The sequence below is a fragment of the Clytia hemisphaerica genome, unplaced genomic scaffold, assembly GCF_902728285.1.
Source record: "Clytia hemisphaerica strain Z4C2 unplaced genomic scaffold, Clytia hemisphaerica genome assembly, whole genome shotgun sequence".
NCBI lineage: Eukaryota > Metazoa > Cnidaria > Hydrozoa > Leptothecata > Clytiidae > Clytia > Clytia hemisphaerica.
Genome location: NW_027104530.1, coordinates 1574871 through 1645991, shown reverse-complemented (window position 1 = coordinate 1645991; position 71121 = coordinate 1574871). Strand labels below are relative to the sequence as shown.

The 71121-nt window shown below is 35.8% G+C and overlaps 6 protein-coding genes across 6 annotated transcripts in view; 3 read left to right on the top strand and 3 right to left on the bottom strand.

Moving 5' to 3' along the window:
• The window catches only part of LOC136822267 (L-carnitine dehydrogenase-like), a 9424-nt gene extending 1087 nt beyond the window's left edge, over positions 1-8337 (top strand). The window contains exons 3-8 of the mRNA XM_067078507.1: positions 1905-2010; positions 5313-5407; positions 5921-6017; positions 6211-6312; positions 6496-6834; positions 7605-8337. Of these exons, the coding sequence (XP_066934608.1) occupies positions 1905-2010; positions 5313-5407; positions 5921-6017; positions 6211-6312; positions 6496-6834; positions 7605-7783 (918 nt within the window). The 3' untranslated portion in view covers positions 7784-8337. The remainder of the gene's footprint in view (positions 1-1904; positions 2011-5312; positions 5408-5920; positions 6018-6210; positions 6313-6495; positions 6835-7604) is intronic.
• LOC136822268 (uncharacterized) lies at positions 2543-4557 on the bottom strand. The gene is made up of 3 exons (XM_067078508.1): positions 4450-4557; positions 3966-4103; positions 2543-2916 (listed from the first exon to the last, which is right to left on the bottom strand). The coding sequence occupies exons 1-3, from the start codon at positions 4502-4504 to the stop codon at positions 2657-2659; spliced, it is 453 nt and encodes a 150-aa protein (XP_066934609.1). The 5' UTR covers positions 4505-4557; the 3' UTR covers positions 2543-2656.
• Positions 8338-24007: 15670 nt separating the features above from the next.
• On the top strand, positions 24008-25850 carry LOC136822293 (uncharacterized). Its single transcript, XM_067078533.1, has 3 exons — positions 24008-24635; positions 25240-25591; positions 25730-25850. Exons 1-3 carry the CDS (start codon positions 24008-24010, stop codon positions 25848-25850), a joined length of 1101 nt encoding a protein of 366 aa, XP_066934634.1.
• A 7866-nt stretch (positions 25851-33716) lies between these two features.
• LOC136822335 (uncharacterized) lies at positions 33717-35935 on the bottom strand. The gene is made up of 2 exons (XM_067078574.1): positions 35836-35935; positions 33717-35345 (listed from the first exon to the last, which is right to left on the bottom strand). Exon 2 carries the CDS (start codon positions 35317-35319, stop codon positions 33829-33831), a length of 1491 nt encoding a protein of 496 aa, XP_066934675.1. The 5' UTR covers positions 35320-35345; positions 35836-35935; the 3' UTR covers positions 33717-33828.
• A 2701-nt stretch (positions 35936-38636) lies between these two features.
• LOC136822371 (ATP synthase subunit beta, mitochondrial-like) lies at positions 38637-48665 on the bottom strand. The gene is given in 8 exon segments (XM_067078611.1): positions 38637-38802; positions 39280-39447; positions 39656-39991; positions 40474-40673; positions 40676-40816; positions 40993-41289; positions 43021-43251; positions 48487-48665. Coding segments are annotated over 8 exon segments (1617 nt in total). The 5' UTR covers positions 48599-48665; the 3' UTR covers positions 38637-38670.
• Positions 48666-51507: 2842 nt separating this feature from the next.
• LOC136822292 (SWI/SNF complex subunit SMARCC1-like) lies at positions 51508-70147 on the top strand. Its single transcript, XM_067078532.1, has 30 exons — positions 51508-51648; positions 53984-54055; positions 54928-54975; positions 55688-55773; positions 55868-55949; positions 56991-57083; positions 57256-57331; positions 57513-57582; positions 58207-58282; positions 58589-58666; positions 58902-58932; positions 59076-59211; positions 59496-59535; positions 59878-59911; positions 60094-60156; positions 60429-60600; positions 60936-61007; positions 64097-64210; positions 64431-64584; positions 64884-64984; positions 65284-65323; positions 65567-65623; positions 65790-65928; positions 66461-66583; positions 66831-66941; positions 67334-67632; positions 67835-67969; positions 68130-68294; positions 68904-69090; positions 69319-70147. Exons 1-30 carry the CDS (start codon positions 51538-51540, stop codon positions 69876-69878), a joined length of 3525 nt encoding a protein of 1174 aa, XP_066934633.1. The 5' UTR covers positions 51508-51537; the 3' UTR covers positions 69879-70147.
• Positions 70148-71121: the final 974 nt, after the last annotated feature.

The window sequence follows — 71121 nt, the reverse complement described above, 5'->3', positions numbered from 1 at the left end:
AATCACTTGCGGTTTCAAAGTTTTGAGGGAATTTCCCTTTTTTGCCAAATACCAGACACCGCAACTTGACAAACCATACCATTTTTGGATTTTACAAACTCAGGAGCTATCCAGTTGTGAGAATGATTTTTTTCTGAAAATGCTCTCAGGAGCTATAAACTCATACAAATCAAATCTATAATTTAGCACCATAGTGCCCCCTTCTTAAATGATCCCCATTTTTGGTACCCCCCCCCCATCAATTTTGGGAAGTGTCTCTGACGTGGTATTTCTCCGTCTTATCCTTTAGGGTCATTTAATCTCTCAAATTGCCCTTTTACCTGAACTTTTATACTAATACAGTGAACAAAATTGAAATTTATTGTGATCTTATATCTTAAAAGAGCTTCAATACCTTAGGCGTACAAACTTTTGCGAGCAGAAACTTTCGCGATTTTGGCGAATTTTGGCCCTTTTCGCGAAAGTAAATGTCTTTAAAAATTCTAAGAAGGCCATTCGCGAAAGTTTATGCTCGCGAAAAATTCTTGACAAAATAGAAAATCTTTCAAACTTCGAATAAAATTTTTTCATGTGAAAATTCTCAATTTTACGTCTTGATTCGCGAAAGTTTATGCTCAGAATAAAAACATACTGGTGTAAAATATTTCGCTCTCTCTTAGAGCATCTTCAGTTTTTTTGAATAACAAAGACGTTTAACAATTATATTTAACGACGCTAGAACGGCATTACAATGACTTCTTCAGTTTTTGACGTCACAGAACATCTGATACACTTCTTTCGCGTACCCGTGGCAGTCTTTGTTGAGACCTGATGGAGCCAGAGTTTGGAGTCTGCACATCCATTTATCTTCCGCCGCCGAAAAACAATCGCCAACAAAATCGTGCGAAATGATATCTTGGAAAGACCACCACGTCAAAACACCACGAAACCGTGTGGTAAATGCAAGCTATGCCCGAACATTGTCACCCAGTCAGAAATCACTCACAATGGTATCACTAAACGTGTAACCAATGGTGGTAGCTGCAAAACAAAGAACGTTGTGTATGCAGCCAGATGCAAGATCCATGACAAGTTGTACGTTGGTCACAAAGGAGAAGCCTTGTCAACGCGTTTTTCAAAGCACCGCTACGACATTTGAAAGAGACCGAAAAATTCAGAGTTGGCAGAACATTTCCATCACGACCACTCCTTTGCTGACCTTGAGGTGATGATCCTAGAAAGTGACTTTTCATCCTCCGCAGAAAGAGAACGAGCCGAAGATAAATGGATGTGCAGACTCCAAACTCTGGCTCCATCAGGTCTCAACAAAGACTGCCACGTGAATTTCGCGATTTTTAGTCCTCGCGAAAGTTTCTGCTCGCGAAAGTTTGTACGCCTAAAGTATATCGACCCCCTTCCTAAGCAATCCCCCTTTGTTCTTAATTTCTCTATCTTCGATTTTTTAGAGAATACCGTCGCCCCTCAAGAAAGGGAGGGTGTAAGAACTACGAGTACATTAATCTCGGGTGACCTTCTCTTCTAGTAAAGAAAAGTTTCTCGCAGTGTACATCCAAGATTCAAAAAAGCTGTTTAGAGTAATATTAAATCAAAAGAACCGAATCATGTTTTGAAGCCAAACCCTTAGACGATGTTATCGTCCGATACAGTGATAGTAAAGGCCGGAGAAATATGGTGTTATGGTGGTATACGGAAAAAAAATCGGCAGGAGAGTTTCGAAGAAAGACTGGCAAACTCTACCGGCTGTAAAACTATTCTTTTCGGCAAAAAGCCCTTTTGCGAATTATCTTCGGCTTTGGGCTTATTTCTTAGATAGTGATTTGTTTTAGACTATAGCATAGTCTACCAAACCCTAAGAGATAGAAGGTTCTTTAATTAACTGGATCAATGTGACATTATTTTCGTAGGGTGACGTAGAGACATTCGAAACACTACAGGAAGCATTGATTGATGTTGATTTTGTATTTGAAGCGATCGTTGATCGATTGGATGTGAAACAATGGCTTTATGAAAGTAAGTGGAGAGTATTATCGATTCATTTTCACTACCTGTATAGTAGGGGTCTAACCCTTATCAGGAATGCAACCAAATGTGATTTGTTGGGAAGTAGATCGGACTTTTAGACTTGAGAGGGTGTTCAATCACACGCCTTTGAGTCCCGAAGATGCTAAGCTTGGCACCCTACTACTTTAATCGGATTAATTTTCGTGATTTCACAAACTTTTGCCATTTTCGCGAAATTAAATCTACGCAAAAAATTTTCAAAACGCTGACTCAAGAAAATTTGGCGATTTTTTTGCTTTAATCTCGCAAAATTTAATCCGATTAAAGAAGTATTCAGGCTTTTTGGCGAAAAAAAATATTATCCAAAAATCTTCTATAAATACTCGAGAAAGAGTACAAGAGCTTTTAAACAGGAAATTTAAAACTTGTCGAATGTAGTTTTGCACACAAGGATGAAATTGTTTCCTAAATGTTTTATTTACTGTACCTTACTCTATTAAACATTAAGGTTATAACATGGCGAAAGAGGACAAGGTTTACGTCTTTCAAAGTATTGAAATTTATCTATCAAAGTTTATATATTCTATAAATCTAACCCGTCTAATTTTTGAAAAGATAAAATAATTTTACGCCAAGTCGCTTCAAATAGAACAGTTCATCCGAAAAATCCACATCTGCAATTTTTCTTGATTTTGTGGCAAGCCAATTTTGCAATACCAGGCGCTTTGATCATACAGTAGCGGTAGGAAGCACATCTTGTGGGGCATTTCACTCGATCCCAGACCCTTCGAAGGCGAATACGAATTCGTGGTACTCTAATTCTACGGAACCGAATGAAACGTTTTTCACGACTTTTTGCAAGGTCTTCCTCATCGTCATCTTCTTCGTTGCCGTCGTTTTCACCTTCCAAAATTTCTGTGGAAGTTTAAGAAAAATGTAATTGTAATAATGTTATATAGTTGACTCTTTCCAATTCGATCTTCAAGGGACTAAATATTTTCGCATTTAACCCTTTGAGTGCCAGGGTCCTTTTTTCTAAGTTTTTTTAAAAAAATCGCTAGTTCAAACTTTAAGGGCTTATATCTCCTGATCTAGAAGGAATTAGAAGCTCGTATATAGCTCGTTGGATAGCTTAGAGTCTCTTCTTTCTTTTGGGCGCCTTCGGCGCCGCCCGATTTAGGAAGGGCGTGGTGGGCGGCGGCCAAGGGGGGGGTTAGGTTAGGGAATTAAAGCAGTCAGGCCCGCTGCGCGGACCTGACTGAACTGATGAAAAGGTGCCCAGTGGTAAAATTTCAAATCAATTCACTAGAAGACAGAATAAAGTAAAACAGGGCCAAATTTGGAGGTTCTTGGATCACTCGTTGACCAAAAATAGTCAAAAAACGGTCAGAATCTCAAAAAAGTGAATTTTTGTCAATTTTTTGCATTTTTTTGACTTTTTTGCTTAAAATTTCGCTGGAAAGACTCACTTTTGAATTTTTTTTTGCTTGACCATAAAGGACAATCTAATTCCTACGAGTTCGACCAAAAATAACGATTTCTAACTCAAACTGGGCATTACAGGAGGGCTTCGCCCTCCTATATAGCCCATGTCGTATATATACGACATCGGCACTTAAAGGGTTAAAAAAGATCCGAATAATAGAGGATGGAATTAGAGATGTAAGCAACCACTTGAATTTTTCCAATTTGATGAAATAATTTACTGAACGTTCTAAATTTTCTTCCAAGAAAAAAAAATAAATAAGTATATTAAGGAATATCAGAACACCACAAAAAACCCTACATTTTCTTTAGTCCCTCCATATATCATTTTAGCCATATTGATGGTCGAACCAGGGGGGGGTAGCCGTGGCTTAAATGTTTGCAAAATATCTCTAAGGAATCCAAAAACTTCAAATTGTTTTCACTTTAAGGACCGATTTTCGAAAAAGATTTCGATAAAAAGATCATTCTAACCATACCTTGATCAATTTCATCTTTGAGTTCTTGAGTCATGACACCCTCCTCCTCGTTTTCTCCATCAATCTCACCATTGCTAGCATTTGTTTCTTGAGTCTCTGGTGCTTTCATTGTTGGAGACATTGATGACCCTTGAGAACCTGGAATGAATGGGAGATTTAAAGTGTGGAAAAGTTTTGAGAATTTTGAATCGAATCGTTTTCAACTCGCCGAAAATTTCAAATCAGCCTCTAGAACTGATTCCTACACATTAGGCAAACATGGGATAGGTTTACTGAGGTTCATGGAAAACAGAAGATCTTGATAAATAAGGGGCATGGGTATGAATGGATAATCATTTACAAGCCTCTGCATCCAACGCTCAGATTGTTCTAAAGTTGTTCTTGAAAATTTTGGACATGTTTCTTTTTAAGATAAAAACGTGCACTAGTCAAAGTCTAGAATTTGTTCTAGCCTAACCAAGAACCAAATGAAAATAGAACTTACATGTTGCTAGGCCAATAGTTGTCACAAACAAGAAAGCAAGAAATGTAATCTTCATTGTTCTTTTCGTTCGTTCAATCAGTTCAGTTAGCCTTCGATAGATTGCTTTATTGATTGATGAAGCTTACTTTTGGTGTTGCTCTTTTATACTGCATTAGTGACTGAAGAACCCCCCTAATTTTGTGTGTATAAAATTACTATATGTTCCTAGTATGGTCTATATAAATATTTCAGGGAATATAAATTTAAATGGGAAACGAATTGCGGTAAGTCACTTGATACCCTATTGGTTTTTCTTCCTACTTGATGATCTAGGAAGAAAATATTTAAGTGTAAAGTGTGAGTAATGACTTAACTTTCTTGGAGGCTGAGAAACCATGTTCAATACTTTATTAGTATGAAGAATTAGTTTTTTAAGAAACTATCTATTTAAATCAAGTCCCAGGAACCTTAGAAATGGTTAAAACACCCCTTTCTCACAGGCCCACTTGGACCCCTGCCCACTGGAAAATTTGGCTAAAATATTGTCCCCGGTGGAAAATCATCCTCGATTTTTGGCTCCTATGAAAATAATCAAATAAACCAATCCTCACTGCAAAATATTATGCTATTTTCCCATCCCCACTGAATTTTCTGACTTAAAAACAAAAGAATTGAAATCCCCAGCCATAAAAATTATTGGAATATCAATCCCCATTGAGTTTCAATCCGATATTTTTTCCCACTGGCTGAAAAAACCCTACCGGGTCTGTGAGAAGGGGGTGTGTTAAAGATTCTCTCGTAGACCTTCTTGGTGTATTACTTTTTCTGCAGAAATTAAGTATCAGCCTTGCCAAAAGATTACATTTCAATGTCTTTTTTTACAGAGATCACGCACAATTGTAAGAGTGACACAGTGGTTTGCAGCAACACATTACAGTTGAATCTGGAAGACATTGCCGAAAGCTGCCTGTTTAAAAACGTAAGTTAACGATTTAAGAATCGATCTCGTATCGTGGACACCTCGATTCCGTTTGATGTAGAAAATTGTCTCCGACTGAATGTTAATCTTTACTGATGAAAAGGGCCAACGGGGCACTGAGGTTTTTCGGAATAGAGAATAGAGAATGACTAATGGGCTGTTCCAAAAAATTTCCATACAGGGGGGTGGACGAACCTTTTCAAATCAAAACAAATTTCTTGGAAAGTGTAGATACCTCCTGGAAAATGGCAAAGTTTGCAAAAAAAGACCTTGGAAAAGATTATTTTCATCTCTTAAGAATAGCTTTTTACATCCTGGAAAAGTTCGTCCACCCCCCCCCCCTGGAAAAGTTCGTCCACCCCCCCCCCTGTATGGTTATAAAATAATGAAATGGCCCAATATGACCAGAAATGTCACTTAACTTTTAGGATCGACGAAAGACAATTGATTTCATACGAAGGAAGAACTATTTGGCAAATAAATTTCATATTTTTACTTTTTTTATTTCTTCAGAGGGTGATTGGTTGTCGATTTTTAGTTCCAGTCTACAGAATCCCATTGGTTGAAGTGATGTACACTTCCATGACTTCGATTGACATCGTGCAAAAAGGTATGTATGACACTACTAAATAATGCTTGCTTGTTACATTATTTTAGCCTCAAATTGAGGATTTTGATATTGTTTTGATATCTTCCAAATAACCTCCATCATTAAAAGCTTTTGCCAGGGCTTTTCTTTTCAAATGAATTCCTAGTAAAATAACGAAATAAATTGAAGTTTTGTCAATGTAATTTTTTTTCAGTGAAGACATTTTTCCAACGAATTGAAAAACAATTAGTAGTTCGACAACCTGATGACAAACCAAGAATACTCACACTCAAAGAATCAAGAGAATTCTGGGAAGGTAAGCGAGCTAAGCTGACAATTTGAAATAGTTTTTTATTTTCCTCATTGTTACTGTGTGAAACCTAAAGTGTAATGACAATGGTGCATTTCGACTACAAAGAAGGGCATGATTTGCTAGTCATATTTTAATAGCTTCATTCTCAAAGCCAAATTCCGTAAAAAAGGATTTAATCGCTTTTAGAGGCCAAGGAAAAAGTTCGGAGAGACCAATTAATTCAAAACACAGTCGCATCTCATGGAAGTTTCCTTGCACCAGCTACCATACTGAACACAGATGATTCACCTTGCAAGTATGACCATGAATCTTCGGAAGAAAATTCACTCGAACAACACAGTGATACTTCGCTTAGTAAGTGTGACCAAGGAGCGATACTAAAACAACCAGGAACAGACGTAGTAAATGAAGCCACGGTTTCAAACGATGATCATCGTGGTGAAACTGAAACACATGTCATGGAAACACAACAAAAAGAAAAACTCGTTCAAGATAAACCAAAAGAAGAAGACGATGAGATATTAGGTAACTCTTTTGTGGCCAGGTAGCTCAGTCGGTAGAGCATTCACCTTACAATCTAAGGTTTGTGGGTTCGATCCCCGGTCACTGCCAACTCAGCGGATCAGTAGCTTAGATTGGATAAGCTGATCTAAGCGGTAAGTTAGTGGGAGCTGAGAGTAGGTGTGGCCACCTTTGCATTCGATCTCCCGGGTCTAGCGCAAATAGATTGAGTCCCTCACTCCCGGCTCCGCCGACAGCCACCAGATGAATATACTTACTTTATTACTTTTGTGTTAAATACAATGTCTCACTCAATAAACAATTTCCATGAGGAGATTTTCAAGATATTTCCTTAAAATCTAACCGCTTTTTCCATCAGGAAGGAAGTTTCTTTAGGTCATAGAACACCATTCGAGAAAGTTTTCTTCAGTTGAAGAAAAAACTCTCCCGGGGGGAGGTACTAGGGCAAGATGGGTTACGGGGATGCTCCGCTGGTCAGGGTACCTTTTTTAACCTCCACGAGTCCCAGGAGGGGTAGCAAAAACACCAAAATAGAAAAATCAGTCCCTCGTAGGGTGCCTATTTTTGGAAAATTTGAGGAACAAGTAGAAAATTTGAGAAAATTTTGGAATTTCAGTCCCATTCAGGGTCACTTTTTTCGCAAATTTCGAGTCCCACGTAGGGTCCATTTTTCGAACCTCAGCGGAGCACTTCCGTCGGTCGACAAGGGTAGTCCCCCCCCCGGGAAACTCTAGTACACTCGTTCTCTTTTATATTCTACCTTTCAATTCTAGGTGATGACATACCTAATGAATGTGTCTTATGTAACGATGCACGAATTAATTGCGTTTTGGTTCCTTGTGGACATATGTGGCTTTGCTATCAATGCGGAATGACCGTTCTCAGAGCCGGTAATGGTTGTCCTGCTTGCCGAAAACCCATCATGAAGGTGATGCGTGTTTACTTACCGTAGTAGATTGAATGACCCAGCTGGCACACAACGTTGTTTTGACGTTCATCTAACGTTATATGGACGTTGTGAACGTTAGTTAAACGTTTAAACAACGTTGTGTACCAGCTGGGGACCATATATCCATGGCTCGAATACTTGTGGTGTGGCAAATTTTCTTCGAATTATGAGGAGTTCGAGTTAACAAGAGTCCCTGTATCTGCTAGATGTGAATGTGGGAAAGACATCTGTTGATATAAACATTTCATTAGATTTTTATGTACGTATGGTGGCAGCTGAGATTTAAAAGACTTTACAGGGGTCTGTGATAAAGATTGAAAATTGTTCATGGCGCGTTAATGACGGACAATTAACTTACCGTATATTTCAGTATATTTACCTTATCGCCCTTTTTTACGCCGGCCCTTATTGGCGTTATTTTTTAGCTCGTAGCGCAATAAGGGCCGGTGTTAAAAAGGCCGGCGTAGAAAGGACCAAAACTTTGCAATTTTTACCTAAAAGTGGCATTAATTTTTGACCATTTTTTCTCAATTTAAAGGATTTTAGGCATGATTAAAGGATGAAACTATTCATTTTTTACACTACAGTTGACGCTCTCTAATTCGATCTTCAAGGGGAATTGGATTTTCATCGAAGAAGGGAGCTTATCGAAGAAGGGAGCGTCGTTTATGATAGTTTCCTGTTGACGGGGACTTTAAATTTCATCGAATAAGGGAGCCTATCGAATAGTAGAACGTCGAATTAGAGAGCGTCAACTGTATATCCAAAACTTCACGAAAATCAATGATCTTCAATGGAAATTTCAACAGTTTAATACTGAAAAATGATATTTTAATGCAAATTTCAGTCAATACTTACTGTTTTGAAGCCTGAATAGCGATTTTTACAAGTTTTGGCATTATTTACGGCCCTAATTGGCGTAAGCCTAAAATTAGGCTGTTTGCGGAATAAGGGCCGGCGTAACAGGGGCCGGCGTTAAATTAGGGCCTGCGTAAAAAAAACCGATAAGGTATTAGAAAACCTTGAAATGACTAAATACGGTCAACTAGTTGAAAGTAACAATGATAGGATCTCGAAATCGCCGTCGAATAAATTAGGCGTGGCAACAAGTAAATGAATATGGTAGTGATCGTTTAGTAAAGTGAGATTTGAAACCAACAACTTTTAATTTTTCAAGATATATTTCGAAACTCTAAGGTTCGATCATCATCGTTTCACATGTCGCATGGTGATCTTCTTACAGTTTTTTCCACGAACTGTTTCGCTTTTTTCTTACCCCAGCATCAATCACTTCTTCACCCTTAATGGCCTCAGCGATGCTAGTGGTGGTGTTTTTGGTTGTTTGCTACACGTTATTCGATAGTCCTTATTAATTATGCTTCTCATCATAGGTTTTGGTAACGGAACAATAGCTTCGTCTTTAGATTGTACTGCTTCATCATCACTATCTGAATCTACTTCAATTTCTGATTGCATCGGTGATTGTGCCGTTGTTCTGTCCCTATTAATTATGCCTTCATCATAACTTTTGGCAATGGAACATTGGACTTTGTCCATTTCAGTATTGACAGTGTCTTTAGATTGTACTGATTCAATATCACTCTCTGAATCCAGTGATGTTGTGTTGATGTGATGTGTTGATACTGTTTTGCTACACTTTACTCGATGGTCCGGTCTAACGATCCTTTCCATCATAAGTTTTGGTGGTAACAGAGCGGGTGGTGATGGCGCTCTTACTGATGCCGCCAATCGACAGCCTGTTTCAATTATACTATTCATCAAACTTTTGGGTAAATTACCAGTGGCATTATTTATTTCAACATTGACGTCATCATCTTCAGATATTTCTTGCCAAGGCTGAACAATACCATTACATGAATCACCATTGTCATCAGAATCGCAGTTACTATAAGCTGAATCTTGTTGTTCCGTATATTCACTACCATCGAATTCAGATTTTGTCCCCTCGTCCTCAGTCTGTTGTTCCTGGTTCAATCCACTCTCTTCCATGTCAAGTTCCGAGCTGCCTTGTTCTTGACTCTCCTCCCTCGGATTGATATATTGCTCAGGAACGAACGATGCTTCCTTTTTAGGCCTACGCCAACTATGTTTCTTTATTTGCTTTCTACGGGGGTTCAGTAGGTTGTACTCAAATGTTTTAAATTTGATTTCTTCAATAATTGCAGCCTTTCTCATTTCGGGATCCAAGTTCCAAAGCTTTCTGTCATCGTCCAGGCTTTTCTCTTGTACCATTGTGGGCTTTGCTTTTTGTTTGACTTGGTAGTCATGGTTACCTTTTTCTATGTCTTCTTTATCGAATGATTCTTCATCTTTAATACTAATAGGGCCGTCCTTCCCAGCTTGCTTGTTTTTATTTCCTCTCTTCTTTTTCACTCTCGTGAAGGGCTGATCCATCATGGTTTCCAAAATCTCAGCTCGAAGTTCATTATAATCTTTCATGCTTTTACATGCGACCAGTTTCAGGCTCAAAATTTTGAATTTCTTGGATGAATCCTCCTGGACATTGCGTTTATCAAAGGGTTTGAAAACTCCGATCAAACTCGATATGATCGTCGCTAAACCAGTGAAAATAGGAACAATATAGAACGGGATTGAACCTTCCAGAACGGACAATACAGTAGCAATTGAAGTGAGAATTATGAGCGAAATATTAGCATAAGTATTGACTTTGTCCCAAAACAGAGCTTCTTTTTGGTGGACTCTGTGTCTTTCTTTTGATAAATCGATATAATTTTGTAAATTGACGATAATTGATGACATCTTCACGGCAGCCTAGGATCTAAACGAAAAATTTAAAATCATCATTATTTTTCGAATATTCCTAAATGGAAGACAAACCATTTTATAAACCTACCAAGAATTCAGAACACTTGTCTTGCCAGCTTATAGGTTACATATAACAAAAAACAAATTCCGAATAAGTGACAGATTTTAGGACTGAAAGCAAGAAAAAAGATGAAAATTTTCATACTTTACTTTTACTTTTTTTGTTGACAAAATTCTACATTTTCAAAAACAGACCAAGCCTGACCAAGAACGTAACGATTTTTTGTTGATAAAAATTTGTTGATTCAAATTCTTTGAATTTAAATTTCATTCCAATCCAATTGAAGTTATTGTGGTGAAAAAACATTTTCTACATGAATGATTAGAAACTAGTACTCGTCAATATATTTAGTATTTTTTGTTTCATGGCGAGCATCTTCAGTGGAATTTTGAAACGACTCTCATAGTCCAGGCAATATGGGGCATGAGGTACCACCTTGACGGCGAAAAAGGTTTGAAACTGTTTTTGGGTTCAAACACATCTAAATTTTGAGAATCGCGATGGTTTTCAGGCTAACCAGGGGGCAATAACTTTTTAGAGGGGGTGTTTCGAGGGTACGTGGCAATCGTTTTTGGAGCCGATTTGCCTGGGGTAGGGTACTGCATTTCAAGATATCTCATGAACTACATATCAAAACCTATTAAAACTTTCCAGAGTTTAAGATAAAGCATCAAAGATTGTGTGTGAAAAATTTCAAGATGGTAGCACGAATAATGTGTATTTTACAGACCCGAATATCAAAATTTTGTGAAAAAATCTAATTTAAAAAAAAAATAAAACATTTCAATTTCACACAGGGCCAAATTCTTCCATGAAATAGATGTTAATGCCTTCATTGCTCGTAGTTGGTATAGTTGTAGCATTGTGGAAAGTTTTATGGATTTTAGACGACTATTTTTTTATTTACAGTCCATTTATTTTGAAAAATTCGGTCAAAACTGCCCCAAAATACAAGAAAAAATTTTGACGTTTTTCTTTATAGCTCAGCTAAAGGCCAAGTAAACCTCATTAAAATTTCACAGATGTTAGTTTTTAAGGCCAGGAACATTCAAGTGAAGTTTCGAGATGGTGGGATAAAAAATGTGTATTTTACAGACCAGAATATTGCGAATTTTTCATAAAAATTAAGATCTCTCTTTAGGTTTGACACCTCAACGTTGTCTGAGACTCATATTTTCAATCAATTGAAGCATTTATGTTGATAATATCTATAACTATATATACATTCTTAGTTTAGAAGTCTGACTTAACAGTTGTTAAGTGCCTTTGGTATTTTACAGACCACTTTTCTGGCTGCTTTTGATTTAAATAAAATTGACTCAATTTGAAATATCTCACTTGTCATCAAGTCATGTAAATCAAAGTTGAAATGCTTTTAAAATTTTCATAATGTGTCGAAAATGCGTTCCTAATCAATTTAAATCAGATGATGAGACGATTAGATGGAAAATGTAATTTACAGACCAGATATATAAAGCGTTGCACGAAACCCCGCTACGTTGACTTGTGGAAGCAGACAAATAAATATATCCCTTAAACATTTTATTTATCTGATTGGTATTTTACAGACTAAGCCTTCCCTTTTTTGAGTATATCTATATAAAAGTAGCTGAAAATGAATATATTTAAAGTATTATGCTGCACTATCAAACAAGACTGACACAGTTGACCTGTGTTTACATTGTAGTGGAAAAGTCTTAATAACGACTCAAACGTTAAAGGTTTTATTTTTACACAAGTGTTCCCATTTCATATCAGACACATATTTCATAACGGGACAGTGTCTGCCTATTGTTCTTTTATGCTGATATAAGCAAACAATGTTTTTCTATTCCTCTTTCTGACCAATCTAGCTCCACATACGTGTCAATCCAATGGGAGAAAGCTTGTGAATTAAAATTGATGAGTAAATAAACGATATCACTCTTATTTAAAAAGAAAACCTTTAAGTTTAATAATCTTGATAACTATTAAGCTTGCATTAGTACTAGTAGGACAGCCTAGATTAGTAGGATACATGCAACATTCAAGGTGGCGTACAGTACCTAATCTAAATTACAGATCAAAGCCATCGGTATCGGCACGTTAAGTCAAGCTTGACATTACTTTCTAGGCTTTAAAACCTTTTCCTAGTTCTAAAGTAATACAGTTTTTCTTCGATATCTTTAAGACACTGCTAATGAAGATTTTGCTGTATCAACTTAAAGAGAGTATGGTGGTATCCGTAACCCAGAAAGATCAGTAAAATTTTTACTTGGGGCCTTATACTACATCAGATATAATTTTTTTTTTTTGCATTTATCGGTTATCTCCGAACAGACCCTGGTTGATCCACTAAGTTGTACGAGAGATCACATTCGCAACATCACTTTAGATTAGAGGGTTGAAATGGCGATCTGATATGAGAGATTTATCTGGGAACTTGTCTAAAAAACCTTTTTTTGTGCTGGTTTTTAAAAGGTTTTCAATTTTTAGCATAAAAATCTAAAGAAGAAAGTAGCTCCAGTCTACGCTAGGTTATGCGGTTGATTCTCACTCAGGTCTTTTTATTCGAATCAATTTAACCAGGACGGGATGGGATGTTGCTTACGCTAAACTGTGTAATGGCTACCTCCAACTTTTATACGACCACCTTAGACCTACATTGCTGAATCACATTTACTGATGACTACTATGCATCTGATCGCCGAACTCCTTGAGACAACGTTGAGATGTGCTTTTTTCTAAAACATTATCTTCCAAGGTGAGCGATGAGGAGAATTCGGTAGTAGCGGTCAAGGCGCTAACCTGTACTATGACTCACCCCTACACACCAAACCAACTGAGCTAACAACCACTAAGCTAACCATAGCCACCAAGTCTTAAAATACCCCTTAAAAGCAAGAGATAGTCAATCCCATTGGATACTTTTCTTAACCTTATATTCCCACAGATTCAATGGGTCGTTGAGACAGGGATCTTCTAATGATCAAATCTAAAATGATATTCAATTTTGGTTCTTTAAAACCATTCAACTTGCATTGAAGACGATTGTCTTTTGTTTCCCTGTAAAAATAATAGCGAGTACCAACATTGATACAATCAAGGTCGTAATATTTGAGAAAAAAGGGAAATCCACCGGGAAGTTTTTATAACCACAATCGATTTATAAGTGCTCTAAAGTACGTTCGTTGAGTTTTAACGCTAGACTTAAGACTTGGCATGACAGGGCTTTTACGGCCAATTGTTGGCTTACATTTGAACTGTAATAAACCAGCTGCGCTGGAAGCTCCGGCTTAAGAGATTAAAATATGTGAAAGATGAGCTTGTTGAGTTAGTTGTGTTAGAACGTTGCCCACAAACTGCTAATCAGAACAGATCAGAAAGCAAAGTAATAATTCTATTGCAGAGCGAGTATGAGAAATAATCTTAACGAATAAATAAACCAGCTGGAAGTTTAGCTCTTCTAAGTGATTACACATGCACTTTCTTGCCTAAAGAACCAACCCCACCCTCGCCCACTCATCCTCGACTAAAAAGTTCAAAATTGGAGCTAAAGGAGATAAACATTTAGAAGTCAATATTTCCAAGTTCTTGATTTGATTGTCCAGATAAAATTTCGGGGAGAAAAATAGCCTAAATTAGAGGCCACGGGCTTTTAGCTAAGCATTATTTTTTTCTGTTGGGATAATACTCGGGGGAGAGTAGGATAAACCAAATAAAATGGTACAATAGTGTGTATGTAATAAATAGTGGTATATTTGGAAAAAACCTGTTTCGGGTTTGAAAAATCTTCAAAAGGAACGGTCGCCCCAGCCAATGAAATTACGACAAAGTCCAAAAAATATCATTTTCAGTTATAACACTGTGAAAATTACTCAAATCTTGTTCAAATTTAACACAGGAATTGTTTTTTTGTATCCTTTACTGAATTCTCATAGTGATATGTTTGTAAAAAATCTGTGTCCGGTTTGAAAAATTAAAAGGAATGGTCGCCAGCCTCGATGAAATTACCGACAACTGCTCCAACTTGGGACTATCTTACGCAACATGGGACAGCCATTCCACCAACATTTCATTGAACCTCAAAAGTCATTAGATTTGAGTTTAATGAACCGCATATTAAAAAATACACGATTTCTCTTTCGATTTTACAGTAAGTGAAAATACAGACCAGATATCAACAAGTCCCATGTTGCGTACACTCGTCCCAAGTTGGAGCAGTTGACGGTACGACACAAAGTTCAAAAACGATCATTTTCAGCAATAATACTGTGAAAATTTCTCCGATCTTGTTCAAATTTACACAGGAATTGTGTTTTAGTATCCTTTACTGAATTCTCATAGTGATATGTTTGTAAAAAATCTGTGTCGGGTTTGAAAAATCAAAAGGAACGGTCGCCAGCCGCGATGAAATTACGACAAAGTCCAAAAACGATCATTTTCAGCCATAATACTGTGAAAACTTTTCCAATCTTGTTCAAATTTACACAGGAATTGGGTTTTAGTATCCTTTATTGAATTCTCATAGTGATATGTTTGTAAAATATCTGTGTCAGGTTTGAAAAATCAAAAGGAACGGTCGCCCAGTCAAAAAATGATGAATACAAAACAGGATCATCAGATCATTTTCAGCCATACACATAACACCACAAAAACTGCTCAGATCGTTTCCAAATTTGCACTGTAATGTTGTAATTTTAGTATTCTCTTTCGAATTCCAATGGATGTGTGTTTGAAAGTTTCATTCCATTGTCAAGTTACAGAGTTTTATGGTTTTGTGTGTCCATAAAACTAGAGAAGTTAGCCATATGCAAGATTTAAGCACTCGAGCAGCTGACGATTCATGGCCAAAATTTCCACATTGTTAGACCAGTATGCATCAAACTCCTCATAAATCATGTCCAAAACATCATGAATAATGATGAAAATGATCACATCTTTCACAGCTAAGCCCACTTTCGGCAGCCATCTTTTTCTAAAATACTTTCGCAATATTATCGAAATCCAGATGATCCGTTTTTATTAAATCGGAATAGATCATCGGATTAGATAAACAAAAAAAAAATGTCTTGACCTTGACCGTCGTTGTCGGAAGAGAGAATTAAAGGCTCCTAGGCCGGAGCAATGATTTCTATGGCGCGCCAAAGCGGAAATAAATACTATCTTTCATTTCGCGACACTATCTTTCATTTCGCGGCACTATCTTTCATTTCGCGGCACTATCTTTCATTTCGCGGCACTATCTTTCATTTCGCGGCACTATCTTTTATTTCGCGGCACTATCTTTCATTTCGCGAAACTATCTTTCAGTTCGCGACACTATCGTTCAGTTCGCGACACTATTTTCCCAAAAAAACATTATCTTAATTAAAACAATGCTATCTTTTTCACAAGATACTATCTTTATTATGGAAGCCGAGAAGTGCCATCGAGAAAAAAATATTTTATTTTACTTTAGAAAAAAAATATTTAATTTTAGTAAGAAAAATTAAATTTAGAAAAAATATCAATTTAGAGAAAAAATTAAGAGAAAAAAGTTTTTTTTGGGAGAGCCTGATTCCGTGCATGCTTACACCAAAAGTCCACCGTTTTAAAAAACAATTTGAAAAAAGAAAAACTTTTTGGCCTGATTCCTCCCGGGCCACACACTTACTTACAACTTTCGTTTTCATACTTCATGGATTTGTTTTTGGATTTGACTTTTGTTCAGACCAGATTATTTTTTTGCACATCAATCACATAGCTGTCAATCCACAAACAATTCAAGTTGACAGAACCGATATTATACTCAATATTTAATACCTTTTATTTCGTCAGGGAAAAAAATTGTCACCTAGAGGTATTTTCTTCACTTTCTCCCGACCAAAATTTCAAATTCGTCACTTTTCCCCGACCAAATTTACAATTTAGTTAGTCACTTTCACATGACTAAACTGTCCAAATGAAATGGTTTTCTTCACTTAGCTCGAAAAATCTTGTAATTCGACGTTTATAAAACACTAATTTCGGTTAATAAAGGTGTAAAAAATTTAGATTTGAAGTTTGGTTGGGGGAAAAATTGAGTAAAAGTTTTTGGTCGGGAATAAAAAAATCGGGTAAAAAAAGTTTTGGTCAGGTGACGAAATGTTGGGAATAAATTTTGTTGGGGAAAAATTTCGTCACCCCTTCAAAATTTTCGTCACTTTCCGCTGACGTTTTTTTCCATAATAACAACGTAGTTAAAAATTTTTCTGATTTTTTGCATAAAAGTAGAGTATCATAAATAGGTAGGTAACGGTTGCGTTAGATTTCGGTAACAAAAATTAATGTACATAACAACAAACCGCGAAAAGCGCTAAAATTAAAACCTGCGAGAAGTAGTTCCAATTAATGCGGGTATACTTCCGTCCATTCAATTTTTCACAATAAAAATGAAATGAAAATTGATTTTTTTCAATTAGCCTCCGTCTCGGAAGAGGACTGGGCCCGAATTTGCGGACGTTTTCACAGTTTCACTTTCGTTTTCGGCTATACGACAGCGTTTTCAAGCAGAAAGCAGAGGAAATCGGTGAAATTATGGCAGGGAATGCTAACCTATTTTTCCAGTGTTTCTCAAGATTGGAGCAAGATTATTGTTCTAGAAAATTCATAAAGGCCTAATAGTTTCAGATTAGTATGATTTCATCAGAAAAAACATTTACATTAAAGCTCCTTATTGATATGTGAAGGCTACCATAAATAGCAATGTCCTCCATCAGAACAACTTTAACATAAGGGACAAGGACGGTCAAGAAGTCTACTTCTTTGTTGAAAATTTGCACAAAATACTTAGAGAAAATGGTACAATGGAAGCCCATTCTTTACTCCTAAATGATAGTTGAAAGATCAGCAGTTGAGAGGGTTGATTAAAATAGAACTCAAAGCACACAATAAAGTATACATATATATTTGTCCAGAAAGAACTGACATGTTGTTTGCTTTGTTTTGGTGTTCAAAAATATGTACTTATCAGTCCTAAAAAATACAAATTCGAATATAATGAGGGCAATGAGTCTGGTTAAATGTTACTATATTTACAAGAAAGGATTACTGAAAAAATACTACTGGTATGTACTACTGATTAACTAAACTCAAAAACTAAAACTTTACCATAAATTTACATTACGACAATTTAAAAATCTATCTTTTATAGCAACAAAGAAAAAAACCTGGCTCAAAGTTTTAAAAACAGAGCTATTCAGAGCTTCAATTCAGTAGGTATAGAGCTTTCAAAATTTGAAAACAGACACTGCATTGGTTACTACAAGACATACTATCCACATGGTTTTTTAGATTCATGAAAAAAATAAAGTATTTATCAAAAAAAGGTTCTCTTTTTTTTTGGTAATCAATTTCAACAAACAACAATCAATATAACAGTTTTTTGAAAACCATCCCACAGTGTAAACATTATCAACCAACTAAACCCACACCGCCAAAATTGTAAAAATAAGTCTATCAATATAATTTCTATCAACAATTTCTCGTAAAATGTTTTTTTCCAACATTGTGATACCAATCATGGCTCTAGGCATCATGTGTAGAGTGACTGTGTGGCATTTCATTGCTTTTAATGATCACGATACCAAACATCAACCAAACAAAACTGACGCCAAGCCAAATCTTTCGATTAAAAATTTCCATGAAAATTATAATTGAAAGTTATCTCGTAAAATGCTTTTTTCAACATTCTGGAGGTGTTCAAAGTTAGAGGTATCATATGTAGAGCCAAGCAATACATGAAAAGTCATTTGCTATCCCATTTGCCATGAGATATATGAGTCAACAAATCAAACAAAAACCAACAAATCATGTCTCTTCACTTTCATGTCACATCGTGTTTATATGGGGTATCAGAAAGCCAATCCACAAGAAGAGCCATCTTCCTTTATGCCCTTTATCATGGAGTGTTCCAAAACTATTGGTAGGTTGTTTGGAAGTAAAGAAACCCACACAGTTTGTTTTATTTTGAAGATTTAACTTGAAAACAAACTGCATCTTTCCAGTAGAAACTCATGTTTCAATCTGCTACATAACATTGGTCAGTCGGGTCTGCTACTAACATGTAATAGTTTTATTATAGCCGAGCTTGAGAATCCGTAGGCAGAACTTGTAACATGTATTATGTGTATAATTATGTCAGTCGACTTGAATCATGATAAATTACTCACATTTCACTGGATGCATTTTCGTTGTGAAATTATCTGCAAAATTTTCTGACCGCGTTCTGAGACGGAGGCTAATTACTTACAATTTTTCATTTTTGTTTTTAAATTAAAAATTGAAAAAAGAAAAATTGAGATTCAAGTTTCAATTTTTAATTTTTTGTCCATGTGGGTGACATTTCTGTCATAATGATGTATCATTTAGATTAGACAGGGGTTTGATAAATGGCAATGTTTGTTGCTTGCGCTTAGGCATCCTTTGTATAATATCTCTATCACATAAAACATTTTACACTGTTTATTAATATTGTCTCCTTATCTCATCAAATAATAGTGATGATGTAACATCATAAGTATATACTACCTTTTAAAATCATACTTGGCTTTAAACCCCGGGGGGGGGGTACTAGGGTTGGTGAATGAGGGGTATGTGCGGACGGGACCTCCGAAAACCGACCCTTAGAGAGACCAAATTTTAGTGAAAAAGTGACCCTTAGTTAGAGAGACTTTTCTCTTATTTTCAAAAATTTCCTACCCTTAGTGAGACTTTTTTGTAATTTTTTCTCTCAAAATCAAATTTTTTTTCTAAAAATCGCGATTTTTCCCACCCTTAGAGAGACTACTTTGAAATTTCCTGATTTTTGTAACCCTTAGAGAGACTTTGAAAGGTGAAAAACCCGACCCTTACCGTCTGCACATACCCAGCACCTATTTTTACCTAAGTACCCCCCTCGGGCTTTAAACGTAGCTTCTGTAGATGGATTCAACCTAAGTATAGTCCGAGATCCGTAAATCGCAATAGCTATACTTATGCAATATAACATGCAGCAGAACAGAATTGGTGGAGTGATTCTGCAAGACAACTGCCACGCTGGAGTAATCGTCTATTTGAAGGTCCTGAAGATGCTGTAATAGGGCTGGGTGGTTCAGAAAGTTTACAAAGATTTCACCAAGTCACGGTGGAGAATAATCGCGACAGCTACAATTTGCTGTAACTCTTTAGAACTACTAAACCTAAAAAAAACTACAAAAACCTTCCGAAACACCTCCTGTCCATAATCCCCACACCGATCCGATCCTGCTGGAGATTCAAAGTAACAGATCTTACTGCTAATTTGCCAAAAGCTTCGGTCTTGCATATCATTCCAGTTTGTCAATAAGATCTTATATCATTAGATCATTAGATGTTACATTATTATGTTTTTTCTGAATAATGTGATAAAGATGTTATAGGACAATATGTATAACATCTACAGCAGTCTGCGGCAAATCTATCAGCCTAGCTTCACTCTTGCCATGTTCAGACCCCCGTCGACCCTAAATGATACATCATCATGACAGAAATGTCACCCACATGGACAAAAATTTAAAAATTGAAAATTAAATCTCAATTTTTCTTTTTTCAATTTTTAATTTAAAAACAAAAATGAAAAATTGAAAATAATTGAAAAAAATCAATTTTCATTTCGTGAAAAATCGAATGGACGGAAGTATACACGCATTCTCAATTAATAAGGTATGTTTTAAGGTTTTAATTTTTTTTTCTAAAGTAAAATTAAATTTTTTTCTCTAAATTGATAATTTTTCTAAGTTTTATTTTTTTTACTACAATAAAATTAAGTATTTTTTTCCCAATTTAAATTTATTTTTCTAAAATTAAATATTTTGTTTCTAAATTTAAATCGTTTTCCTAAAATCAAATATTTTTCTCTGAATTCAAATTTATTTTTCTAAAATTAAATATTCTTTTATTCTAAAATTAATTATTTTTTTCTGAAATAAAATATTTTTTTGTCGATGGCACTTCTCGGCTTCCCTAAAAAAGATAGTATCCCGTAAAAAAGATAGTATTGTTTCCATGGCAGTACCTTTACGGCCAATCACAATTTTAGCTTCTCAAATCTAAAATCAGCCTCTCAGATTTGGAATTCGGCTTCTCAGATTATAATTTCAACTTCTCAGTTTTATGATATCTTTTTACTATTAAAGTTTTTCTTCTTCAAAAATTAAGAATTGATTATTCCACTTCTCAAATCATCTTTTCAGCTTCTCAAATCATCTTTTCAGCTTCTCAGATCATCTTTTTAGCGTCTCAGACTAACTTTATAATTTCTCAAATTGAATAACTGTGTTCTAAATCAAGTTGATGCCTGAGTAAATGCTAATGGGAATAAATATAAGCTGAAAAGCTGATTTGAGAAGCTGAAAGGCTGAGAGTAAAAATTTGAAAAGTACAATCGATGATTGGCCGAAAAAAACCTCTCATGGTTTCAATTAAGATAATGTTTTTTTTTTGGAAAGATAGTATCGTTTTAAAAAAGATAGTGTCGTTTTAATAAAGATAGTGTCGCGAAATGAAAGATAGTGTCGCGAAATGAAAGATAGTGCCGCGAAATAAAAGATAGTGTCGCGAAATGAAAGATAGTGTCGCGAAATGAAAGATAGTGCCGCGAAGTGAAAGATAGTGTCGTGAAATGAAAGATAGTGTCGCGAAATGAGAGATAGTATTTATTTCCGCTTTGGCGCGCCATAGATTTCTATCTCAGATTTCCGATTTTCTTTTCTCCGCCTCTCAGATCAAAAACCCGATTTTCTTTTCTCAGCCTCTCAGAATAATTCCCGCCTTTTCTTTCTCAGATTTGAAAACTAGAACCTAGGGTATTTCGTAAAACAAAGCTATTTGAAAGGCAAATAGGACTAAGTCCTAAGTTGGTTCAAACATGTGTTGACGGGCTTTGGCAAGCAAGCCCGCCAAACAAATCATTAACAAAACGGAGCATCAAGACAGCAAGAAAGAAGTGTCCAAGCAGGTCCAAGACAACCATAAAAGCTACCATAAAGTAAGTAAGTTTTTGTTATTCTTTGCCATAATAATAAGATCCCGTTACAGTTGCAATCCCAAACCCTGTGGGATCGATAAAGTGTTTGTTGGAAATCCTGATTTTGTTTTTGTCTCTATTTGTTTGGCTTGTGTTATACAGAAAAGCCATGATTTTCCATACATTTTACAGCCAAGCAAGTATTGGAATTTCCTGATTTTTCAGCCCAAAAACTGAGATTGCATCCATTGAAAAATAGTAATGTTTGCGTCACAGAAGGTCTCCAAACTTGATGTGGGTGTGGGTGTGGGCAGGCGGAAACGTTTCAAGGTTTTTGAAATATCGCCTGAAATCCTCTCCCCCAAACAGTACGACCGTCAAACAGTCGGGTTAACTAGATCAAAAACGTATCATTTTTAATGCCTTGAAAACGTGTAATTAAAAAAACATGCATCCTACAGAGTGAGATTCATGATGTATGATATGAACAAGCGTTAAACTAATTTTTGTTAAAATGGTTAAGAATTTAGGCCGAGATATCACAAATAACTTGTGTTCATCATTTTTGGCTCTACAATATGGGTCGGTCGGTCGGTCGGTCGGTCGGTCGGTCGGCAATACAAATGTCGAAAAAATACACTCTGGCATGCCACATGCTAGATGATTCTTGCCACCTGAACAAGGCTTGTTCAGGTGGCAAGAATCATCTAGCATGTGGTCCGCGGTATGTTTTATTGTTACATGCGAAGCGGCAAAATCAGTTATGTACCGCTCTAAAACGCAAAATATCTTTAAAAAATTGTGAGTAGAAATAGTTTTAAACGCTTGATGATTAAAAACAAACTAGCGCTAAATCTGCAAATATTCTTTGGAAAATATCACATGAAAATCCGACAGATTCCCTGACTTTCCGACTAAAAATAATCAGATTTTTCAGATCAAAAGTGAGTCGGATTTATTTTTTTAGAGGTCCCGTGATTATGCATATCTTCTGCAATTGATTTATCATGTCAAAGACCGTAGCCTTAACCGTGACTTGTGACTTATTGTATTATTTTTGACGATTTCTTGAAATCACAGTAAAGGTTTTTTCTTTGTAACTTTTAGTATATATATTGATCAGAATTCAATGTTTGATACATCAAAATTTTATTTAACCTTTCCTCTTTATGATGCAATAAGATTTTTTCAAAAATTCTAAATAGTTTTCGATATTGATTTTGTATTAGATTTCGTATATTGATCAAATTAGGCCTTTTTTGATGTTTTTGCAGAATTTTTTATTGAAAAAAATTGCTGTAGTTTTTCTACTCTTCCTATCATTGTTTTACATTTTACAAAAATTATCTTTCAAACCATTATAACTATTGATGAAGTTTTAAAACTCATTTTAGAATTAATTGCTCTAAAAAAACTGTTTGGAAAAAGAACGAAACAAAAATCTTTTTTTCTTCAGATGCGAAACAAAAAATTTTTTTTCAGGTCCGGAAAACACAAGTTAAAATTTTGAGTTAAAATTTATAGTGAGGTCGTTGAGCATAGTTTGGTGGAAAAAAATAACTTAAACCTGAAACTTTTACCAAACCTTTTTTATACATTAATTATCACTCAAAAAATCACGTGAAATCTGAGCTTGGGGTCACCCTTTTTTGTTACCTTAAAGGAAGAAATTTTGGCGGAAAGACAATTTGGCGGATTTGGCGGATTCGGCTGAAAATTTATCTTTTCCGCCATCCGCCAAATTAAATTCCCGCCACCCGCTAAATTTAATTTTTTGAAAATATGATTCCTTTAAAGGTGTTTTTGCAGTTTTACACCATTTTAATGTTAAATTTTTCAGCAACCGCCAAATTTAATTTTTTCGTCCATCCGCCAAATTAAATTCCCTCTGAAAAAACTTTTTCGGCCATCCGCCAAATTAAATTCCCACCAAAATTTCCTCCTTAAAGGTATTTTTTCCAACAAACAGGCTGATTTTATCTATATACCAAGACAGCATTTTTCAAGCATTATGACATCATTTTCAAGTTGTTGATAACTCGAAAAATTTATATTTTCTTTCTCGCTCGAGTGGAAAAAGTGCAAAAAATCATAACTTTTAAGAAACGTACAACTTTTAAGAATATTATAAAGAATTATATAGTTTGAATCTTGAGAAGAGTCTTGCAGGTTGTTTCTAAATCTATATTTTTCAAAAATTGATAAAAAAGTATTGCAATGATCCTGACCTTACATCTCCTTTGATCTTTCTGGCGAAGGTTGATATTTTGATAGGAATTTCTATTGATCCTTATTATTGGGGGGGGGGTATCTAGTTTCAACTTCATTAATCAAGTGTGGAATTTGATTGTTTGTAAATAACTTAAATTTATTATCTTCAATTTCCAGGAGCAAAATGGATGACATGATCAAAATCAAATATGGGAGCACCTTTATCATGATGCTGAGAGACATAAATGTAAATGAATTGGTTGCCATTTTTAACGTAAAAATAGATGGATTGCACTTAAAGGCTAAGATCAACAATAACTATGAATCAATTTGGCCAAGCAATGATAGATTTAATATCCCAGGAAACGTTACGGAAGCACTGGTTATAGCAATACAGTCGAATGATTATCAATCACAGATACCAACTGGAGACAGCAACAACGTGGCTACTACTAACAACAACGTGACTTCTACTAGCAGCAACAACAACAACAGAGTTCCTGCCAGACGAGGTAATGCTACATCACAATTCGGTTGTAGAGCCATTCCCAGCTTCAAGCGGAAAAATTCAACAAATCAATTTTGTTTACCCTCCAAGAAAAAGATGGAATCTATTACCAAAACGATCAGTGTTTCAGACGTCAAAGACGATAAAATCTTCACATACTATGAAGTTCCAATAAATTTGGCTGATTTGCAAGAAATTAACGTTCGAACAATTCAGAGAGAAGTAAGGGCGCAAATTGGTGGGGATGATTTTATCCTCACCAATAAAAAAGGAAATCCAGTTCGAGATATGCCCAATACCAGAGGTAAGCACTTAAAAGTTTTTGTGTGTGATTTGGTTTGTTTTTTTTCAGTTTTATTGTTTTCAGCTTCAATTCCAAGTAGGTCAATAAAAGAATGAATTTTTGTTCTTCTTTTTTTTTTAATTTTGATTTTTTGAGACATGGGTTCTGGTCTCTAGAGCAAAAACTTTTGGGGAAGGCTGAAGACTTTTCTCGTTTGTAACCATTGAGTTTCAAGCCCGAAGGGCTAGAGGTCAATCTCTTTGAAGTTGCGCGGCCTTGAGCGACCCGCCTGGTTTTTATACAGATGACAGATTGAAACTAAAATTTACCGCTTAATTTCGAAAAATATATCACTCGAAAACAAAGGAATTGCTAGATTCAATCCGTCATCAAAAATACGGCGCATATTTTAAGGCTTCAATTTTTCTTGCCTGAGAAAGGTTAGAGATTGACCTCTAGCCCTTCGGGCTTGAAACTCAATGTTTGTAACCCATTTTTTCTTAAGAAACATTGAGCCTGCTGAGCAAAACGTGTTTCTTAAAAAAAACAGATTTTCTACACTTATAGATGATTTCTCTGTTTTCCAATTCGGTTGACTTTGATTCATGTGATTGTTTTTTTACAGGATTATCAAATTGGAATAACAAAGCAGTAATAAGAGCAGTAAACAGTACCACATTCAGAAAATGGAAACCGGAAATGTGGAAACTCATTAAGAAAGATTATTGTCTTATTGATGATACAGATGACGAGTCAGAAGATGAAGATGATTTTCTCCCTCCGATGTTAAACCTGCCGTCGCCACCATCTGTATCTGATCTTTCGAACATTCTCGGCTTTCAAACTGCTGGAGTTATGCCTGTTGTGACGAATAATGACTTATTGAAAGAACTTATAGAAATTAAAGATAAAGTTAATGAAAATCTCGCTGTACAACCAACAGAACCTTCAGTTGCAGAATCAGTGCCTATTGTTCAGCAGGTACTCGATTGTTTCAAGTGTTCCATTTGTTTGGAACCAAAATTTTCATTCATCTTTTGCATTCAGTGCAAAAGATCAATTGTGTGTAGCAATTGTGTTAACACTCAGCTAATTACACGATGTCCTCTTTGCAGGTCTGTCTTTGAGCATACCTGTTCTTCGTGTAACGAAACCAACATCATTCAACCAACACCAGTAAGCATAGTTGGATTGGAAGAAGTCTTGATGACGGCGATCACTTCAGGTCAATCATAATTGTATTTCATTTTGTGGTGAAATGCTTTTTTTACTGTTAAATTAGTTTTCTTGTTAATGTATAAACCTACAAACTGATAAGACAATTGTCGTGCTGTGTAACTTTTTGATCACAAGGCAATTTTTTGGGTCGATTTGATTTTTATTTTACTTTGTTATTGAACCCATTATGACAGGGTAAAGCAACTTGCATGCAAACACTGCTAACTGACATTAAACAATTAGGTTAGGTAGTTTTTCATTCTTAGTATTTTCATTTTTTTCAGTTTAGTTCGTTCATTAAAAAAAATCTCCTGTAATTCTCTTCATATATAGAAAAATAGGAATTAAACTTTGCACTGATCTAACGTGTATTTAAACGTTTTTATTATTTTTTTTAACATTTTGTATTAAAAAGAGTATTTTTTATTGGATTTTGTTAAAGCGTTTTAACAAGTTTTTAAGTGGTTTATATTTTTTTATACACGTTTGTTTTTACATTAAAAAATAAAAAGTACTATAATATTGCCTTTAGTTACCCTTTTAAATTCGCTCACCCGTCGATCAATATATTTGGTTTACTTTACGGCTAAAGATTTATTCTTTTAAGAACTTTATGTATTTTTATTTTTTCAAAGTTAAATTTGTTTATTTTTTTCACTTCATATTACGTTTTATGTTTAATTTAATTTTAACTTCATCGTTCCATCTCTAGATCGTTATATTTTTTTTTGAAATTTTTAACTCGTAATATATATGGGTTTATTTTTCATATTTTTAGAATTTAGTTTTAGCAAAAAAGAAAATATTTATTTCATGGCTGTGCCTTCAAGAAAAATTATAATTGTTTATACTTTTTAATTTTTTAATTCAATCCAGGCGTTTTGACAACTACTTTCCCAGAGCTGAACAATGCAATTTTACCGACATACCTTCAAATTTTGATATCTCAAAAACGGTTAAAGCTATGTATATAAATGAAATTTTCGCCCTTTTAGTGTTTATAGATAAAGAACATTTTGAAAAATAAATCCCCTATGACGTCACAAAATTGTCACATGACAGAAATACGGAAAAATAAATTTAGGAAATTATGAAATTATCGAGTTCAAAATTATTTTTTGCTTTAAAATGACCCTACTTTAATGGCATGAAATTTCGCAGGTTTAAATTTCGCAGATTTTGACGCTATCCACAAAGTAAGTTCCCGCGAACCGTCCGCAAGCATTTTGAAAAATGTCCGATCAGTAAATTTTGGATTATTTTTTTAGGAAAAGCGGTTCACAAACATTACTTTAACCCTATTATTATCCGGCTTTTTGATCTAGAGGTGGTATGATCACAGATATCTAAGCCCGAAGGGGAGCTTTAAGCTTTCTTCAGCAAAAAAAAGTGAAGCAAAAATTTGACTTTTTAAATTTCGTGCCGATGGATAGGATCTAGCATTTTAATTGTTTTCGGAGCGCGAGATCAAATAACGTAGGCGGCAAACGCTATTTCACATCTCTCAAACCGGTGAAATTGCATATCTTAGTCACGTGACTTTGGTAGGAAATCCTTCCAAACCTAGGCTTCACTTTTCGATAAAAGCCGCAAATCTAGCCCTTCGGGCTTTACAGATATCCGTGGGTATGATCATGAAATTGTGCAGACATCTTCCTTACTCTTAGGTGCCAAATAAGCGCCCCCCCCCGCTTGTTAATTTTTCGAAAATTTTCCAACCACCCCGGACCTTATTAGGACCCTCCCGTTTATTAATTTTTAAAAATATTTTCAGCTGTCAAAGAGAAGGCCCCTTATTTTGCTCTAAATAGGCTGATTTTAGCCTTTTTTACCATATTTTTGGGTTTTCAGAAGTACAATTTCCAACCCCCCCCCCGGCAATTAGATCCTCCCCGTTTATTAAAATCACAAAAAATTTCCAACCCCCCTGTTTATTCGAACCCCCCACCCCCCCGTTTATTCGGCACCTAAGAGTACCATAAAAGGAACTGATAAAATTTTGGACTACCGCTGACCAGAAAATACCGTTTACTAAAGTCGCAATTAAACCTGAACAAATAAAGATTTTTCAATTCTGTTTTGAATTTCTGAAAGCATAAAGGTTATTTTTTAACATATCTCCCAGTTTTTATCACATACTAAAATCTGACTCTTAAAATCTATGCTGAATGTGTGTAAAATTTAACAAATTTGACGACGTCATTTTTGCTGACGTCTTCATTTTAATTAAAAAATTTAAATATTGTAGAAATCTTTTATTAATAGCTAAAACATGTCAAAATTTGAAGTATGTTGCATAACACTATCAAAAGTTACGCCACTAATTTAAAGATTTTAATTTTAAGTGATTTTAGCTGGATTTTATGCCATGGTATGACTTCACAATAAAGTCATAAAACCTCATCTGGTGGAGCTATGATCATAAATTTTGGCAGAAATGAAATAGGTTAGTTATTAATTGTCACAAAATTTCAAAGCCGTGCGAAAATTTTTCGTTGTTCTATTATCAAAAGTTCACAAACGTGGTGGAGTCCACCCCTCCCCCCTCCCTGATAAGGATAGGGTTAAAGGAAGAAACTATCACGATTACGCGATATTCGGCCAAATCGCGAATATTAAGTTACGCGAAATTCGCGCTTTTTCCTCCTCGCGGAAGTTTCTTCCTTTAAAGTATTGCTTTGCAAATAAAGATTCAAATTTGAGTCATCCACGAAATTTATGAAAATAGCTCATCCGCGAAAATAAGTTCCCGCTAAATTTTATCCCATTTAAAAAAAGTAATTTTAAGAAAAAGTCCAAATGATATTGAAAGAATATTTTTTAATCTACCAAAATAAAAAATAATGTAATTGATGCCGCGGGAATAAATGAACGGTCAGCGCTGGCACTGCCGCCAGGGACTGAAATGGTTAAGAAAATAGGGTCATATCCATCGCCATTCGCCATTTTACCAAAAAAGGGCTCGACATGGAAAGGGTTAACAACTTACACCGAATTCCGTAATTACGATGTCTTGCGCATAAGACATGCAAACGGCGCCCGCAGTCGAAGCTCTGATTAGCGGATTTTTTTCCCCGTTTTACTTTCAGTATCAGTGACCTTCACAACGTTCTTAAAGGTAGACAGTTCCAATTAGCGCATATATATCAGAGCCTCGACTATATCTTTCAGAATTTCGTCACCTTTCCCATGTGGTATTATGGTAGTTGAATTCTGAAACATAAAAAATTAAACTTAATTCGGAAAAGATACAACAGGTTAAAGTTTAACCCGGAAAACGACGGTACGACGGCTGGCTAGTGTCTAAGATAATATGTATTATCTTTGCTAGTGTATAGTGACTTTTTGAAAATTTTATTTTAAATTTTTCTTTTCTTTTCTCATTTTAATATCACTAACATATACTAAATACCACCATTTTTGACTCTATATAAAGAAAATAGAAAAAAAATCGTGACTTTAGGAATTTTTGGGCCTTTTTTATCAAATCAACCGAACTGTTCAAAGAGACTCAATGTTAAATCGTAAAAGCTCAAAAGAGCATCTTTGGTACTACCATAGTTATTATGAACAATATCTGAGAAAAGTTCTTGTCCAGAAGGATTGTTGGCACGAAAAAGCGCGTTTCTTGATTCGAATGCATGTTCTATTGTACCAAGAGGATCTCGACCAAATTGATCGTTTCGTGTAAGTTCTCCACCGCTTTCTTCGTACATTCTAACAGCCTCTGGCGTACTAGGAATTAAAGCTCTCTCGATATCGACGGTTTGCTTTGTTTGCTGCATATTCTGGATTGGAATGCACCCATTACTTCCAGGAACTCTATGATAGTTCCAAGAATCAATGAGATGTTGGGCTGCGTCTTTTACAATATAGGCGGACAGCCAAGAAAAACAATATTTTAAAACTGGATCAGTCATGTCTAAGTCATCGACTTCTTGGATTTCTATGAACGCACGTTTTATAGGGTAGTTCACACGCGAATTCAGTTCGGGCCAAAAACGCTCAATTACGTTATTCTGAGTTGAAGCAGTTTGTCTCCACGGAGCTTTTTCTTGATGTCTACGATAAATCTTCAATGTTTCTTGGACAAATATACACAATACAAACTCCATTCCATGATCTATTCTGAGTTGATTCCACAGCCCATATGTTATAAGTGCTGGTCGAAAGACGAACTCGTATATGAGAATCGGATTCTTCACTGGCATATTAGCATATCCACAAATCATTCGAGAACATCCATCAATTAAGGCTACGTGAGTGCATCCGAATGTTTGTCCAATTTTTTCGTTTTGATCCATATGGCATTTGTAGCCAAAGAAAGGCGCATAGTACGGGATAGGATTTGTTCTTTCAAATATGTCTCTTGTTCTTTCTTCGAACGCATTTGGAGCCACACGTAAAAGACTTTGACATACTCTTCTTTGCGAGACAACTCTTTCCGTTGATCCCATCCAAGCTCTTATACTTCCTTGCATCATGGTTCGCCCATAGCCATGCCCATATAATTCAATGAAACCACTTACTGCAGCATCGAGTTGATCATCTGAGATTCTCCTGATATTATTTGAGCGACAGTATCTTCTTACACTTCTTTCACTTATCCCTCTAACATTTGGGTAGTTCTGCTGAATGGAATCAGCAATATTTCTATGCGTCAAGCCTGTCCATATCATTTGTTGTATCACCTCAACTTCCAAAAGTTCTTCCAGTAGAGCCATGTTGTCTTGTTTGTCGATGATTATCAAGACAAAGTCTTGCATGTCATTGTTTGCCCTCGCCACGCAACCCCACGTGGCGTATAATAGATTAATTTCAGTTACGAGAAGCAAAGAGGCTGAAATGAGATCTGAGAGGCTGAAATGAGATCCGAGAGGCTGAAATGAGATCTGAGAGGCTGAAATGAGATCTGAGAGGCTGAAATGAGATCTGAGAGGCTGAAATGAGATCTGAGAGGCTGAAATGAGATCTGAGAGGCTGAAATGAGATCCGAGAGGCTGAAATGAGATCTGAGAGGCTGAAATGAGATCTGAGAGGCTGAAATGAGATCTGAGAGGCTGAAATGAGATCTGAAAGGCTGAAATGAGATCTGAGAGGCTGAAAATGAAATGAGATGTGATTTTAATTGAGTCTCTTTGATCTAACTTTTTTAATCTGAGAACCTAAAAAGGAAGTTTTTGATTCGAAACACAGGATTTCGATTGGCCGTAAAGGTACTGCCATGCTTAGGAGGACCTTAGGATCTGAGGATTCAAAAGTTCAAAAATAGTCCAATAAGGCTCAGAATATAGCCTGGAAGTCTGCCAACCCCTCCCTAATTGAAATATTCCATTAAATTAAAGAGATAGCCCAAAGTCGACTTTCTCGCCTGAACTTTAAATCTTGAAAAACGTTAAAATAACCGGAATTCTCATTATATTTCAACCATGATTGTAGCGCAACATTATTCTTGGTAAGTTTAAACTTAAGATCGTATTTCTTAAAGCTAAAAGAGATAGCAGATGTTTTAGATGATTCACGTGCACGGTAGAAATATTGACATAACGAGACAAGCACAAAGGATCGCCGTAGGTCTTTTGAATCGAAAAAAGGTTACTGAAAATTTACAAAATTGGGTGAATAATGATATTATTGGTCATATCTATCCTACAGTGTGTCCGGAGGATAGTAGAATAACAAATCCTCAAGTTCCTCAGTTTTCTATTAGAAAAATCCGTTGAAGCAACAGATCCTGAGGATTTTTTTGTACCAATCTGTTCCCCTTTTTTCCGGATACACTCTACTGTTTGTTTTTTACATTATTTTTGGCATATTTTTTGTAACAGTGAAAAACACCTCAAGGAATCAAGATTAAGATCCAGATAGCGAAGTTTCGAGATGACGAGTGTTAGAGATAGCGAGCACTTTTAGCCTAAATTTGCTTGCCAAAAATATAAAGTGCTTTAGGTGACCAGCATCAACTGCTCGGGATATGTATTTTTGGTAAGCTTGATGAAGTCAAATGTATGCTTACGATTATCAGTTCACTATTAAAGTTTTATTGATGGAAAATGCCTTATATTTTCTGGTCTGTAAATTATTACATTTTCCCAATTTCATCTAATTCAAAATAAGCAGAAACGCATTTTCAACACATGACAATTTTAAAAGCGTTTCAACTTTGATTTACATGACTTGATGACAAGTGAGATATTTCAAATTGAGTCAATTTTATTCAAATCAAAAGTAGCCAGAAAAGTGGTCTGTAAAATAGCAAAGGCACTTAACAACTGTTAAGTCAGACTTCTAAACTAAGAATGTATATAAAGTTATAAATATTATCAACAAAAATGCTTCAATTGATTGAAAATATCAGTCTCAGACAACGTTTGAGGTGTCAAAACAAGAGGAGATCTTAATTTTTATGAAAAATTCGCAATATTCTGGTCTGTAAATACAACATTTTTCATTCCACCATCTCGAAACTTTATGAATGTTCTGGCCTTAAAAACTAACATCTGTGAAATTTTAATGAGGTTTACCTTGGCCTTTTGCTGAGCTATAAAGAAAAACGTCAAAATTTTTTCTTTATTTTTTGGGGGCAGTTTTGACAATTTTTCAAAATAAATGGACTGTAATCAAAAAAATAGTCGTCTAAAATCCATAAAACTTTCCACAATGCTACAACTATACCGACTACGAGCAATGAAGGCATTAACATCTATTTCATGGAAGAATTTGGCCCTGTGTGAAATTGAAAAGTTTTATTTTTTTTTTAAATTAGATTTTTTCACAAAATTTTGATATTCGGGTCTGTAAAATACACATTATTCGTGCTACCATCTTGAAATTTTTCACACACAATCTTTGATGCTTTATCTTAAACCCTGGAAAGTTTTAATAGGTTTTGATATGTAGTTCATGAGATATCTTGAAATGCAGTACCCTACCCCAGGCAAATCGGCTCCAAAAACGATTGCCACGTACCCTCGAAACACCCCCTCTAAAAAGTTATTACCCCCTGGTTAGCCTGAAAACCATCGCGATTCTCAAAATTTAGATGTGTTTGAACCCAAAAACAGTTTCAAACCTCATGCCCCATATTGCCTGGACTATCAGGTAACTAAAAGATTCATTCAACCTACTCAATCATTAGTTTTGAAGATTTTCTAACCAAAGGCACTTTAATTCCAATCCCAATACACCTATCGGCCTTTTAGGGGACTGGTAATGGATGTGCAAGGAACATTTGTTCTCGGCACATGGTATTTTCAAACTACAATCCCTGCAATTAAACCAAGCAGATTCCCGCCAAAACTCTAGAGGCATTTTCCCGAGTCTATACGGCAAAAGTGCCTGCTGCTTTTAGAATTCTAATAACTTAGCTATATTGACTTTATCGCTTCAATGGAAGGTTATCATTTTACATTTTTCACAAGAGTGCTCACTCCTCTCATGAAGGTATAAAGAAAAAAGGAGTTGAATTTTTCGGTGATTGGTCGTTAAAGTATTTTGATTTCTTTTATGAAATGTATCAAAAGAAATTCTAAGCTCGCCCGATGAAATTAGACTTTTTTAGTAGAACTCGAGTTAGCTCTGAACATTGTTATTATCAGTATTGAAGATTTCTAGCCTTCTAATATACGAAAATTAAATAAAACTTCGTCTTCGTTCAAATTACCCCCCCCCCCTCTTATTCCATCCCCCCTGCTTATTAGAATTTGGAAAATTTTCCTACCCCCTGCTTATTCGGACCCCCCTCCCCCGTCTATTCGGGAGACAAGAGTACGAACTGTGATATTATTGAAAGTTCTTTCATATTCTGCCTTGGTTCTCATGTTAAAGTCACCAAAACTCTCTCGGTTACGCTTAATCCGCCTATTTGGATTTCCAAACAAGGAATATTACATGTGAATTTTTAAACTGTGGTTTCTATTGGCCGACTCATCCAGAATAAGGATAAGTATGCAAATAAATTCAATACATTTTTTAAAAACGTAGTATCGCTAATCAGTTATTCATCTTTAAAGGGCGAGTGTAGAAGTGATATTTTTTCCTTTGTATCACCTATATCATCTTCTTCCAGTTTATGCCGCCCTTCTAGTATTTCTATTTCTCCCTGATTTTTTAGCACATCTCTCTCTTGTTCTTCATCTTTACAATCTGCCACATGCGCCACTTGCGGAATATCGATGGTGATTCTCATAACATTTGGTAATGGATAAGTAGCTCCAATTTCAATAGTGACATCGTCACTTTCAGATGGAACTACTAATGATCCTATTTGATTAGACAACTCTGGAGATGATAATGGTGTTTCGGGCATATCGACTGGCTCTTCAATACAGGATATCGGCCCATTAACGTTGTCCAATATCTCTTCTATGACTTGTGCGCGCAGTGGATGAGAAATCACTTTTTGATCGTACTTGGAGCTTTCATCTTCTTGTAGATTTGTATCTCCAAGAAGCGAAGCGTTATTATCATTATCAGCAAATTCTAACTGCATTACATCAATTGGCTTTACGTTAGCCTCCTCTATATTGTAGAGCTCTCGTCTACAATTAACAGCCTCTTCTATAATCTCCTTAGGTAATGAACTACTGAATGATTGATTCAGTTCTGCGACTGGGACTTCCAAATCTTCATTCTTTTCATCAAGTTCAGACTCTGTATTATCAGTTTCTCTTTCTTGCCCTATATCAAAATGACATTTGCTCTTTTCTGGAATGGAATTTGAATAACCTGCTTGTGATTGACATTCCTCGGTCGTTTCGATAAGCTGTTCTTGCTGGTTATCTGAAGTTTCACGATGCTTGAGATTCTGCACGGTTTGTTCTTTCATTTTGCCACCATGCGGTTGTAAGAGGTTGTATTCAAACGTTTTCATTTTAATTTCTTCGATTATTGCAGCTTTTCTCATTTCAGGGTCCAAATTCCAAAGTTTTGTATCATCGTCGAGGCTTTTCTCGTGTACCATTGAGGTCTTTGCTTTTTGTTTGACTTGGTAGTCATGGTTTCCTGTCCCTCCGTCTTGTTCATCCAATAACTTTAACGTCTCTTCATTTTGACCGTCCTTTCCAACTTGCTTGTTTTTATTTCCTCTTTTCTTTTTCTCTCTAGTGAATGGCTCGTCCATCATGGTTTCCAAAATCTCAGCTCGAAGTTCATTATAATCTTTCATGCTTTTACATGCGACCAGTTTTAAGCTCAAAACTTTGAATTTCTTGGATGAATCCTCCTGGACATTGCGTTTATCAAAGGGTTTGAAAACTCCAATCAAACTCGATATGATCGTCGCCAAGCCAGTGAATATAGGAACAATATAAAACGGGATTGAACCTTCCAGAACGGACAATACAGTAGCAATTGAAGTGAGAATTATGAGCGAAATATTGGCATAAGTATTGACTTTGTTCCAAAACAAAGCTTCTTTTTGATGGACTCTGTGTCTTTCTTTTGATAAATCGATATAATTTTGTAAATTGACGATAATTGATGACATCTTCACGGTTGACCAGTAAACGTAGTCTAAAAGAAGAAAAAAATTATGATATGCGAAATTAAAAGCTTTTAGATGGTTAGATGTTATTAACTTGTTGTAATATCTTGTGATTGCTTATCCACTTAGAATAGTCAATTTTGAGCGTCTAAGAATCAAATTTTCCACATTTAAAAGTTTCGTTTGGTTAAATCTTTATTTTTTCTTTCAAATTTTTATAATTTAACTTAAGGGAACTTAATTTGGCGGGAACTAATTTTGGCGAATTTGGTGAATTTAGATGAAATTCGCAAAATTTAGTTCCCGTCAAAATTAAATTTTTTGTTTCCTTGCCTCCTAAATAACCCCTGAAATTCATCAAAATCGCTCAAAATAAGGCAAAATAGAACAGATTTATGCTGTCATTCGCCGAAATTAGTTCCCGCCAAAATTAAATTTTTTTAAGATTTTCGCCACTCGCCAAAATTAGTTCCCGCCAAAATCAGTTCCCTTAAGGTAATCGTTTCTACAAAAACTTACATTATAATATACTCAACTTGGCAACTACGTCTTCAATCAACTTTTTCTTGATATCAAGATACGATATTTTACTTACAAACTACAAGCCGATTTTTTCTAATCGTCATTTTTCAATTTAAAAGATTTTTCTCTCAATTTCTCTGAATTTTTCTCATTTTTTTCTATAATAAAGTGATTTTGATTTTTAATAAATGTGTAATCAGAACCTATTCATTTTGATTGTACAACTTTTCAAAAGCGTTAAATTGAATTATAAATCATCACCTTTAAGCTAATTGGATCATAGCTAAACTTAAACATTTTCTGTTGTCAGAATCAAGCAAAGCTAATGGGATCCTTTAGCTAAACTTAAACATTTTATGTCGTTAACTTTTACTTAAATTTACCATGCTTATTTCACTCACATTTATCCAATGCGTCTATGGTATGGGGTTCAACTATTACACAGAATTCTAGAATAGGCAAACTGCAAAAGAAAAGTTTAACTGGCTCAAGTTCTAATACTGAATCTTACTAGTCCTCTCTTTTCAAATTTCCCGCACCCTTACCAAATCCTATATCCTATATTCATTTGTTGTAACATACATACAAATGAAAAATGGCTAATCACACATTCCTTTGAAAAAGTCCATATCACTATCACGGCTCAAAGAATTTTGAAAAAATAAATTTTGGTTTAAAATCTCTATTCAATATCAATAGAAGTATTGTAGCAACAACTTGCAACAAGCCTTTGCAGCTTGAGAGAACGAGGTTCGCAATCATTTTTGCATTACACGGCCTTACACCCCATTACGGTGAGAAGAAGAGTGTATAACTATCGAACTATAAGCAACCCCCAAGGGGGGGTAGGGTAGAGAGCTGACGGTGACGGGTATAATTTAATCTTTAATCTTCCTAGTTTTTTCCCGACCTTTTCAGTGGAACTGAAATTCGATTTTCTTATTTTTCCAACCCTTAGTGGGACTTCGGAAGTTTATCAAATAAACCACATTGTCATACCCGTTTCCCCGCCCCCGCCGTTACCACCCTTCATTTGCCTTAGTGCTACGACCAATCGGAGGGCGGTCCACGCCCGATGCATGTCTCGGTTTTCCAAGACGTCAAATGATGTTTTTGACAAAAAGTTCTAAGACAGCGAGGCAATAGTTACGGATAAACAAAACAACATGGCGAGACTGGTGAGTGTGTTCAAAAAGTTTAAAACAACTTTATTTTTAGCTTCTGCAGGAAAGATTGTATGCCATTCTTTTTTGATTTTATGGCTTTTCTCTTCATTATTGTAACAGGCCTTGTTACAATAGAATCTTCAATAGTTTTGTCCAGCCTGTACATAATAAGCAGACAGTTAAATACAGCCAGATTCTGATGCACAAATTCACAATTTGGTTAACAATTATTTTTAGCCAAAACTTAAAGCAAGCTGCAGATCTTAATGGGTAACTTTTGACCCCTACTCACTTCATTCCCAAAAACATCAGGGCATGCAGCTTTTTGGCAACTAAAAATTTACCTCTTCTTAAGGTCGCTTTATACAGTCAGTATTTACAGTTCTGCAAAATACATAGCTATTCGGTAATTTTCTCGGAAGCGATATCAGAGCCCGATTCGCATCCCCTATATCAAAACTAATTTGGTATGCATGCAGCCTAGTCCAGATTAGGTTTTAATAGGGAGGTTAAGTATCAACAAAGATAGATCTACGTGACGAACGGACCTTTTCTCTGCAAGATGGTAAGGGCAGCAAAGTAGGTGTTATATCTTCTTTGTTCAACAACGAAGATTTTCACGGTTTTTCGTTCTTGAGTTGTTTTAGCCTGGATTCTAGAAAATGCAGGTCCACATGTTTACTCAGGTTGCGAGTCAATACCCGTCCGTTCGTCGCGCTGATTTATCTTTGATACTTATTAACCTCCCTAATGGCTTTTTATTTAAAAAAAAAGTTTTTCCAAACGATGACGTCATAAAATTAAATTTTAAAATCTTTACTCATCTTCAGAGGCTTTCAAAATCTAAATATCTGTTCGACTGTAATACAATACACGTTTTTTTTTTAAGAAACATGCTGAAGCTGAGAAAATAAATTTTAGAAACATTTAAGGCTCAAAAGGCCGATTTTTTAAGAAACTGCTCGAGGCTGAGAAAATAAATTTTAGAAACATTTAAGGCTCAAAAGGCCGATTTTTTAAGAAACTGCTTGAGGCTGAGAAAATAAATTTTAGAAACATTTAAGGCTCAAAAGGCCGATTTTTTAAGAAACTGCTTGAGGCTGCTTGGTAAAACTAGTTTTTTAAAAAAAAATAAGAACGTGTAGTCGATTTTGTAAATACCATGTTTGGGCTTTCTTCCAAGTGGTAGAAACTTTGTCATGACGTCAGTTTTTGAATGACGTCAAATTATTTTCTCTTCCTGGAAATTTGTGTCATAATGGAGAACTGTATCACATTTCGTGGCCATAGCTCTTCTAGATCAAAAATAATGAAGGGTGGTAGATCCTACCCTTCGGATACAAAAATCGAAAAAGGTTGGGGTTAACAGGGTTAAATTTTGTCAAATTTGGCCCAGAGTTGCCATGTCCTAAATTTCTGCTATTGGATGGCTTTTAAAAAGGTATATGATAGGAACATGGTGACCAGATATTAAAATGCAGAAAAAGGAATCGTAGAGACAAGGACTTGTGAAGAAATTTGACAAAAGATTTATACAAATTTATTTCGAATTTATTAACACCCTAGACAGGCAAGTATTACTGGTCGGTAAATGTACATTTAAAAATAAGTATATTAAGTATAAATTGTGATATTTTTATTGGTTGGGTTTTTTAAATTTGACGAACTAAGATGTTTCTTCAGCGAGTCTGTTAGCCTTTTCGACGACGTCATTGATATCACCAACCATGTAGAAAGCGACTTCGGGAAGATGATCTAATTCTCCTTCTAAGATTTTCTTGAATCCACTGATGGAATCCTGAAAAAGAAACAAATTATGTTCATTTTCTGTATAAACGTCACACCAAAAAACACTTCGACAGAATTATAAGCAAATGTGACCCAAATTTACCATTTTTAAACGGTTTTTCGCCCAAATTGGCCCAAAAAATTATTTTGAAAATCAGATCAGATATACATAAGAAACATAAGAAAAAATAAAAAAAAACACCAAGGCAGCCGCGAGAAATGCTCATTTTCCCTAAAAATAATTGAAGGAATTTCCCCAAATAAGAAAATCCGATTTTTACGGCTAAACAAAATTTCCCGGGAAAAACGGCCTTGGTTTTAGACCGTAGCCCTCTATCTTGATGAAAAAATCAGACAAAACTGAGAGTCAATCCCGAGAAAGCTGGTAACAGACGAACGAAGGTTAAATTAAAGGACCTCCAACCGAGGTAGGTCCAGAAAACAAACAAAGCCAAACTTCTGATTTGCAATCAACACTTTTACTCACTTGAAGAGAAACTAATTTGCCAATATGACCAGTGAAGATTTCGGCGACTTGGAAAGGTTGAGATAAGAAACGTTGGATTTTACGGGCACGGGCGACGGTGTTCTTGTCTTCTTCAGACAATTCATCCATACCAAGGATAGCAATAATATCTTGTAATGATTTGTGATCCTGGTGAAAAAAAAATCAAGATTTGCGAGTTAAACTTTCTGACACCTGATGTGGAAATTCTTTTTAAAAGCTAAAGGTCGGAAACATTTTTAACCATAGAGTTTTTGCGTGATCGTGCTTACAGACTTTGCTAAAGTTGGTCCGAATCCTCAATCAAGAGGTATCAGACAATAAAATAAGACAGAGATGAAAGGATTAATTAACTTACTTGGAGGATCTTTTGAACAGAACGGGCAACATCGTAATGTTCTTGTCCAACAATATTTGGATCAAGGATACGCGAGTTAGAGTCAAGGGGATCGACAGCTGGGTAGATACCCAATTCAGCAATACCACGAGATAAGACAGTGTTGGCATCCAAATGAGCAAAAGTGGTGGCTGGAGCAGGATCGGTCAAATCATCAGCAGGCACATATATAGCTTGGACAGAGGTGATAGATCCCTTTCGAGTGGTGGTAATACGTTCCTGCATAGTACCCATGTCAGTGGCAAGGGTTGGTTGGTAACCGACAGCGGATGGGATACGACCCAAAAGAGCAGATACCTATATTTGAACAAAATTATATATTCTTTAAACATAGTACAAGGGTGTTTAGTGTCAAGATTTGAGATTCGACTGGTCGAGCTTGTTTGCTACAGTGCAAAGATTTGTTGACGTAATTTATGAACAATTTTTATCAGCTGTTATCTACCTTAAGAAATTTTGGCGGGAATTTAATTTGGCGGATGGCCAAAAAAGTTTTTTCAGAGGGAATTTAATTTGGCGGATGGACGAAAAAACTAAATTTGGCGGGAATTTAATTTGACAGTCGCTTAAAAATTTAACCTGATGGCGTCAAAACAGCGAAAGAATAGCAAAAACACCTTAAAAGAGATCATATTTTCAAAATGTTTAATTTGGCAGAATTTAATTTGGCGGATGGCGGAAAAAAGAAATTTTGGCGGGAACCTAATTTGGCGGATTTCAGTCAAATCCGCCAAAATTTCTTCCTTTAAGGTAATGGGAACTTTAAAGTGTTGGCTTACCTCAGAACCAGCTTGAGTAAATCTGAAAATATTGTCAATGAAAAGCAATACATCTTGTCCTTCCACGTCACGGAAATATTCGGCAATTGTTAATCCAGTTAAAGCAACACGGGCACGAGCACCTGGGGGTTCGTTCATTTGTCCGTATACAAGAGCTACTTTGGATGAATTGTCTTTTAAGTTAATGACACCGGTTTCCCAAATTCGTGGTACAAATCGTTACCCTCACGAGTACGTTCACCAACACCAGCGAAGATTGAGTAACCACCATGGGCAACAGCAACGTTGTTAATAAGTTCCATAATTAAGACAGTTTTGCCTACACCAGCACCACCAAAGAGACCTTAAAGATAGATACATATGATTTTACAAGTTTACACGCCCTTGAATATTTGGAGACAAATGAGAGAAATTGACCTTGAGAAATTTACTCTAGTTGAAGAACTTATTCTCAAAGCCGGTTGAGAACGCTCAATTTTGAGTTATAACAAGAAATGAATGCAAGAAAACTTGACTAACCAATTTTTCCTCCTTTAGCATATGGAGCCAACAAATCTACAACTTTGATACCAGTTTCTAAAATTTCTTGGTTGACGTTCATTTCGATAAATTCTGGAGCTTCAGTGTGAATGGGTGATTTGATTTTTGTTTCGATTGGTCCCCTCTCGTCAATGGCTTCACCAATAACGTTCATAATTCTACCCAATGTTTCAGGGCCTACAGGAACACTGATTGGATCGCCAGTATCAACAACATTCTGTCCACGGACAAGACCTTCAGTACCGTCCATAGCAATGGTACGGACAACATTTTCTCCTGTGGAAGATAAAATGAGCACAAGAATACGATGGTTATATTCCCTAGGATAACATATCAAACCAAAACAGCTAACAGTAACACTGCTCTATGCTACAGAAAATTTGTAAATGCCAGAATTGTTTGACAGAAAACTTTAATTTACTTCTTTAAAACAAGGAAAAAAGGGGCTATTACGTGGTTTTCATGTTTCTACAAGCACAATTCACTTTTTAAACTTTCACAATGATCGTAGTTGAGTAGCTTTTCTGAATTTACATAAATCAATTAATATGCGATGCCTTAAACCAAAACCACAAAAGGAAAGGCCTTGCCAAAACACCCCTACCATAAAATCTACAAAAGCATGAAAATTGACAAGATAACTGATCAGATTTTCCTAATTTTCAAATCATGGGACAAGCTGGTGTTTTTACAAGCTCTTTTTTGATTTGGTTGGTCGTTAACCTGTCATTAAACAATTTTGTTACTTTTTCTAAAGAACGCGTCATCTCTTTTACTTTTAATGACCAATTAGTGAAGTAAGTATCTTATAAAAACTCCAGAACATCCCCAAATCATGGGTCTACAAAGGACGCCAAAATGGTTAAAACTTTTTTGAAAATGATGCTTTATTTTGAAAATTATTATGGCATTGTCGATTTGTGTATGTAATGACTTCCTCTAGTCGAAATTTCAAATCCATACTTTAATCCGTTCAAAAGATATCAGTTTGCATTTTTCAAAAAAATTATCAACCCTGTTTGCAGCAGTAAATTCTGGATAAATATCATTTAATAAGAATTACATATTCATATTAACATATATCCGTATACTTTAGGCGTCGAAACTTTTGCGAAGTAAAATAATCTGAAATTTACGACATTTTGTTGCCTGTTTGACAATTTTGTCTACCAGCATAAACTTTCGCAAATGGACAGCGATTTTTCTTAGCACTTTGAGCAGGAACTGTTTTTGTTAACTCAGATTGAAATTCTAATATATGCCTGAAATAGAACTTGCTCAGCAAAGCTGTACATTGATGAAGTAGGGAGTCTTGTGATGTTCAGAGGGTGAAAGCTCCCAAAACTCTTGAACACTAGGATAATCATATATTGTTGCTCATAAATAACAAAAAAGGGTAATTTTGCTAGCAAAGAGCTTATTTATTTTGGATTGAGTTAATGCTGTTTTGCTTCTGAAAATTGATAAAAAGTGGTTAGCTGCATCAATAATGACTGAATTTGGCATTAATAACTGAATTGCCAAGACTGCAAGACTCTCACCTACAATTGATGAGGTCATTTTTTTCCTTCAAATTCTGACGTCATTTAATTAAGCAGGGTTAATCAAAATCTTTTAGAAAAATGAAGTTAAATAAAAGTGACTTGTGAAATCTCAAGGCTATAGCTCTATTTTTAAACGTGAAAGAATAAACCCACCCTGGCTAAATTCTAAGCAAAGTATTGAAGAAGTTTTACATGCAAACTCTCAATAAATTTCTTGAGGCACTGGCATTTTCTTTAGGGTCAAAAACTTCTCCAGTATAGATTTTTAACATGATTTAAAATATTTGTGTAACCTATCAGCTCTGGACTGCCTGGACCGCCCCAATTCTATTACCCAACATACAGCCCTATAGCAAGCTAGCCCCAGAATTTTTTAAAAATACAGCCCCCAATCAAGTAAAAAAGGCTTAGCCCCCCTCAAGCTCAGGTGGGGAGGGGGGGGCCCATTATAAGAAATGCTTACCTAAATGTTGAGCAACTTCTAAGATAAGTCTAGAGTCACGACCATGAACTTCAAGAGCATTGAGAATCGGAGGTAAATCATTGTCAAATTGTACATCTACAACAGCACCAATGACTGCAACAATGTGGCCGACAGCAGCTGCAGCTGCAGGAGTGGAAGTTTGTGTGGCAGCGTCTTTGGCTGCAGCAGCAGCTTGTTTGTTAGTTACATCTGTGCTGACAAATCTTTGACCTATTAGAAAAATAGTGGTAATCAATACCATTTAAAATGATAGAACTGAGTTAGTATTGAATAGTGCAGAATGGGTTGGACTGGTCTTATTATCAAAGCCTGGTAACATTTTTTTATTTACTGTTAAGAGCCATTTTTTTAAGAGTCTTCAGGGTGTGATACCTCATCCTCTTGGATTTTGATGAAATTTTGACCAAATGATCCATCACACAAGAAAATAAGACCCTGAAAATTTCACCTTGATATCTCAAGTAGTTTTGAAGATACAGCGTCTCAAAGATAGGCTACTAAGCAAAAATTGACCGCTAAAAATCATGAACTCTGGTGGGGAGCAGATTTTGAAAGCCAATGAATTTTTATTCAAGTACATTAGAAAGCTGATTTACAGTGGATTTCAAGAACTTTTTGTAGGGAATCAGAAAAAAACAAATCGAGTCTCCAAAATTTCCCCCGAAAATCTCTAGCACCTCCTGTAGAGGGCTTCAAACTTTGTGTAATCTGGGTTTGGAAGCACTTTTAGCTGTCTGCTGATGGTCCTTGAGACTTTTTTGAAGCAAACTTTTGACCTGGAGTGGTTTACTGGTGGGTTTACCGGTCACCGGCCGTTATTTGCAGCACTGTACTTTTGGCATGTTCATATAAAAGCCTGTCACAAACTGAATTGCAACTGGTGCTTTTATTTATTTGATCTTTTTCTTAGTTTGATGATCAAGTCAATTCATTTGATCTTTCTCATTGTCAAGTCAATTCATTTGATCTTTCTCAAAAAAGGTGAGTTTATACACGCGCTCTTCATTAAAAAACGTCTTCCCTACTTTACCACAACATTGTTAATTTTTGTTTATAACCCTGTCTCAATCCAATGCATTTGGTTGGTTTAATCGGAGAAACGTTTTCAATGGGTTATTGAATTTATTTTATTATTCAATAATTATATTGGAACAACTATTTTAGAATCAAAAGGTAATGTGATCCTTTTATTTCTTTTGCTCCTTTATAAGGTTTGATAATTTGTTTTTTTTCATTCGAAATCGTGACCGACAAGATTTTCAGTCGGTCAAATGGCTTTTCCTGTCGGACATTGACCGATGACCGACGCTTATTTGCAGCCCTGTGGACCTACCTGGTTATGCATTTAACACATATATAATTGATATCTACGTGAGCATGAACGTTAAACAATCATTCAGAACACAAATAGCGACGATTTATTAAAATTAGTCGTTTGTTTCTTATAAAAAAAAAAACGTTTAGAAACCAAAATTTCATGCTCTTGAATTTGAAATATTGTTTCATATTCAAGACTTTGTGAGCATAAAAAAACATCTATCTCATCAAAAAATTGAGTAATTTGGCTAAGAACATTGATGTATGCTTATTAATAGTGATTCTTATAGGTAAACATGCGTTTTTTGAGCTGAAAAGTTTTTTTACAAAAATCTGCTCGACCCATCTTTTACCTACTTTCATGCAAAACAATAACAAAAACATTTCAAAAAAACAATATAAAAACCCTTTTTTTGGCCGTTTTTTGGCCCAAATTTGCCCAAAGACATTTTTTTCGAAAATCGGGCTCAGTCACATTCAAGAGTTATGCATCTTTGTGCAAAAAGTCTTAAAGAATGAAAGAGCCAATCTCGAGAAAAGCTAATACCTAAGTAATTGATAATGTGCTTATAAAAAAATATTGAACTTGGCCAGTTTTTCTATAAAAACACGCCAAGCAACCAAAATTTCATGTCTAAACACACATATTCTTCAAAAGTAAGCCCTCATGAGCAAAAAAACTTCTATCTCATAAAGAAATTGAGTAATTTGACTAAGAACATTGATGTATGCTTATTATTAGTGATTCTTATAGATAAACATGCGTTTTTTAAGCCAAATAAATTTTTTTGCAAAAATCTGCTTGAGCCATCTTTTACCTATGATGGTACCCTACTTTCATGCAAAAAATCAGAAAAAATTAACGACCTGATTATTCACAAAGTCCAAAAAAAACCCCGTTATTTAGCCGCTTTTGGCCCAAATTTGCCCCAAATTTTTTTTTTCGAAAATCGGGCTCCGTCACATTTTGGCCACCACTGTTTTGCACTGGGCTAGGACCAAAAATTGATATCGGAATTTCCGACAAAATCATTCAGTATTTTGGAAATTGCAAACCCCTTACACCCCTGATAAGGGGTGGTGGGTGTGCTCTCAAATTTTCAATTTTGCAGTTAGTCATCATGATGTCTGGTACCAACTGCTTGATGCCTCCCTGCCCGAGAAATATTTTCTATCGCATTTTCCATCAGATGACAAAAACACTCGGCCGGCCAGCCACAAAATTTTTTTTTGCTAACCAGTCGAGTGGTGGCTTGGCAAACACTGCGGGAAGGCAAAATAGTAAAATTGACAATTTTCATTTTTTGGACATATCTCCATTTTATACGGCTAAAAACTGCTGTTTGTAAGGTAAAAAGGGGAAAGGGGCGCTGAAATCAGTGTTTCGAAATCGTAATCAGAGCCTTTTTGCCTCTCTTCTTTTTCGGCGCCCCCACAAAAAATTGCTGCTGGTTAGCTGGTTATTTTGTTTGTCATTAACATTAACTATTTTCAAAAAATACGAACTATTTTCAAAAGGCACAAACCTTTTTAAAAGGCACAAACTTTCTTTTCAAAAGGCACAAACTTTTTTTCAAAGGCAGACTGAGACTTTTTTTTGAAGTTTTGTATATAGAACCTGACCTGTGTTGACAAATATATTTTTTATTTCAATGTAATTACTTCAGGGAATAAACAGATGCAGTCAAATCTCATAGGGTCATTTTTCAAGATAATTTTGGAACTGAAAATAATTCACATTCCAAAGCAAGATGGCGGCGCGGAAACAGGTCTATTATTCACGTGCGTTTGGTTTGGGAACGCGAAACACGAACGCAAACTACCCATGTCTAAACTTTTCAATATATTCCAGAACTAACAGATTTTTTGAAATTCTGTAAAAAGGTCTAAGTTCCTGAATAGTTTTACTATGTTCTATGAAAAAATCATAAGCATCAGTCAAATACTCGTTCGAATCTATTTAAGATTGAAGACAAAAAATTTGCGAAGAAAAATAAACCTTGAGCACGAAAATGCTTTTTTAAACACTTTTTTCCACCGAAAAACAAATAACTTTTACAGACTTACCTTCCCCAAACATTGAAGAAGCCTCTACTAATTAAAGTAAATGAGATAAGATAATATAAAACCTTAAAACCAACCAGAATTTAAAACCTTTCGCCCAAAGCAAAAGACGTGCTTTTCTCGCCGCCATTTTGTTTTCGAATGAGAATTCTAGAGAATTCCATTCGTTTCCAGCTCCCGCGGTCTTTTTTCATCCAATCAGATCGCGCGATTTCACTTTCGCTTTCTCTAGTCCAATAAGACTGCGGGATTTGAGTCATGTGACATCTCTATTAAAAAACGCGCGCGAAATACAGAAGAAAATTGGAAAAAGCTGGTTTTTGACTGTTTCTGATCCTAAAGTGCTATTTTTTGGTAAAAGCTATGCAATTTATGTTTGGATTTCTAGAAAGCTTAACCATTCATTGTTAATACATTTTTTATTTGAAAGTAATCTCTTCATGGAATAAAAAGATATAGTCAAATCTTGTAGGGTCATTTTTCAAATTTTTTTTTGCCAAATTCGATTTTCGCATTTCACCATTTTACCCTACGCAAACGCACGTGTATTAAAAGCTTCTTCAATCTTCGGGGAAGAAGAGACTATAGAAGTTATTTATATCTAGTTGGAAAAGTGTTTAAAAAAGCACTTTTTGTGCTCAACGTTCGTTTTCACAAATTTTTGTCTTCCATCTTAAATTTCAAATTTACTTGCAGAATACCAAAACAAGTTTAATGGAAAGCCATAACCATCAGAAGAAAAATGAGGGGTCATTTACCTTCCAATTCTTTAAAGTTCCAAAGATATTCCATTTTGAAGTTCAATTTTTAAAGCATTTTCAATGAAAAAAACGCATTTTAAGTACATAATTTGACTTCCTGAAAAATATACGTTGCTCCAACCAACGAACGTGGTACGTCTCAAAAGCTTAACTATCGCGGGGAACGATGCAAAAAATTCCAGGTCGATAGCTGTTTCGGGTGGCTCGCGCTTTGGATTTTAGAACCCCCGGATAAAAAATTTTGCCGTGCCGCGAACAAGAACTTTGAAAAAACTCACCCGCGAGTACGCATTTTCAAATTTTGAAGGAAAATGAAGACATGATGTGCTGATTTTTTCTGCAAAAGAAAGCTGAATAAATTCTCTACACTTTGGAAAAAATACTTATGTTAAAAGAGGTTTCCTTCCTTGAGGTATGTAAGCTTGAATATTTTTTTTCGAAAATCTATGTTTTGTTACTGCCGCACGCGTAAGGCCTGACCTCCCTAATAAACCAGTATGGATTCCACGAAATCTCGCGCCGAAGATATTTTTCCGTGCAGCAAGCCTCACGCCAAGCAAAATTTCTTTTGTACCAACATTAAATTTTTCAATAAGGGTGCAAGATGGGAAAAGAGGCACATGCGCCAACATAATTAATAAATTGACGCGAGCGCAAGCGAGCGAAAGCAAATTTAGCCAAATGGAAGCTAAAAATCGATGGATTATGGAGTCATTCACGCCGAGCTGGAATTATTACTTTACGCCAACTGAAAATCAAACAATCTTTGTAAGTACCCTTACGCCAATGCGCCAAAAACGTTTCAGTTGTACGCCGAAGAACTTCGGCGTTAGTTACACGAAATCCATACTGGCTAATAAATGAACGATTATTTCACTAGATTTCACTAATGGTTATTATTTCTTATACATAGTAAAACTATTTAGGAGTTTTAAACTTTCTACAGAATTTCAAAAAGTCTGTTAGCTCTAGAGGTATATTAAAAAGTTTAGACATCGGTAGCTCACATTTCTAAACCAAACTGATGGCGTGACTATCAGATGATAGTACAAATGCAACCTCAAACACTGCTTTTACAATGGAATTGTTGGTCTACAATTACTGGCATTTGCTGATAATACTGATTGACATTAAGTGCACCATCATGCTCTAATCAAGGATAGATTTCGAAGATCATGTGGCTAAAGTACTGATTAATGCTGCACACGTTGGACACGTGGTCAATTCCAAGTAGAACTCTTCGAAATTGAGGCTAGTGAAGTTGTTCAAATTTCTATCAAAAATAAATATTCTTCACACTTACAGTTAGCAATACATGCTGGTAAAAGTCTTTGTTGAGTTTTCTCGACAGATTGCCTCAGAAGGGATGATTTTCTTGCATCTCTGGAAACTCGACGAAGCGCCTGTCGAAGCATTTTGCCTGTAGAGTAGTAGCTCGGTCACGTTCAGGCAAAGTGGGTATGCAAGACAACTTATAAACGCATGCGCGCACTGTCTCCTTGCTAAACTCGGACAATAGGTCCGTGACCTCACTTACTTTTCTGCCCTTAAAGAATTGAAACGCGTATAATATAATATAACTAGGTCACAGTGTAGCACACTGAGGCGACCGCGGTCAAATCTTATGAAATTTATGAATTTGTACACCATTTACTGTTTAATATGAACAGTACATATAGAAAGGTCTGGTCTCCATGTAAGGCTACATTTAGGCGACCTATATTACATATGTTATATGTTACAGCTATATTATAGTTGTACTATAGAAAGTTTTGTTGTAACAGTCGGGTCGAAAGACTATGGAGTATACTGTATTTTTTCCTTTAAAACTGTTTTATCTCCGTAATACTTTGCAAATACAGAAATCTAAGGAAGATAATTACTTTTTCCGAGCGAGTGTTATTCAGAGACTTCAAAGATAGAGGAACGAGATTGTTGATTTCGTCAGCTTTCCGTGACTTTAGAGAACGGATTACCGCGCGCAAATATGCGAGATTTTTCACCATACAAAACGTCTCTGAATACACCGCTCCGCGGTCGATAAAACATTGGCTTCATCTCTCATCATCCTCTCTACACTAGAGAAAAAAGTTTCTTATATAGAGGAAGTGTATCTATGAGGTTTTCGATTCAGACTATATAAAACATCGAAAACATCGCCGCCCCCGTTCCCCTCTGCTGTGCTGGCTCTCCTCGATCGACGCGAAATTTTTGTTTTAAGTTTTGCGAACCTTACTTTTACAGAAAAAACTTCATTAGTAGTAAGTAATGGAAATAACTTTCGTACGAATGGCTGGGGAAATGAATAGTTTCTGCCATCAAAATGTGCACTTAATTTAACCTGGCACAAGTTTACAATAATTAGCGAAAATAGGCCTAATATAATAGTTCGTGCTCCGTCAATTACCAATAGACGATATCGGCTTTCTGAATTCTCCACGAATGATTACCCATGATGATGCATTGCACAAAAATATTCACGGACGATATTGACTTTCCGTAAATTTTTTGCGCAATGCATCATGGGTAATCATTCGGGGAGAATTTGGAAAGCCGATATCGTCTATTACCATATGATTATGGTAATAATATATAACTAGCCGGTATCCGGCGTCGCAAACCGGTGGTTAAGCTTTAGCTGAACGCACTAAAAGCCCTTTGGATATATAACTAACCGGTACCCGGCGTCGCACACCGGTTAAGCTGTAGCTGAACGCACTAAAAGTCCTTTGTATGTTGAAGCTGGCTTAAAACAAAACGATTAAATCAATAAAAAGATACTTTCAAAGTTTGACACTAACCCTCCCCCGGAGATCTTTAATTCGCTTCGCTCGTATTAAATTTGCCGTCCAGTTTTCGACAATTTGAGATAATCTCATATGGCAAAGACGGTAAAGAGTAGTGAAATGTAGAAATGAATAGTGCAACTTTGTTTTTATTAGATTTAAAAAGATGAATAAGTCAATTCTAAATTGTTTTTTTTTTTAAATAACTTTTCGAATTTAAACATGTAAAATGACGTACACAGGTTTTAACAGTATCACATCAACCACTTGAATGTTTTTATATGAAGAAAGAGGCGGACTAATTTCTTCTCTTGCTTTTTATCGCCCTTTGAATGCTGTTATTGTTCGAAAAACTTTTTAATATTTATGTTTTGATTTACATTTGAAATGTTCTTTTCTATAAAAGAAACTTGTTTTGTTTTAAAAAGAATTCGAATGTCATTAATAAATACGATCGTTAAATACATTTGAAAACATTTTAAAGAAGTAGAGAGCGTCAAGCACGCAGCTTGTTCTGGGTTGTTCCGGTATGTTCCGTGTTTTACAAACGACGCTACGAAAACCCCGATGTCGTCTTTAAGAAAGTTAAGCTTATCTATTTAAAGGGTCTTTTTTTCGCCAAATAAATTTAGTCATTCACAAAGGGGAAATAATTTGGAGGTCCCCTGTCCAGCAGCACACATAGCCAACGTTCTCCTTCACACCCTTCAGCACCATACCACAACCTCCCTCGGTCAAGATTCAGAAAGCAGCCGGTGGAGAGATTTTTTAGAAATATGTGTTCTTATCTTCTAGGAGTTACGACCTTCATTTTTTTATACAAATGATGTCTTCTGATATTCTGGGAAAACTTTATCGCTCTAAGACCGAAAGCAGCCGGAGAGGCGACCTTTTTTCCGATGTGTTCTGAGAGCATATTTCAACTAGAAATTTTGATATGTTCTGATCAGATCTCCGAAAATTAATCAGCTAGAAATAATGATGTGTTCTGACGAGACAGGGGTATAATTAAGGTCATCTAACGTGTTCTTCTTGTCTAGGTAACCCTAGAAAACTTCAGAACACGTATCTTTTAAGGAGACAGGGGTATAATAAAGAGAAAATTGATGTAATCTTGTTGCCTAAGTAACCCTAGAAATTTTCAGACCACATCTTTCGTGGAGAAAAACAAATGTAATACAAGTTTATCTTGCCAAGATGTTTTCCTAGATTTTAGAACACGTCAAATTATAAAGTAGTGATAAGTTTAGGGAGACTAATAGTGTGATAAAGGTTTCCTAGAAATCAGAACACATCATTCGTATCAAAAATTGAAAGCTCATAACATTTGGTCTCCTAGAAGATAAGAACATACATATTTCTAAAAAAGAACACATCGGAAAAAAGGGTCGCCTCGCCGGCTGCTTTCGAAGATTTCGATCGCAAAGAATCAAAAATCACAAAAAATTGCAGACATTTTTGATTTTATCAAAGGCAGTGTGACCAGCTCTAAAACATTACGATTTTTCAAATTCACTGATACATGCAATGTCAGCAAAATATCCTTGCGACTCAATTGATAGATCAAGATGGCGGCCACAAAGAAAGACGGTGGCGCTAATTCAAAATATTGGGACTCACAAGATACCATTGACCAACTTGAAAATGTCAGAACTTGGCTCATTAAAAATAACAGAAAGGTATACATTTTGCTTTGAAATTATATTTTTAAAATTACTATCAGATCATTATCATTTTGGGCTAATACTTGAACAGTCAGGTACTATTGCAAACTACCAGACGATGTCAATCGAACGGAATCGAACGAAAATTCCAATCGAATCAATCGAACGCAATCGAATGATTGCGATTCGATTGCCGAACGCAATCGAATATCAATCGAACGTAAAATTCTGGGTAAAATTCGATTGATTCGATTGATATTCGATTACGTTCGATTGATATTCGATTACGTTTGATTGATGTTCGATTACGTTCGACTGCATTCGACGGGTGGTCGATTAAATTAGATTCCAATTTACCTCAATTCCTTTCAATTTCGAGCGCCTTTTATTAGGGAGGTTAAGTATCGCGATACGATAGATAAATCAACGCAACGAACGGGCTTTGACACACAACTTGCAGTAAACGTGTGGGCCTGCATGATCTGCATTTTCTAGAATCCAGGCTAAAATGATTCATATCATCTCGTTTAACTATTCAAATGTTGAACGAGAATCAATGTTAATCAACAGAATCAATTAGTCGAACCAGTCGAATGCATAAGCCAACCGAACGTAGTTGAATCAATCGAATCAATCGAATACATTAGTCAGTCGAACGCAATCGAATCAATCGAATCAATCGAATCCAGGCACTAATCGAACGCAATCGAATCAATCGAGAAAATCGCGGTAATATTCGATTGGCATTCGATTGCGTTCGGCAATCGAATTTCAATCATTCGATTGCGTTCGATTGCGTTCAATTGATTCGGCGTTCGATTCGTTCGATTGACATCGTCTGGAAACTAGGAGAAATGCGTGTATTTCGCTTAAATAGGATGATTTATCCTAAATAAGATAAAATCGATAGCTTAGTTAGGAGAAATAGCAGAAAAAGTTGATTTTCTGAACAAATTCAGAGATCCGCGTCAAGCTTTGCATAAATTTAAGAAATTTGGAGCCAGTATAGTATGCTTGTGAAGTCTGATCCATCAGTCAGCGTGCGTTCAGACAGTCAGGAGTAATACCTTAAACAAGGCGTATACCTTGTTTAGGATGTACCTTAAACAAGGTACATGTATATACCTTGTTTAAGGTAGGGGTACCTTGTTCAAGGTATTTTTTAAGATTTCCTCAAAAAACATTGATTTTAAATGTGTTAAGGAAAAAGGGCATGTTGAATTTTAGCACAAAGGAAAGAAGAGTCCTTGATTGACCAAGTAGTGAAAAAATTATCAAAATCTACAGACGGAATCTTTTTTCATCTTTGTTTTATCTTTGGAACTAGGTTTGGAACCATAAATTCAGGGGAAGAAGACAGGAAGCAAAGAAGAATAGTTAATAATACCTTAAACAAGGTGTATACCTTGTTTAGGATGTACCTTAAACAAGGTACATGCATATACCTTGTTTAAGGTAGGTGTACCTTGTTCAAGGTATTTTTAAAGATTTCTTGAAAAAACGTCGGGTACCATTTTAAATTGTTTTGTATTTTTTGTGTAAAGCTCTTTCTACACCCTTTAAAAAAGCCGATTTCGTTTCATGTAGACTAGACTTTAAGGTTGTTTTAAAATTGAAGATTGTGATCAATTCCGGCTGTGGAATTTTCTAAAAATCACCATGGGAATTCAGTTTCTCGTGCTCTTTCCAAAGGTATAGACAAGAGAGTGAAGGAGGAAGGGCACTTTTGTTCTGTTTGGTTTGGAAAAACGCAAACTACCGACGTCTCAACTTTTCAATTCATGATATGCACCATTGCAATGTCTTCCGTTCCACCCAGTAGCTGATTGGTTGAAAGTGACGTATTGACTGCTTTTACGTCACTTCCAACCAATGAGCTATTGGGTCCATGACGTAATGTCAGAAGACATTGCAATGGTGCATATCATGAATACATCTCCAGAACTTACAGATTTTTTGAATTCTGTAAAATTTTTTCTTTCGCCTTTCCATCCGTCATCTATCTTTGAATTGTATGCAAAAATATACAGTAACAAAAAAAGCCATGGTTGGATTGGGCCATTCCAGTTTTTCTTCGTTACCCCTCAATGGACAAACTGTGACAAGTACTTTCCTTCCTACGCTTACTTGGGCACAGGCTTACAGCTTTAGGAGTCAAGCATGCATAAGATGATTTCTCTGGCTGACAGAAGGGGGGACTTATCACAGCTTATCACCCAAAGCTTGCATCAAATTTGTTTGCATCACGTTTGAAGATGATGTTTATTTGAAGCCTGTCAGAATTTCAATTGTATCAAGCCAAAAATACAAATTGTTTTAATATATAACTGTTTTGATTTTGTTCTTTTAGTTTGTTCAATCTGATTCACCAAGCTCAAAATCGATTTCTGATTTGGTCAAGCAACTTATTCAATTTCAAGAGGTACTAATAATAACAATATCTTTCAGTTAGGAACATTTGGCGAGTTCCTGTACGCGGCCGCAATAAAAAAAATCATAACGTCACTCAATAAAAAACGGCGTTCGTGTCTTTTCGCACTCTTTTTAGCCTAGACGATGTAGCAAACATAGTAAGTATAAGCACACTGTGCTTTTAATTGGCTGACAATTTCTTTTGCGTCGGAAAAACTTTTTCAAACTTTCAGCGATGATTGATCAAACTGTTACAATGAAAATTATCCAGCGCATTTTTTATCTTCTTACCTTCTTCATCTTTAATGAAGCACTCGAAGTTTACTGAAAGTAAGCACATAAGATATTCTTATAATTAATGATATTGATTTAAACACACTTCGTTATGCGCTGCGGTGGAGTGCATGACGTAACTCACGCGGAAACTAACTCGCCTTCTGTTGGAAGATCATATTGGGCGTTTTGGTGTTACCACCCTCGACGCACCGAGCGCCTTTGTCTTTCCGCAACTCTTTCCACCATTTTAGATGGCCTTAACAATAGATCCAAAAGGGCGCCATAATCTTGGAAGATAATTTGTTTTGGTCTCCGACTTTCTGGCTTTGGGAAGTAGCAATGTTTTTGGTTGTTTTCGATGGAAAATGGCAAGAAACTTAAGTTTACAAGTGTCATTTAGTTTTTGCTGGCTTATAGAATGGCAGGATCCTGGATGGTTTCCCTAACTGTCTTTTGTTAACCAAATGAGTTTGTCTCTGAACTGTTAAATCATTGATCTTTTTTCCTTTCATTTAATCAAGGTTAGACGAATCAATGATGTCAGAGTGCTCGATGGGTAACCAGAGCCATATATATTATATAATTACCTTTCATTTATATTTTTAGGATTCATTTGGAAAAAGTGTTGCAAAGCCTCCACTTACAAGAGTTCCTGTGAGTAAAACTTTTAAACTAAAGTTGGATTTACAGTTTTTTTATTAATACCAAAAATGTGTTGTTATCATATGAAAATAGAGTGTGAGACCATTTCTTGATCGCAGTAGAATCAATTATATTATGTAAAGTTGAAATCTTTCTGAAATGTCGTTCTTTTCCAATTTTCATATTCTTGAAATTATTTTTCAGCCAAGTGACTTAGTTACATTTTTTTCCTTTAGTAGCTATCACAGAAACAAAAAGTTTTTAAAGAGCAATTTAAAGCCCATACTTATCAATAAAGGCAATATTTGAAGGACTTTGGTCACTGGTAATTTTTTGAGTTAGAAATCGAGTTTTTGCCTTCGGAGTAACCATTGTAGGTGGTCAATACGCTCTACAGGTGTCAAAAAAAAATTTAAAAACCAGGCCACTTTTGAAGGGTTTATTTTAAATGTATAGCATTGTATTTGCAAAAATGAAAATGAATCTATTGAATTGAATCTATTTTCAATCATCATAGAGAGAATACATTTTCATTTTGCTCACTATCTCTATCTTTTTGACATTTTTTGACATTTTTTGACACAATAAAAATTCTCCAAATATTGAGTTTTAAAACTCAATTCAAAATTGATTCTTTTGGCCGTAAAACGGCCACAAAAAAGTGCTTGGAATTTTCACTGCAATATCAATTAATTATGTGTTGTATCACCTGTATTTTTTTTAGATGAAAATATTTCTAGACTTCACTTCTGGTGGAGGATTGTGTCAAATTCTATCGAGTGCATTCAAATACAAAGTTGACCAAGGATGGTGAGATTTTAAATTCAGGGTTTTTATTTATTTTGCAGCCACCATGTGATAACTACACATAAACCATACATTGTTTATTACTTCTTTCCAAAAGGAGAAGGTTCGACTTTCAATCTCCAGCCAGAGTGGACAGAAATGTGGAACTGTTTTTGAATATTGAAAGATCTTTGAAAGAGGTGAATTTTTTTTAAATAATTTCGCTATTACTGTAATACTGATGATATTCCGATGTTCTAGTAAGATGGGAAGTCTTTGTCATTCGGAACAACAATTTACATGTGCTCTGAAATGATATCATTGAGGTATTTGTTATCATTTTCTTACACAGCATTTTTAAACAAAAAATGGTAAGAACAAAATTTCTAATACCGGGTGCGCCACAAAAAAGTTTCTCTCTTTAAAACTAATTTTCGCGAAATCTAAAAATTTTAAAAGAACCATTCCTATTCCATTGGAATGAAGAAAGATAAACTTAAATTTTGATGGGTCATTTATTAAATTCGGTTCATTAGATCGAGAGTTATGCTCTATTGAATAAAAAAGTTACTTTCTGAAAGTGCTCACAAACGTTAAAAATCGACCTTCCTTATATAAAGGAAGATTGAATTTCAATAAAAGGTAGAAAATTCGTCGAAAAAAGCCAAAAAATCTGGTAAAATTCATAAAAATACATCAAATATGGGTTTCGAGGTACATCCAGCCTTACATATACTTTATCCAGTCTAGAACCAAAAATCTGAGGAAAAAAGTTAAAAGTAAATTGAAATGATTTTGATGAACATTTTAAACCCTTTCGTTCCATCAGTTTCAAAATTTATGTGTTTAGTTACTGAAAAATGGTCTTAATCATTTAAAGCCTTTTGCGATTACCAATTTTAAAATAAAAATTTGATAGTTCGATTTTTAACGTTTCGGGCACTTTCGGAAAGTAACTTTTTATTCGATTGAGCATAACTTTTGATCTAATGAATCGAATTTATTAAATGACCCATCAAAATTTGAGTTTATCTTTCTTCTTTCTGATGGAATAGGAATGGTTGTTTCTTGATTCTTAGATTTCGAAAAAATCAGTTTTAAAGAGAGAAACTTTTTTGTGGCGCACCCGGTATTTCATCCGGAATTTTCCATAAGCACTTAAATAATAAGATATTGCTGTATGCCTTGGAAATTTTGATATTCTGTGTTAAGCTTACAACATACTTTCTTTCCTATTATAGAAAAGTCTCCTTCAACTACCAAAAGTGTTCTTGAACCCTGACATAGAATCCAAACAGATTTCAAAAATGAAAGAAATAATCAAAAGACACATGGTAGGCACTTGAAATTAATTCTGTTTTAAAACTTTTCATTTCACTTTCCTTTGAAAACAGTGATCCAAACATTATTTTGCATATAATTGAATTTCACAACTTTTGATTTGGAGTTAATATACGAAATAGATCCTTACAATTTTACTTTTGAGCCAATTAATTTTCTTTTTAGGGAGTTATAGTTGATGATAAAGACAAAGCAACTCACATCGTAACTACAGGCCCACCGCCAAACCAACAGCCAGATGGTATGAGACACATTCCTTTTAATTGACTCAAATATTAATTTGAAAATGCCCTTTAATCTTTACAGCTAGAAATGATGAAAAATTCATTATCAGAAGTAAAAGGGTCTCTTTTTGTAAAAAATAAAAATATGTCTTGCCAAATTTTGAGGGTGCAAATCATCAAAGAGTCGTGTTCTTTTAGAGGACTGGATTCGTCCGATCTTGAAAAAAGACAAGCAAGTTCTTGTTCATTGGTGGTACTACCCTGACAGGTATGATGCTGTTTTAATAGTACTAGCTGTTCCGGCGTCATCCAAGACGACTCTTCTTCTCTTTTTTTTCTCGTTTCGCTGGCTTTAATTTTGCCGTCAAACTCTCTATAATTTGAAAAACTTTGGTGCCAAGATAAAGGAGTGAAATTAAACACATGATTTGAGATTCTTAGGGCAATGACAACAAAATACCATGCAAATGAAATTTTTTATTAAATTTAAAAAATGATAAAGACAATTTTAAGTTGCTCTTTTTTAGCCTTTATCATAACCTTTTTGATTTTTATATTTTGTTTTAGATTTGTCCTTTTCTATAAAAAAAATTTGTTTTGTTTTGAAAAGAATTCGAATGTCATTTTAATGATCAAATAAGTCAGTTTAAATGTCAATTACATTTGAAAACATAAAAAAAACAAAAGAGAGAAAAAAAAGAAAAACATTTAGGTGGGCAAGTCAAGGCAGAAATTAAAATATTTCAAGCAAAACAAAAGTCATCTTTTAAAAAAATAGAGCATTTCATTAAAAAATGGTTTGAATTCATCCTAAGAATATCATGATTTGTTAAATCTAAAGGTGCATATTATTTTCGATCTTATTGATAATAAAACATCTTTTTAATTTCAGTTATGATTCCTTGATTTCGGTGAGTGAGTGTGACCAAGAACCAGAAGATCCACCTCAAAGGACAAAACCATGGGAGGTAAAATAACCAAAGAAGCAGCTCTGCATTTTCTTTCTACCTCCTGTTTTTATTCTTTTTTTCGCACCTGAATGAACCTTAAAAAGACTTTGCAATAGTTTAAAAAAAATCAAACATATGACGTTTATTGTCGGGCCATTCTGAGAATTTGAGATGGGGTTGCTCCTAGATCACTACTCCTGTCACATAGCAAAAATAAGCGTGATGTATAATGTATCCTCTCCTTTGGAACGGCCTTTGTTTTACTTATTTTCTTGACTATTCACCTGTCCAATCTACAAAGTCTTTTATTGATATTTCATCAAGGTGAATGGTCGTTGGTTGTATGATTTGGATATTTACAATGAATGGATGAACGAGGAAGATTATGAAATTGAATCAGATGTAAGCTATTATCATCATTTTTTAGAGGTGTAAAAATGCGGAAAAATGAAACCCATTTTTCCAATCCCAGCTCCTTCAAATGTTCCGTTCAGTTCTTAGTTAGCCTATTCGACTGGCTTTGAAACCTGTAAAAATAATTGAAAGACTCGAATCTGTTAAATTAAAAGTCCTAGATTATTACTGTTCAATTGAAAATTTAGGTTCCTATAAACTGAAAATGCTATTTTCTTTAAAGGGTCCAAGCAGTGGTGCCACCTCACCCTCTGGTAAGCACAATTTTTTTTGAATCTTTTTTTAAAGCATTTTTTCTTGGACTGACACGCCCTTATCTTCTTTTAGACAACAGGTGTATATTGATGCAATGCTATCTTCCATAGAACAAAATATTATTCTTTTCATTATTGTACAGGATCTAAGCGAAAGGTGAAAGGTCGTTTGGCAAGTAGCGATGAATCAAGTGCTGGACGTAAACGAAAATTGATGCAGTCTCCTGAGCCAAATGGTAAAAAGAAGAAACGTGGAAAGAAAGAAGGTGACGCGGACGGGTAAGGTTTTACTTATTTCATTTTTCAAGCACTACTTATTGATTGTGATATTCGTGATTGTTGAACCTTGTTGTTCAAGGGTTATATATTAGTCATTGTCAATGGACAAATATACTGTAATGACCAGTGTTTAACATTCATAGCATAATATTTTTTCAATATAGGGTCGGTTGTGTCCGTCAAATTTCTTTCGCCTCAATAATTTTAATATTTATAAAAAACTTGTCATTTTTACCAACCTTCAAAGTGATCTATAATCTATATACACCTTTCTTTCTTTATAGAGAGGAAAACGAAAATGAAGATCCTGAACCAGTTCCGAACGTAAGTCAGTCAAAGTTCTTTATCTTACAGTCTATTTCTATATTACCATCGTTTAGATTTTAACAAGCTTTTGGCCTACCTAAAGCGAAATTTTAGTATTTCAAGTCTTAAAACAGGGTTTTTCATATCTGCTTAATAGAAATTCCGGCCAAATTTTATTTTTCAAGCAATCTGCCAAATCAAAAACCGTATGAAAAAACTTTTTGCGGCCATCTGTCTAATTAAATTCCCGCCAAAATTTCTTCCCTTAAATGTAAGGTAAAAAATAATTTGGTTGGGTCATTGTAGAAGCAACCAGAAGCAACAATTATGTTATCTCTTTACATTTTTTCTTCTTATTAGCCAAAGCCAGTTGAAGTTGATGACATACAACTGGGTAAGCTTTCTCTTTCAAGAAATTGCGGACATCACAACTTCAATCCTCATTTAAATCAGTGATGGTCATTGTAATGAATATCGGTCAGAGTATGTTTACAATTAGGAAGGAGTGCCGGAGAATATAAATTCTTTACAGATCGATGCAGTGTCCTTTCAACTCAATGATTATAAATCTTTCAGGTATAATTTCCAAAGTGAGCCAAGTTGAAGATATTTCTAATAACACACCGGCAAACGAAAAAGGTATTCTTCTTATTCCTAAGGACCTATTTACATTATGATTTAGTTGGCGATTTTTGGTTAAATAACATCTTACCGCTTCATCTGTTATAAAAATCAGATAGTAAATCAACTAATCTGCCTTTGCTTGCATCTGAGGGTTTGAAGAATTGAAATTTTCTTCTGCACATTTCTAGACACGCAATTAGTGGTTTAGATACTTCACAAGCCCTTGAGTTTCGTCTGTCTAAAATCACTAAATTTGATTAAATGCATCTTTTTCTCATCTCTTGAAGCCAAAGCAAAAGCAACACCAGCGGAAGGCCAGAAGGAGAAGAAGAAAGATACCGTGCCACGAATGTCGGAAAGTGTCAGTCGTGATCCAGAAACTCCACACGATGACAACCTACCTGAACAAACACGACATATTGTTGTTCCCAGCTACGCCGCTTGGTTCGATTATAACAGGTGCAGTTTCGGTTGTGGATTTTTTAAGCCCCTTGTCTTTGTTTAGATTATAAAGTCCTTCCATTTTTCATGTGGATAATCACTAACAACCTTTTCTTTTCTTTATCAAAAACAATGAAAATTACGTGATTGTAAAATAAAATTATGTGATTGTAAAAAAACATTATCCAGATGATAGGAGACGGACTTTAAAAGCGTGAGTTTCTGCCTCGTATTTAATTTTCAGGCTTTTTAATCCTTAATGACGTGTACTAACTTCTAAACAATGAACCCAAACTTTTTTTGGTGATGAATGATCAATGACAAACAGTTTTCTTTTCTATCGTTCATTTTAGCATTCATGCCATCGAACGACGTGCTTTACCAGAATATTTCAACGGAAAAAATAAATCAAAATCACCAGAAATGTAAGCTCATAGATGCATGCATCTATTATTATTATTATTATTATTATGATGTATACAAGCTCACAGGCCCGAGGTGGACCTCTACGAACCGATTTCTAATTACAATATTAATATGTCAAGTATCTTAGTTGGTGTTTTTCCCACGCTTTGTTTAGGCTTTCTTTAAACAATTTGATTGAGGTCGACTCGATGACAAATCGCGGTAGTGCATTCCATGTTGGGATCGATCTATAGTAGAAAGATTTCGTCTGAGCCCCACGAAAACCATCATCAGCAAAGTTTGGAACAAATTCATGATCATGGAATCTGGTTGGACGGGATTTTTTAACAAACTTGTTCCGAGTTGTCTGTGGGTCGTAAAAATGAATATGCTTATATATTTGCACCATATCACTGAAAAGCCTTCTGAACTCAAGAGATGGAAGCTTGAGTCTTTTTAAACGTTCTTCGTAGTGGAGATTACGATATTGAGGAATCAGTCTTGTCGCCCGTCTTTGAACACCTTCAATCAAGTTTATACTACGACGTAATTTTGGCTGCCATACTGATTGTGCATATTCCAAGTGAGGTCTGACAAAGGTGGTGTACAGTGTACACAGGTGTACAAAGTGCCGAAGGACTCAAGTCGTTAAAACTTCTTTTGATAACTCCAAGGATTGAATTTGCTTTGTTAAACTGTTTGGATATATGCTCCTCGAAAGTTAGTTCCGAATCGATCAAGATGCAGAGGTCTTTTTCTTCAAAAACATGTTCAAGTTCATTACCTCCAAGCTGGTATCTGTGTGCATGCTTGATGTTGGCGAATTTACCTATTGTTAAGACATGACATTTATCAGGATGGAACGTGAGTAACCAATCCTGAGACCACTTTTCCATTTCATCGATATCTCTTTGTACAACAATAGAGTCTTCTACCGAATCTATAGTCTTCACTATTTTCGTGTCATCAGCGAAGAGAAATGCATCCGAAACTACTTTGTCTGGCAAATCATTGATGTAAATGACAAATAGCAGAGGTCCAAGTACACTTCCTTGAGGAATCCCACTTACGACAGGGTTAGTTGTTGATTTGGCTGAGTTGACTTTGACCAGCTGCTTGCGATCTGACAAAAACGATGTTATCCAGTTTAGTAGACTTCCACCTACCCCGTAACATTCCAGTTTTTTCTTTAACCTCCTGTGAGGGACGGTGTCAAACGCTTTTGCAAAATCAAAATAGATGCAATCGACAACTTTGCCTTCTGCCATCGTTTCACAACATCGGTCAATGTAGTAAAGAAGTTGAGTGACTGTTGATCGCTTACCAATAAAACCGTACTGTTTTTCAGATAAAAGATTTTCTTCCACAAGATGATCCATAATTGCTTTTCGTAGCACTGACTCCATCATTTTGCATACTATAGATGTTAAACTGACTGGACGGTAGTTTATGGCTAGGTTGTGAGCACCCTTGTTCTTGTAGATTGGCGTGACATGCGCCATCTTCCAGTCCTCAGGTAATACGCTATCTTCTAATGTTTTGTTCATGATTATCTTCAGCGGTTCTGCAACGAAGTCAACTAGTTCCTTCAGCATCAACGGATGAATCTCATCTGGTCCAAATGATTTGCTGGGGTCAAGCTGCTTGATCTGTCTTATTATTGTTTCTAGAGAAATTTCAGGGATATCGATTATCGTATCTGTTCTTTTATCAAATGAAGGTAATTGTCCGTTTGGCTCATTCGTAAATACACCACAAAATTGCTTTTGTAGGATATTTGCCTTTTCTATGTCTTCATGCTTCAATGATTCTTTGATGTCCTCTGACTCCAGAAGAGATGCAACTCGGCTTGTCGACTTCAATTGATTTCTTACATGCGACCAAAATCGCTTCGGGTTGTTCTTTGCCGATCTGCTAATTTCTCGTTCATGGTTTCTACGCGTGCGTCTCATTATACTGTTGACTCGGTTTCGCGCCGAAACATATTTTGCTCTATTGAACTCCTTGTCAGCATCCGAAGAATTAATCCACTTCCTATGTAGGCGATCTTTTATCCTGATTTCATTTCGAATATCTTCCCCTATCGGAATATTTCCTTTTTATTTTCCAGAAGGAATTTCCAACTTCTTTTAGCGGGACGAATCGGCTCTTTAGATCGTTTAGATCAGTTTTGAACTGTTCCCAGAGCTCACATACTGTCTTTCCGTTTGATGTCGCGATAAAGTCTTGCGTCCAATTAGCCGCTCGAAGAAAGCGTCGCATTTCCTGGAAGTTAGCTGAATTGTAGGAATACTTTTGGCAACTTGGCTTCTGCTCAGCACAACACTTGAAGTCAAAGACAAGTACACTGTGGTCACCTTTTCCAAGTGGACTAAGATATTTGAGATTGTTGACTTGGTTATATTCACTGGTTAGAATGAGGTCTACTAGAGACGGATCGTCTGTTCCTCTACATCTCGTCGGCTCTTTGACGTATTGGTAAAGAAATGAATCTCGTAGTGCATCCAAGAATTTTTCTTCTTTACTGTCCTCAATATGGGGGGTTGTCCAGTTTTCCCAATTTATTGTTGGTAGATTAAAATCTCCAACTATACATTTGTGTGAATATCTCTTGTCTTGACTCAATGACTTCAACAGGCTGTTCAACATAGAATTGTTTTCGTGCGAGTTAGCTTGCTTCGTAGGGCTTCTGTATATACACGCAAATACAAGTTTGTCTTTCTTTGCTAGACGAATCTCGATAATACAGGTTTCTTCGAATTCAACATTCATCTATGTTTTGATGGGCTGATTTAAATCTCATTCTTTTATCTTTTTTAGATTTTTGAGTTGTTAGTGCATCACTGCCATAAAGACAGACCCGATTTATTTTATTGTTTCAAATGATCTGAATTCATGAGAAATTTTCGTATTTGCAGTAATTCTTTTACTTTCGAACTTTATATTATAACATATTTGTTTGATATGAAGGTGAGATCTCATAACCCAAGGTAATTCTGTATATAATATATTTGAATTAATTAAGCTCAACCGAATTTAAAGACATTCTTATAGAAAAATGTATATTCGGATGCGAATACTCTATTGAAATCTTTATCTCTTCCCTCAGATACATGGCATACAGAAACTTCATGATCGATTCCTATCGTCTCAACCCGACAGAATATTTGACGGCCACGGCATGTCGACGTAACTTGTGCGGCGACGTCTGTGCCATCGTCAGGTCAGTGTCTATCTTAGTTGTAGCCTCCATTTTTACGACATGGCAATAAGTCCCTTAATGTTTATAAAATGTGAGCTTGTGGGAGAGAGGTTAGTATAACTCTTCGAAATAATTTGAATTCGACAAAATCATAATTCCTTGCCTTTTACAGTTTTGTACCATTCTTCAGTATTATCTCTCTTCCGATATAGAGACACCCATTATTTCTCTTAAATTTCAGAGTGCATGCGTTTTTGGAGCAATGGGGTTTGGTCAATTACCAGGTGGACACTGAGAGTCGTCCCCTGCCAATGGGTCCTCCTCCCACCTCCCATTTTCACGCCCTTGCTGATACACCCTCCGGACTTCAACCACTACAAGCTTCGAAGTCTCAAGTAAGTAGTAGTATTGGATATGCTCATAATATTCGATAGTTCGTTTATATTTCGTTAAGGGAACTTTCAGAAAAAGAATTTTTAAAAATTTTCGAATACAAATGTTTTGAAAGACACAAGCGGTATACACAAGCGCTGTACACAAGCGCATACACTGTTTACTGAAGCCTACCACTTGCAGTTTTGTTCTTCTAAAGAATCAAATCAAAGATATCCAGAACATCAGAGAACATTGCTCTTTTTTGAAAGTTTCCACTTCAGTTTTAATCGTTCAACCACTACTATCTCTCTGAACACAGCTCACGGCATCGCAACAATTGGTCAATTTAGCGGACAAAGACAAACCAGATGGCGAGAAAAAAGATGAAGAAAAACCAGCCACCGATCTCGAAAACTTTGGGTACGTATAGTGTTTATTACTCATATTGAATAAAAAGATCATTTTTTGATCGAAAACCTGATTTTTAAACAGAGACATAAGCAAAACTATCATTTCAGTTGCCGCCCGTCCATTTAATTGATATTTTCTCCTGCGAATTGCACGGATCCAAAGCAAAATACTAATTCAAAATTCGTTCGAAAGCCTAGAATGATCTTTTACAAAACTAAAAAAATTTTTTGACAGAATGTGTTGATATTCCTGGATATTCATGTTTTTTTCTCTCGATATTATACGGATTCAATCTTTTCTTGTTGCAGTCTTCGAAACGACATCTATCTTACCAAGAAAGCACAAAAGGTAATAAAAGTAAACATGACTTTCAGACCTTTCCAACTGTACTGTAACTTAATGAAAGAAAGGGAGAGCCCTAACAGTGTATAGTTGGGTGGGTTGTACAGTCCAATTATGATTCATTTTCAGTGTCCAATATTTTCTGGAATATTATACACAAAATGAATTACAATTATGATGGTGAAAGCAGACCCTCTCGACATCTCATCTTGCATCCTTGTTTATGATTTTCTTATTTTATCACTTTAGAGTCGGTCTTCAGCTTACAAAGAATGGACAGATCAAGAAACGTTACTTTTGCTAGAGGTAAGTTTTTCTTTTGAAAGCTCTATAGCTCATAGCGGAGGGGTTTTCCGGAATAGTGAGTCTAAGTATGTCTTCGAAAACTGGTTCTTTTCGAAATTTTCGGTCTTGATGAAATGTATATTACTATTGATATAATGGGAAGTTCTTAATTTGATTGTAATGCAAGGGTTTGGAGCTTCACAAGGACGATTGGAATAAAGTGTCCGAGCACGTGGGTACGAGAACACAGGACGAATGTATCATGCAATTCCTCAAGTTGCCCATCGAAGATCCATATCTGGAAAAAGATTCCACCGGCTTCCTTGGTAACGTTTCTGACAATAAACATTTGCAAAAATTTATTTATTAGTCTAACGTTCGATACCCTTCTTAAAGTTTGTTGATATGGGCTCTTCCAGATATAAAATATTTTTGAATTTACCCCCTGGACATTGTGAATTTTGACCCCCCCCCCCCCGGACAACGGATCTCACCCACCGGACAAGCATCAGTTGACCCCCCATCAGTTGACCCCCCTCCTAATCATAGTAAGTTTGGTAAATTTTGCAGATTTTTCACTACCCCTGGGACAAAATATCCTTTATATCCTCCACCCCCTCCCCCATGTACAAAAATTTTCTGCAAGGGCTCTATACTTGAATACTGTGATTTTTTTTTTAAACTGCGTCAACTTAAAGTGGTTCAATGTCAACTAGTTATCTACACTACTTCTACATTGCAATTAAATAATAATGATGAGTTATTATAAATAAATGAATTCTTTTATAATTATTTTGGAAATTCGAGAAAAGTATGTCCTATCTCAGCCATTTCTGAATTATTTTCTTCTCCTTATAGGTCCTTTGGCATTCCAACCGACGCCTTTTAGTCAATCAGGCAATCCAATCATGTCTACTGTTTCATTCCTGGCCTCTATTGTGGACCCGCGTGTGGCCAGCGCCGCTGCAAAAGCTGCCGTTGGTAAGTGTAATAATTAAAAAGTTTTTATAAGTATTTTTACAATTTAAGTCATAAGTAACCGTGGTAAGTTAATGGAGACCCTAGACAGTCTTTTTACCAAATTTTCAAATGAATTTCAACGGAACTCTGAGCGCTTGTTGTTCATAACGAATCTTTCTCAAGTAACAAAGTAAGCTAGATTATTCGTATATTTTGTTATTGCTTTAGACCGAAAGTCATGTTCTATATAAGTAATGTTTTGTTTTAGATGAGTTTTCTCGATTAAAAGAAGAGATTCCTGAGGAGCTTATCGACGCACATGTTGAAAAAGCGAAAGCAGAGATGCCCAATGGTGTCAGTGAAGAGAAACCCACTGAAGGTATGCGTCGTTTTGTTTTCAAGGAAACTTTTGCTTGTATACTGTTTTTTTTTCTTTAAAATTTTAAGTATTCCCTCTGATGCCTAATAGATAGAGTTTTGGAAAAAATGATGGGGAAAAAGTAATACATGTAACCCGGGAGAACCCTAGGTCAACTTAAAAGTGGACTAAATACAGAAGAATAAAGGGCAAGGAATGAAATCGAAAGTAATAAACAGGATGGTCTGCCAAAGTGGTGTCCCGGTCGGGCATTGATCAATTTAGACCACAGATTTGTCGGGTATATTATATCATCAATTGTACTGGTTTTATGACTTTATCGGTTAAAACGGCGTATGGCTCAATATTTACTGACTTTTTTGATTCATCATCAATTTGTTCAAACTCTATAGAGGCTGCCCCAATGCAAGTTGATGAAGCTGTACCCACTACAACACCTACTACAAACGCCCCCACTACCGAAACCACACCCTCTACAACACCCGCGACTGATCCAGCACAACCACAAGTCAACGGTGAAGTTCATCAAGACGAGAAACCACAATCAGATGCGCCCACACCCGCCCCTGCACCACCCAAGGAGCCCAGTGAGGAGGAAAAGAAGAAACTAGCAAACCGCGAGAAAGTTCCGGTGGGCAATATCAAAACTGCGGCTGCAGCTGCTATCGCCTCTGCCGCTGTTAAAGCAAAGGTAGTACATGAAATCTAAGTCTTTTAAGCAAAGTCTGAACGTTTAAGAGATTTTGATAGATAGATACTTTTTAAATGTTGCTTGTCCCGATGATCGGGCGATTGAAATAAATAAACCTTTTGAAATCGTTTCGAACATTGCCTTTGTTATCAAAGAGTAAAGTGTGTTTCAATAAATGCATACTAGTTGTGTTCTCGTTTAGTATTTGGCACAAGTGGAAGAACGAAAGATCAAAAGTTTGGTTGCTTTGCTCGTCGAAACTCAAATGAAGAAACTGGAGATCAAATTGCGCCATTTTGAAGAATTAGAGACCATTATGGACAAAGAACGTGAAATTGTGAGTTTCCTCGGAGTGTTCTAACTACTGTTTTACATTACATCACTGTACATCTAATTTCATCAATACCTTCCTGGAATTGGATGTGAATTTGAATAGGGTCATCTCTTTAAATTTCTGGACGACGTTGTTTGAATTTTTTTTCACTTTGACTTTTCAGCTTGAGCAACAACGCCAATCATTGATTAAAGAACGGCAGGAATTTTTCGCTGATCAACTCAAAGCTCAAGAAGCACGCGCATCCAAAACGCCTGCCATCGCTGATTTCTTTCCACATGGTCCACAGGCTAAACCGGCTGCTGTTCCAACACCTGAAGAAACACCGGTATAATGTCCTACTTTTCATTGCTTTCTTCCTATTCAAATGAATTTGCAGTATTACCTATGTAGAAAGTCGGTCTGCACCACTAAGCTAACCCGAACAAGTGTTTCGACATACTGTGGCGGGTTAATGCTTTTCTTTAATCAGGTTGCTCTAAAATATAAAACGGCAAATACACGTTTTTTATGAGAATATCTTCTATACGAATTGAATGAAATGAAAATTGGCCAAATCTTTAGAATACCCTAAAAATACCCTCTAGGGTGAGTTTGATAAGAATACAGTCATTTTGTATTTGGTTAACAGAAAAACTGCTTCCTTTGTTAGACTTGAATTTAAACTTTGAGACAGAAATGTAATTTTAGCTCCAAATGTTCATTCAAAAGTCCAAAACTCTCAAATTGATCATTTCTCATATTTGTAAAAAAGTCAAGTCTAAAAAAGTAAGAATACGTTAAGCATATTTCACCCTCAATTTTAGCAATTTCTTAGGAATACTCGACCCTCATCCAAAGTACACTATTCTTATAAAAAAAGCGTGTAACTGACGTTGAAAAATTCCTTAATGATTACATGATAATAAATTGATGCATCTTCTCCTCTAAACTTCAGGCTGCACCTCCTTCTACCACGGCCGCCCCAATGATGGGAAACATTCCATCCCAGCAACCTCAACCGACGCCTATGCAGCCACAACCGACGCCTCCCGCCGGTCTTCTTGCGCAACCACACAGTCAAACGGAAAACAAAATCCCCAATCCTGACTTTCTACAACATCAAATGACAGCCGCAAGAGCAGGTACCTATCATTTCATTCAATTTTGGAGGCATGAATAGTGAAGTTGTGGCGTTAGGAAAGAAGCTATATATACACCAAATTCTTCATGAAAACTATGTGTTGATTTTACATTCCAGGCTCCTGGTCTAGAAATTAAGCTAATTCTGGTTTTGTACCACAAACAGCTTTTAAACCATTTTTACTGGCCTGATTTCCCTTGATTGATTTCCCCTTATTTGTTTCTTTAAGGCGGAGCAGCGCTTTCAGTTTTATCTCCACTCGACCCAGCGAAAGGTGATACGCAACCAGATGCTTCAACTACGGGCGTGCAAAGCACATCAGGCGAACTGCTCACAGCAAAAGCTCCCATGCCGTTAAGCAGTGCACAAGAAGACAAAAGTAAACCACCTGAGCTTCCACCTTACGGTGCAGTTCCCCAACAAGTCCAAGCACCCCCTGCACCCATGAACACGCCACCACCAGTAACCAAAGGGCGTTCAAGAGGGCGTGGCAAGGGACGTGCTTCGCAAAGCACTAACGTTGCCCAGCAACAGCAACAACAACAACAGCAAGACATGCAACAGCAACAGCAACAACAGCATCAAGCGTTCATGGGGAACCTCCCTCCTTACAGCGGCTACACTGGTTTCCCTGGCAACCAAATGCCACCAGGCATGCCGGGAATGCAAGGCTTCCAACCCAATCCCATGATGCAAGGTGGAAACATGATGCCTAATTTGAACCAAGGACAATTTCCACCGGGTCAATTTCCCCCTGGTGCAGGAGGTCAATTCCCTCCTATGGGTTGATTACAGTAATAGACAGTGGTTTTAAAAGACATGTACAAAAGAACGGTTGAAAATTTATTTATAAACATTCTTTTTTCTGGATTGTCAATTATATTCGCCCAATCGACATTATGAGCTTGAATGAGATATCGACTCGAAAGATTTACATATACACATCATGGAGAGGAGATTATTTCAACATGTCCTCGCTGGATTTTTATCTTAATTTATTACCGAGAAGGCTCTGTTTTTGGGAAATCGTTCGCGAAAATATTTTCCGATTATTTGAATTCGTGATGTAATATTGCCATAACTTGTTATACGCACCCCCAAAAAAGACTTCTATATAAACATAACTAGGGGCAAACGCCCGGGCTATTTTAGGTGCTCCCGTATAAAACATTACGTCGTGAATAACATCAATTTGAATCACTTTAAATCCTTTCACTAATTTGGATTTTTTCTCGGAATCGATACAATTAGCACTTGATGCCATTTAATGTTCCATTTGATATTAAATTGAGCATATAAAAAGTAATGGTCGTCTTTTCGGAAAAAGTTGCAAATCATTACAATGGAGTATTTTACGTTCATTTTTTAAGTATTGAATATTAGAGGTTAATTTTTTTGAGAAATATTAAGTTTGTTGTAATAAACACTAGTAGAGATAAACATTTTTTAAACCAAACATATCAAATTTTAAAAGTAGAAAAATCGTGCAAATAAACGACATTTGTTGTCTTGTCCATCCCTTTTAGAGTTTACAAAAGTTATTTTTCAAAACCCTACCACAAGTAATGTTCGTCCAAAATATTTATCCATTTACCGATTTACTCTTAGGTTCCTAATAAACGGGGGGGGGGGAGGGGTTGGAAAATTTTCGAGATTTTAATGAACGGGGGACCTGGCGGGGGGGGGGGGTGGAAATTGTACTTCTAAAATTCTGGATTTAACTACTCATCAAAATTAGTTCCCTTGGGGCATAAATGCAGCAACTTTTTTCTTACTCTGTACCAGAGTGTATCTCACGTATAACGTAGCGTAGCACGGAAATGAATTTTGAAATTTTCGTAGATATCAAGTTTCCTCCTGGGGACGAGTTTTCGCCAAAACGAGCCTAAGACTATGGGACAGCCTGGAGACTTCAAAAATTGTCGGATTTGGCTGAAATTTAGCACACTTGTTTCTTGGGTGAATATGTGGAGGTTTTTTTTCAACTTTTCAAAAATTTTGATTTTGGGGCGTGGGGACGAGTCTTTTGTGT

What these genes read in the sequence shown, in the direction of transcription:
- LOC136822335 (XM_067078574.1), bottom strand. Translation starts at nt 35,319, where the DNA reads ATGTCATCAATTATCGTCAATTTACAAAATTATATCGATTTATCAAAA.
- LOC136822292 (XM_067078532.1), top strand. Translation starts at nt 51,538, where the DNA reads ATGGCGGCCACAAAGAAAGACGGTGGCGCTAATTCAAAATATTGGGAC. An exon ending in AAATAATCAAAAGACACATG is followed by an intron (nt 57,084 to 57,255) that starts GTAGGCACTTGA and finishes TTTTCTTTTTAG; the next exon opens with GGAGTTATAGTTGATGATAA. An exon ending in TGGTGGTACTACCCTGACAG is followed by an intron (nt 57,583 to 58,206) that starts GTATGATGCTGT and finishes TTTTAATTTCAG; the next exon opens with TTATGATTCCTTGATTTCGG.
- LOC136822293 (XM_067078533.1), top strand. Translation starts at nt 24,008, where the DNA reads ATGGATGACATGATCAAAATCAAATATGGGAGCACCTTTATCATGATG. An exon ending in AGATATGCCCAATACCAGAG is followed by an intron (nt 24,636 to 25,239) that starts GTAAGCACTTAA and finishes GTTTTTTTACAG; the next exon opens with GATTATCAAATTGGAATAAC. An exon ending in GAATCAGTGCCTATTGTTCA is followed by an intron (nt 25,592 to 25,729) that starts GCAGGTACTCGA and finishes TCCTCTTTGCAG; the next exon opens with GTCTGTCTTTGAGCATACCT.
- LOC136822268 (XM_067078508.1), bottom strand. Translation starts at nt 4,504, where the DNA reads ATGAAGATTACATTTCTTGCTTTCTTGTTTGTGACAACTATTGGCCTA. An exon ending in AACTATTGGCCTAGCAACAT is followed by an intron (nt 4,104 to 4,449) that starts GTAAGTTCTATT and finishes CATTCATTCCAG; the next exon opens with GTTCTCAAGGGTCATCAATG. An exon ending in CAAAGATGAAATTGATCAAG is followed by an intron (nt 2,917 to 3,965) that starts GTATGGTTAGAA and finishes AAACTTCCACAG; the next exon opens with AAATTTTGGAAGGTGAAAAC.